We start from the raw sequence: 72,089 nt of genomic DNA on the forward strand, positions 1-72,089 counted from the left end.
AATGCAGATTTCTTTTAAAGAATCTTCTAAATGTCAAGAGATATGGAACGTCTATCTGGACTGTTTTTTGATGTATTTTAATCTAGCACAGACACCGTCTATCTTAGCGGAATCTGGCTTCCCAAAATGTTGACGACATCATAGTATTGTTCAGAAGTTCAGATACTTGCTGCCTCTGGGGCCTTAAAGTGCAGTTACTATTGATGTTTTTGCCCTTGTGGCAGTAACTATAGCCAAGTGGTAGTTTAGAATTGAAGTCGCTGCCCTTGTGCCCTTGGGACAGTAACTTTTATAGGCTTTGCAAGATCTACAAAACAGTTCAAAACGGTTTTCATTCGTTTCATCGCCTTTTTCTGCAGTTCTCATACTTTGGAGGGACATTAATTACACACGAGTTATAACATATTTATGTGTTTAGTAGAGAATTGCACTTCTTACTTCCCTCACCTTCAGATATAGCCATCAGATTCCGATCCTACAATTATGCACTGAGCTGCACTGGGGTCAGAACGCAATCATGGTTACATTAAGACTATGGGTCAAAAGACATACCTCAATGCAGGGATGGCCGCTGTGGCTACTGCTAGCTAGCATGAGGACAAAAAGGGCAGTGTATCTCGATGTATCCGTGTGAATAAAGGTACAATTTGGAGTACAGTGGCATATCCCATCCCTGCATTGAGGTACGTTTTCTGACCCACATCTCTCGCAATCTCCACGGTGTCATAGCTCTTTCCTCCAGTCAAATGACCTAGTGGCCTCATGGATGGAATGTTTTTAATAATTTCATAATTAATAAAAATTATTTAAAAACTGCTGAAAATACGGTGTTTCTAGGTCAAACGGTTTTGTTATAGTTCAGTCTTGTGTGATGTATATAAAACACTAATTTTGAACACTGCATTGTTGAGGAAGAGCTTCCGGTCACAACTTGCAGACTTGTTTACGTGTTGCTGTGCGTTTTGTTGCCAACCTTACTTTGCTACCTGCCAACTTTACGGTTTTTACTTTTTAATTACCGTTTATATTTTTAGTTTTTCCCTCACTCAACTTTTCACCTCACTCAACTTTTCACTCAACTTTCTCATGGCTTCTGGAGGGAAATGCTGTAGGAATGCTTAACCGGCGTCGCTCATTCAGCCGACAGAAACTTTCAACCGGTTTTCCCCATTAAGCAGCGAGTCGGAGTCTGAGGCCGAGCCTTCTCTGGTCTCTACTCCTCCCGTTACGGGGTCTGAGACGCCGAAGCTTCCCACCATTAGCTCTGACAAATTGAAAACCCTAGTCATTGGCGACTCCATTACCCGCAGTATCAGACTTAAAACGAATCATCCAGCGATCATACACTGTTTACCAGGGGGCAGGGCTACTGACGTTAAGGCTAATCTGAAGATGGTGCTGGCTAAAGCTAAAACTGGCGAGTGTAGAGAGTATAGAGATATTGTTATCCACGTCGGCATCAACGATGTTAGGATGAAACAGTCAGAGGTCACCAAGCGCAACATAGCTTCAGCCTGTAAATCAGTTGGAAAGATGTGTCGGCATCGAGTAATTGTCTCTGGCCCCCTCCCAGTTAGGGGGAGTGAGACAATTAGTCTCACAACTCAATCGCTGGTTGAAAACTGTTTTCTGCCCCTCCCAAAAGATAGAATTTGAAGATAATTGGCCCTCTTTCTGGGACTCACCCACAAACAGGACCAAGCCTGGCTTGTTGAGGAGTGACGGACTCCATCCTAGCTGGAGGGGTGCTCTCATCTTATCTACCAACATAGACAGGGCTCTAACTCCTCTAGCTCCACAATGAAATAGGGTTCAGGCCAGGCAGCAGGCTGTTAGCCAGCATGCCAGCTTTGTGGAGTCTGCCACTAGCACAGTCAGTGTAGTCAGCTCAGCTATCCCCATTGAGACCGTGTCTGTGCCTCGACCTAGGTTGGGCAAAACTAAACATGGCGGTGTTCGCCTTAGCAATCTCACTAGAATAAAGACTTCCTCCATTCCTGCCATTATTGAAAGAGATCGTGATACCTCACATCTCAAAATAGGGCTACTTAATGTTAGATCCCTCACTTCAAAGGCAGTTATAGTCAATGAACTAATCACTGATCATAATCTTGATGTGATTGGCCTGACTGAAACATGGCTTAAGCCTGATGAATTTACTGTGTTAAATGAGGCCTCACCTCCTGGTTACACTAGTGACCATATCCCCTGTGCATCCCGCAAAGGCCAACATTTACGATAGCAAATTTCAATTTACAAAAAAACCCCAGACGTTTTCGTCTTTTGAGCTTCGAGTCATGAAATCTATGGAGCCTACTCAATCACTTTTTATAGCTACTGTTTACAGGCCTCCTGGCTTTCGGAGCCATCATCGACTCAGTGGGTTTTGTCCAACATGTCTCTGGGCTTACTCACTGTCACAGTCATACTCTGGACCTAGTTTTGTCCCATGGAATAAATGTTGTGGATCTTAATGTTTTTCCTCATAATCCTGGACTATCGGACCACCATTTTATTACGTTTGTAATCGCAACAAATAATCTGCTCAGACCCCAACCAAGGAGCATCAAAAGTCGTGCTATAAATTCTTAGACAACCCAAAGATTCCTTGATGCCCTTCCAGACTCTGCCTACCCAAGGACATCAGAGGACAAAAATCAGTTAACCCCCTAACTGAGGAACTCAATTTAACCTTGCGCAATACCCTAGATGCAGTTGCACCCCTAAAAACTAAAAACATTTGTCATAAGAAACTAGCTCCCTGGTATACAGAAAATACCCGAGCTCTGAAGCAAGCTTCCAGAAAATTGGAACGGAAATGGCGCCACACCAAACTGGAAGTCTTCCGACTAGCTTGGAAAGACAGTACCGTGCAGTATCGAAGAGCCCTAACTGCTGCTCGATCATCCTATTTTTCCAACTTAATTGAGGAAAATAAGAACAATCCGAAATTTCTTTTTGATACTGTCGCAAAGCTAACTAAAAAGCAGCATTCCCCAAGAGAGGACGGCTTTCACTTCAGCAGTAATAAATTCATGAACTTCTTTGAGGAAAAGATCATGATCATTAGAAATCAAATTACGGACTCCTCTTTAAATCTGCGTATTCCTCCAAAGCTCAGTTGTCCTGAGTCTGCACAACTCTGCAAGGACCTAGGATCAAGAGAGACACTTAAGTGTTTTAGTACTATATCTCTTGACACAATGATGAAAATAATCATGGCCTCTAAAACTTCAAGCTGCATACTGGACCCTATTCCAACTAAACTACTGAAAGAGCTGCTTCCTGTGCTTGGCCCTCCTATGTTGAACATAATAAACGGCTCTCTATCCACCGGATGTGTACCAAACTCACTAAAAGTGGCAGTAATAAAGCCTCTCTTGAAAAAGCCAAACCTTGACCCAGAAAAAAAATAAAAATATTGGCCTATATCGAATCTTCCATTCATCTCAAACATTTTTGAAAAAGCTGTTGCGCAGCAACTCACTGCCTTCCTGAAGACAAACAATGTATACGAAATGCTTCAGTCTGGTTTTAGACCCCATCATAGTACTGAGACTGCACTTGTGAAGGTAGTAAATGACCTTTTAATGGCGTCAGACCGAGGCTCTGCATCTGTCCTCGTGCTCCTAGACCTTAGTGCTGCTTTTGATACCATCGATCACCACATTCTTTTGGAGAGATTGGAAACCCAAATTGGTCTACACGGACAAGTTCTGAACTGGTTTAGATCTTTTCTGTCGGAAAGATATCAGTTTGTCTCTGTGAATGGTTTGTCCTCTGACAAATCAACTGTACATTTCTGTGTTCCTCAAGGTTCCGTTTTAGGACCACTATTGTTTTCACTATATATTTTACCTCTTGGGGATGTTATTCGAAAACATAATGTTTACTTTCACTGCTATGTGGATGACACACAGCTGTACATTTCAATGAAACATGGTGAAGCCCCAAAATTGCCCTCGCTAGAAGCCTGTGTTTCAGACATAAGGAAGTGGACGGCTGCAAACTTTCTACTTTTAAACTCGGACAAAATGGAGATGCTTGTTCTAGGTCCCAAGAAACAAAGAGATCTTCTGTTGAATCTAAAAATTAATCTTGATGGTTGTACAGTCGTCTCAAATAAAACTGTGAAGGACCTCGGCGTTACTCTGGACCCTGATATCTCTTTTGACGAACATATCAAGACTGTTTCAAGGACTGCTTTTTTCCATCTACGTAACATTGCAAAAATCAGAAACTTTCTGTCCAAAAATGATGCAGAAAAATTAATCCATGCTTTTGTAAACTTTTGTTAATAAACTTCAGTTAGTGCTAAATACGGCTGCTAGAATCCTGACTAGAACCAAAAAATGTGACCGTATTACTCCAGTGCTAGCCTCCCTACACTGGCTTCCTGTTAAGGCAAGGGCTGATTTCAAGGTTTTACTGCTAACCTACAAAGCATTACATGGGCTTGCTCCTACCTATCTTTCCGATTTGGTCCTGCCGTACATACCTACACGTACGCTACGGTCACAAGACCCAGGCCTCCTAATTGTCCCTAGAATTTCTAAGCAAACACCTGGAGGCAGGGCTTTCTCCTATAGAGCTCAATTTTTATGGAATGGTCTGCCTACCCATGTGAGAGACGCAGACTCGGTCTCAACCTTTAAGTCTTTACTGAAGACTCATCTCTTCAGTAGGTCATATGATTGAGTGTAGTCTGGCCCAGGAGTGTGAAGGTGAACGGAAAGGCTCTGGAGCAACGAACCGCCCTTGCTGTCTCTGCCTGGCCGGTTCCCCTCTCTCCACTGGGATTCTCTGCCTCTAACCCTATTACAGGGGCTGAGTCACTGGCTTTCTGGTGCTCTTCCATGCCGTCCCTAGGAGGGATGCGTCACTTGAGTGGGTTGAGTCACTGACGTGATCTTCCTGTCTGGGTTGACGTCCCCCCCCTTGGGTTGTGCCGTGGCGGAGATCTTTGTGGGCTATACTTGGCCTTGTCTCAGGATGGTAAGTTGGTGGTTGAAGATATCCCTCTAGTGGTGTGGGGGCTGTGCTTTGGCAAAGTGGATGGGGTTATATCCTGCCTGTTTGGCCCTGTCCGGGGGTATCATCGGATGGGGCCACAGTGTCTCCTGACCCCTCCTGTCTCAGCCTCCAGTATTTATGCTGCAGTAGTTTATGTGTCGGGGGCTAGGGTCAGTCTATTATATCTGGAGTACTTCTCCTGTCTTATCCGGTGTCCTGTGTGATTTTAAGTATGCTCTCTCTAATTATCTCTTTCTCTCTTTCTTTCTCTCTCTCGGAGGACCTGAGCCCTAGGACCATGCCTCAGGACTACTTGGCATGATGACCTCTTGCTGTCCCCAGTCCACCTGGCCGTGCTGCTGCTCCAGTTTCAACTGTTCTGCTTTCGGCTATGGAACTCTGACCTGTTCGCCGGACGTGCTACCTGTCCCAGACCTGCTGTTTTCAACTCTCTAGAGACAGCAGGAGCGGTAGAGATACTCTTAATGATCGGCTATGAAAAGCCAACTGACATTTACTCCTGAGGTGCTGACTTGTTGCACCCTTGACAACTACTGTGATTATTATTATTTGACCATGCTGGTCATTTATGAACATTTGAACATCTTGGCCATGTTCTGTTATAATCTCCACCCGGCACAGCCAGAAGAGGACTGGCCACCCTTCATAGCCTGGTTCCTCTCTAGGTTTCTTCCTAGGTTTTGGCCTTTCCAGGGAGTTTTTCCTAGCCACCATGCTTCTACACCTGCATTGCTTGCTGTTTGGGGTTTTAGGCTGGGTTTCTGTACAGCACTTTGAGATATCAGCTGATGTAAGAAGGGCTATATAAATACATTTGATTTGGTTTGATTTAAAATTGGTATGCATTCTCAAAACTGAATCCATTTCAACTCTATATCTGACATGGTACAGGTGTATTTTGTGAAGCCCATAACCATGTGTGTGAGGTGTATACTTTTGTTTCAAAGCAGATTTGTTTAAGACTACCAAGAAACACTCTGTGTGACCTAAATTTAGCCCACTGCAATAAAAGGTTATTAATGTAACCAGGATTGCATTCCAACCCCAGTGCAGCTCAGTGTAAACAAGCGTAACGGTAGGGTCAGAATCTGCTGACTACTCCAGACTATTAAAATAAAAAATAAAAAAAATAATTCACCTTTATTTAACCAGGTAGGCCAGTTGAGAACAAGTTCTCATTTATAACTGCGACCTGGCCAAGATAAAGCAAAGGAGTGCGACAAAAAACAACAACACAGAGTTACACATGGGATAAACAAAAGTACAGTCAATAACACAATATAAAAATCTATATACAGTGTGTGCAAATAGAGAAAGGAGGTAAGGCAATAAATAGGCCATAATAGCGAAGTAATTACAATTTAGCAAAGTTACACTGGAGTGATAGATGTGCAGATGATGATGTGCAAGTAGAAATACTGGTGTGCAAAAGAGAAAAAAAGTAAATAAAAACAATATGGGGATGAGGTAGGTAGTTGGATGGGCTATTTGCAGATGGGTTGTGTACAGTTGCAGCAACCAGTAAGCTGCTCAGATAGCTGAGGCTTAAAGTTAGTGAGGGAGATATAAGTCTCCAACTTCAACTACTTTTGGAATTTGTTTCAGTCATTGGCAGCAGAAAACTGGAAGGATAGGCGGCCAAAGGAGGTTTTGACTTTGGGGATGACCAGTGAGATATACAGTGGGGAGAACACGTATTTGATACACTGCCAATTTTGCAGGTTTTCCTACTTACAAAGCATGTAGAGGTCTGTCATTTTTTATCATAGGTACACCTCAACTGTGAGAGACGGAATCTAAAACAAAAATCCAGAAAATCCCATTGTATGATTTTTAAGTAATTAATTTGCATTATTGCATGACATAAGTATTTGATCACCTACCAACCAGTAAGAATTCCGTCTCTCACAGACCTGTTCTTTTTTCTTTAAGAAGCCCTCCTGTTCTCCACTCATTACCTGTATTAACTGCACCTGTTTGAACTCGTTACCTGTATAAAAGACACCTGTCCACACACTCAATCAAACAGACTCCAACCTCTCCACAATGGCCAAGACCAGAGAGCTGTGTAAGGACATCAGGGATGAAATTGTAGACCTGCACAAGGGTGGGATGGGCTACAGGACAATAGACAAGCAGCTTGGTGAGAAGGCAACAACTGTTGGCGCAATTATTAGAAAATGGAAGAAGTTCAAGATGACGGTCAATCACCCTCGGTCTGGGGCTCCATGCAAGATCTCACCTCGTGGGGCATCAATGATCATGAGGAAGGTTCAGCCCAGAACTACACGGCAGGACCTGGTCAATGACCTGAAGAGAGCTGGGACCACAGTCTCAAAGAAAACCATTAGTAACACACTACGCCGTCATGGATTAAAATCCTGCAGTGCACGCAATGTCCCCCTGCTCAAGCCAGCGCATGTCCAGGCCCGTCTGAAGTTTGCCAATGACCATCTGGATGATCCAGAGGAGGAATGGGAGAAGGTCATGTGGTCTGATGAGACAAAAATAGAGCTTTTGGTCTAAACTCCACTCGCCGTGTTTGGAGGAAGAAGAAGGATGAGTACAACCCCAGCACACCATCCTTACCGTGAAGCATGGAGGTGGAAACATCATTATTTGGGGATGCTTTTCTGCAAAGGGGACAGGACGACTGCACCGTATTGAGGGGAGGATGGATGGGGCCATGTATCGCGAGATCTTGGCCAACAACCTCCTTCCCTCAGTAAGAGCATTGAAGATGGGTCGTGGCTGGGTCTTCCAGCATGACAACGACCCGAAACACACAGCCAGGGCAACTAAGGAGTGGCTCCGTAAGAAGCATCTCAAGGTCCTGGAGTGGCCTAGCCAGTCTCCAGACCTGAACCCAATAGAAAATCTTTGGAGGGAGCTGAAAGTCCGTATTGCCCAGCAACAGCCCCGAAACCTGAAGCATCTGGAGAAGGTCTGTATGGAGGAGTGGGCCAAAATCCCTGCTGCAGTGTGTGCAAACCTGGTCAAGAACTACAGGAAACGTATGATCTCTGTAATTGCAAACAAAGGTTTCTGTACCAAATATTAAGTTCTGCTTTTCTGATGTATCAAATACTTATGTCATGCAATAAAATGCAAATGAATTTCTTAAAAATCATACAATGTGATTTTCTGGATTTTTGTTTTAGATTCCGTCTCTTACAGTTGAAGTGTACCTATGATAAAAATGACAGACCTTTACATGCTTTGTAAGTAGGAAAACCTGCAAAATCGGCAGTGTATCAAATACTGTTCTCCCCACTGTACCTGCTGGAGCGCATGCTACGGGTGGGTGTTGTTATGGTGACCAGTGAGCTGAGATAAGGCGGAGCTTTACTTAGCAAAGACTTATAGATGACCTGGAGCCAGAGGGTCTAGCGACAAATATGTAGCGAGGGCCAGCCGACGAGAGCATACAGGTCGCAGTGGTGGGTGGTAAATGGGGCTTTGGTGACAAAACGGATGACACTGTGATAGACTGCATCCAGTTTGCTGAGTAGAGTGTTGGAGGCTATTTTGTAAATGACATCGCCGAAATCTAGGATAGGTAGGACAGTAAGTTTTACAAGGCTATGTTTGACAGCGTGAGGGAAGTAGGCTTTGTTGCGAAATAGGGAGCCGATTCTAGATTTAATTTTGGATTAGAGATGCATAATATGAGTCTGGAAGGAGAGTTTACAGTCTAGCCAGACAACTAGGTATTTGTAGTTGTCCACATATTCAGTCAGAGCCGTCCAGAGTAGTGATGCTAGTCGGGCGGGCGGGTGCGGTGCAGCGATCGGTTGAAGAGCATGCATTTAGTTTTACTAGCGTTTAAGAGCAGTTGGAGGCCATGGAAGGAGAGTTGTATGGCATTGAAGCTCGTTTGGAGGTTTATTAACAAAGTGTTCAAAGAAGGGCCAGATGTATACAGAATGGTGTCGTTGGCGTAGAGGTGGATCAAGGATTCACCCGCAGCAAGAACGACATCATTGATATATACAGAGAAAAGAGTCGCCCCGAGAATTGAACCCCATGGCACCCCCATAGAGACTGCGAGAGGTCTGGACAACAGGCTCTCCGATTTGACACACTGAACTCTATCTGAGAAGTAGTTGGTGAACCAGGCGAGGCAGTCATTTGAGAAACCAAGGCTGTTGAGTCTGCCGATAAGAATACGATGATTGACAGAGTTGAAAGCCTTGGCTAGGTTGATGAAGACGGCTGCACAGTACTGTCTTTTATCGATGGCGGTTATGATATCGTTTAATACCTTGAGCGTGGCTGAGGTGCACCCGTGACCAGCTCGGAAACCGGATTGCACAGCAGAGAAGGTACGGTGGGATTCGAAATGGTCAGTGATCTGTTTGTTAACTTGGCTTTCAAAGAGTTTAGAATAGCGGGGCAGGATGGATATAGGTCTGTAACAGTTTGGGTCTAGAGTGTCACCCCCTTTGAAGAGGGGTATGACCGCGGCAGCATTCCAATCTTTAGGAATCTCGGACGATACGAAAGAGAGATTGAACAGACTGGTAATAGGGGTTGCAACAATGGTGGCGGATAATTTTAGAAAGAGAGGGTCCAGATTGTCTAGCCCAGCTTATTTGTACGGGTCCAGGTTTTGCAGCTCTTTCAGAACATCTGCTATCTGGATTTGGGTGAAGGAGAAGCTGGGGAGGCTTGGGCAAGTAGTTGCGGGGGGTGTGGAGCTGTTGGCCCGGGGTTGGGGTAGCCAGGAGGAAAGCATGGCCAGCCCTAGAGAAATGCTTATTGAAATTCTTGATTATCATGTTTCCTAGCAGTGGGCAGTTGGGAGGAGGTGCTCTTATTCTCCATGGACTTTACAGTGTCCCAGAACTTTTTGGAGTTAGAGCTATAGGATGCAAATTTCTGTTTGAAAAAGCTAGCCTTTGCTTTCCTAACTGACTGGGTTTTTTGGTTCCTGACTTCCCTGAAAAGTTGCTTATCGCGGGGACTATTCGATGCTAGTGCAGTACGCCACAGGATGTTTTTGTGCTGGTCAAGGACAGTCAGGTCTGGAGTGAACCAAGGGCTATATCGGTTCTTAGTTCTACATTTTTTAAAAGGTGCATGCTATTTAAGATGGTAAGGAAATTACTTTAAAGAACAACCAGGCATCCTCTACTGACGGGATGAGGTCAATATCCTTCCAGGATACCCGGGCCAGGTCGATTAGAAAGGCCTGCTTGCAGAAGTGTTTTAGGGAGCGTTTGACAGTGATGAGGGGTGGTTGTTTGACCGCGGACCCATAACGGATACAGGCAATGAGGCAGTGATTGCTGAGATCCTGATTGAAAACAACAGAGGTGTATTTGAAGGGCAAGTTGGTCAGGGTGACCATGTTTACAGATTTAGGGTTGTACCTGGTGTGAGATTGAGGGCATCTAGCTTAGATTGTAGGACGGCCAGGGTGTTACGCATATCCCAGTTTAGGTCACCTAACAGAACGAACTCTGAAGATAGATGGGGGGCAATCAATTCACATATGGTGTCCAGGGCACAGCTGGGAGCTGAGGGGGGTCTAAAACAGGCGGCAACAGTGAGAGACTTATTTCTGTAGAGATTCATTTTTAAAATTAGAAGTTTGGGCATAGACCTGGAAAGTATGACAGAACTTTGCAGGCTATCTCTGCAGTAGATTGCAACTCCTCCCCCTTTGGCAGTTCTATCTTGACGGAAAATGTTGTAGTTGGGGATGGAAATCTCAGAATTATCTTGGTGGCCTTCCTAAGCCAGGATTCAGACACGGCAAGGACATCAGGGTTGGTGAATAAAACAAACTTAGGGAGGAGGCTTCTGATGTTAACATGCATGAAACCAAGGCTTTTACGGTTACAGAAGTCAACATATGAGAGCGCCTGGGGACACACAGGGCCTGGGTTAACCTCTACATCACCCGAGGAACAGAGGAGGAGTAGGATGAGGGTACGGCTAAAGGCTATCGAAACTGGTCGTCTAGTGCGTTGGGGACAGAGAATAAAAGGAACAGATTTCTGGGCGTGGTAGAATAGATTCAGGGCATAATGTACAGACAGGGTATGGTAGGGTGTACAGTGGAGGTAAACCTAGGCATTGAGTGACGATGAGAGAGGTTGCATCTCTGGAGGCACTAGTTATGCTAGGTGAGGTCACCGCATGTATGGGAGGTGGGACAAAGAGGTATCTGAGGCATGTTGAGTGGGGCTAGGGGCTCCACAGTAAAATAAAACAATGACAATTACCCTAAACAACAGTATACAAGGCATATTGACATTAGAGAGAGATATAAAGCGAGGCATAAAGCAATCACAGGTGTTGATTGGGAGAGCTAGCTAAGAAAACAACGGGTAAGACAACAACAGCTAATCAGCTAAGACAACAACAACAGGTAAAGTGGCAATGAATGGGCAGAGAGGGTCAGTTAACTACGCACAGGGCCTAAGTTCGAGGCTGGGGCCGACAGATAAACAAAATAAACAAAATGGAGTACCGTGATTAATGAACAGTCCAGCAGGCATCAGATATGTAGTCAAGTGATCATAGGGTCCAGTGAACAGCAACAGATGAAACAGGGAAGCCGTTAGGTAGTTGTTACTACGCTAGCAAGCGGGAGACACAGCGTTCATAAAGTTAGCAGAAGCGTCTTCACCGACGTCCGGCAATTACCGGTTGAGGGCACATCGGACGGATTTACATCGGCAGACCAGTCATGATGGATCGGCGGGGCTCTGTGTTGACAAAGGGTCCAGGCCAATTGGCAAAAGAGGTATTGTAGCTGGAGTAATTTAGTTTGCTAGTCGGGAGATGCGCCTGGCTCAAGGCTAACTGGTGCTAGCTTCGGGACAAGGGCGTTAGCCACTATTGCCACTCGGTAGCAGCTAGCTAGCCGCGATGTTCCGATGCAAAGGTCCAAAGCTTACGGCAGGAATCCGGTGATGCAGTGGCTTCTAGTCGTGTTAGTGAACAGTCCGGGAGGCATCAGCTGTGTAGCCAAGTGATAATAGGGTCCACTGAGCAGGCCGGGAGATGGGCCTGGCTCAAGGCTACCTGCGGGGCTGGGCCACTCGGTAGCAGCTAGCTAGCTGCGATGATCTGGAGTAATGGTCCAGAGCTTATGGCAGGAATGTAGTGGAGAATAGCAGTCCGGTATGCTCAAGGTTGATATCGGGCTGTGTAGACTGGCGGGTATTATCCAGGCTAAAAGCGGCTGGTGTCTGAGCTAGGTAAAGGCCGCTAGCAGTGGCTAACAATGACTAAATAGCTAGTAGCTAATTAGCTGGTTAGCATCTGATGAGTAGAGCCCTGCATAGCCATACTAATTAGCTGGTTAGCATCTGATGACTAGAGTTCTGCACAGCCATGAATTTGAACCCCGAGCTCCACCCATACCCTCCAGGTTCAGGCCCAGGCCCGACTGCTTCTGCCTCACCCTTTCCAAAGCCCGAAATCAGAAATAACATCCACAGTCAGTAAATCCATTAGCTGCTCCTCTCTGTCTGTCACTTGCTCCCTGTGTCCTGCTAGCTCTGCATGTACTCTGCTCATGGTGGCTCTGAGTCTGTTAGTTTCCATGGCAAAGGCTCTGCTTGGGCTGCTCTGCTCAATGAAGAGACATGAGACAGCAGTTAGCTGTTAGCAAATTTTCATCACTCTAAATTCCGACAAAACTCAATGAACATTATTATTTTCTGTGAAATAATCTCACCTGTTTAATACACTGAGTGTACAAAACATTAGGAACACCTGCTATTTCCATGATTCCAGGTGAAAGCTACAATCCCTTATTGATGTCACCTGTTAAATCCAGTTCAAATCATTGTAGATGAAGGGGAGGAGACAGGTTAAAGAATGATTTTTAAGTCTGAGATAACTGAGACATGGATTGTGTATGTGTGCCATTCAGAGAGTGAATGGGCAAGACAAAATATTTAAGTGCCTTTGAAACGGGGTATGGTAGTAGGTGCCAGGCGCACCAGTTTGTGTAAAGAACTGCAATGTTGCTGGGGTTTTCACGCTCAACAGTTTCCTGTGTGTATCAAGAATGGTCCACCACCCAAAGGACATCCAGCCAACTTGACACAGCTGTGGGAAGTATTGGAGTCAACATGGGACAGCATCCCTGTGGAACGCTTTCGACATCTTGTAGTCCATGCCCCGACGAATTGAGGCTGTTCTGAGGGCAAAAGGGGGTGCAACTCAATATTAGAAAAGTGTTCTTAATGTTTTGTACACTCAGTGTATTTGATGAGATTAAAGCACTTCTGACACCATGTTATGATCAGAGTCAGATATGACTGTAATGCGCAGCAGAGCACGCGAAAATGACTCAGCTTCAAAATGTTAGTGATCAATTTAGTGATACCTAAGCCCTGCCCGCACCCTAATTATTGCATCACGGCAGAGGCCCTAACCCAACGTACAATGTCGAGGCCCATCAGGCTCGGGTCGGGTAGCAGAGCTCTACTCCAGACTCATTGGTAGCACTGGTGCTCCCAACTTTAAAAGTTAAGAGCACCACATAAAATTTAGGAGCACCATGAAGTAAGATTTTTTTTAATTGACTGAGATTTATATTGGGCCTCAACTTTCTGTTAAGTGTTAGAATAGTAGAATAACATTTCGAAATTTGGTTGTGCCTCAGCAGTTTTCTCGTTATGTCATTCACTGACACCCACTCAATGTCAGCTAACAATTTTTAGATTGGTAAACTAGTCTAGCCAGCTATTTAAGTAATCATGGCCGAATACCGACCGGGCACGCAGGGCCCATACATTGTGTAAAAGCACTATTTTCCTATTACGATGCATTACAGTGAAAATTGTACACAGTCTCTTTAAAAACATCTGGTTTGTGATGAAGACATGCAAGAGATCTGTGATTCATTCATTGCTATGATCATTGATCTCCTGAAGAAACTATCCTGAAGAAGCTACCCCTCCTTTCTATCTTTGCCCCCCATATGTTTGATATGCTGGTAAAGTTTGTTTTAGAACGTTCCACGACATTGTTCATTAATGTAAAATGCGGTCTCCTCAATCTGCATTTGACATTCAAACATTGCACCTGTAGTATGGAAAATAAATGTTGAGCTGGTTGAGCTAGAAACAAGCCGTTCTTTAATGGTTCTTCCTCAGCGCTTAAGTTTCCCTGGAGAACTATTGCATGATAAAGAACCTTTTAGTTAAATGTGAGGTTCTACTGTACAGTTTTTCAGAATTCTAAAAGGTTCTTGAAATGTATGGAAGCCTGCAGGTGTGTTCCTTTCATAGCACACAACAAATTAGCCTGTGTTAACTAACGTTGATTTCTCAATGTATCATTTCTAGTATTGATTCAATAGTTAAATTAACACTGTAAAGAGTTAAATTAACACTCGGTAGTGTAAATGAACCCCAGTGTTGGTGTTGAACCAAAACCACACCCATCATTATCATATTTCCCAGCCCGCTCTACTGCAGGTAGATTTTTTTGAATAGTTTATTTCAATATTTATGTTTTTGCATGTACATTTATTGATTAATTAATCTTATGCTACTGAAATATAAATAACATAATTTTTTTTCTAAACTATTCAAATCTGTTACTTGGACTTATTGCACCTGTTACTGAAATAGTTGTTCCAGTTTAGATGTTTAAAGGGATACTTTGGGATTTTGGCTAACTAGCGCTAGCACAATTGCTTACTAGCATGCTAGTGGATATAGACTTCCAGTCATTGCGCTAACGCTAGTTAGCATTGGCTTGCAAAACTACTTATAACTTCCTTCATACTGGATACAGAGAAATAGAAATGGTATCCACAAGTTCAATCTGACTGGGGAAGTAGCTAAAGAGCCTCATTGCCAAAATCCCGTAGTATCCCTTTAAGGTAGTCTCATATCGTCATCTTCATAACCCTGGCACTCGTTCTGAATGCGGATGAATAAAAATTCAGAATTACACATCACTTTGCAAGCCAGCATAATATGACTTGATGTGGCATGTTAGCATGAGATTCAGGCAAGTGTAGTAGGGTAAAACAAGGCCCTCAAAATAAGGCCTTATGAAATATGTATTTTATTACTTTAAACAATGTAATTTTAATGATATCATATTCACCATAGATCTTACTTGGTGAAGGCAACAGGACTGGACAGTTATGAATGCAACAACCATGTCTCTGCCACTAGCAAACACACTCATGGGTTGTACTGGTAACTCTAAAATTAATTTGAAAAGCACCCTGGGAAATATGCAAATAAGGCTTAAAACCCTACACCAGGGCTATTCAATTCCGCAATGGTGCTCCAAAAATGTAATTCCAGGTCATACAAAACAATACTGTATTTAGGAGCACATGCGACCAAAATGATCACACTTTAGAGCACTGCCTACAGATGGTAGCAGCAGGCTCTGAGATTCTAGTCATAATCCCCCCCAAAGTTGGATCCCTATGATCTGCGATCTCTAAATAACGATAGATAAACATGCTGAGTCTAACTGTGTCTGTCATGGGATACTTTGCAGGCAAGATAAACTAATATGCTTGCAATTACATTTGTAGGATTTGCAGCAAGTATACAACTTTTATCTTTACTCTGGAGTTGAATTAAAGATTTATGATCCCCTCCTCCGTCCTTGTGATTTGCAGTCCTTGTGCTCTGCACAGTGAATAATGCTTCCCGGATCTGCAGTATGTGTGTACTTGCGTGTGTGAGTTTTCGAGCCCGAGCATGCATTGACTTTGCTGTAGATTTGCTCTCCCTCTTCCTCCCACCTCCAGTCTTACAATGTTGATTGGTTGATCTGGGCTACAATATTTATTCTATAAGTTGAATAGTAGGAGTATACAGAAGGACCCTGTTTCTTATGGTCCTAACACTCCTCTCTGAGGGGAAGATAATAGAAGCACAGAGAAGAGGGTAATGGACCGCTCAGCATTCACGCCTCATTCAACAGCCACATGTTCAACACCGAAATGCCTAAGGACCCGATTTCAAGAAATACGTTAGGCATGCCCAAGTCCAGCCCTTGATGTCTTGATGTTTCTTTTCCTTACCACTCAACTGGTCAATTAAAGTTACTTGGTTGAAAAACTCCTGGTTTCTCAAGAGTGGATTAGTTCTCATTAAAAAGCAAGCCCAAAACTTGATTTCTCAAATTTTCTGTCAGTTGAAGTGTCTCTCGAGATAAATGGTTTCCGGGAACGGCTTGAATTGACATTGTGCATCACTGCCTGCTCACCACAGTTCATCGTTAAAATGCCTATTGTTCACTGGTAACTGTCAGAGAGACTGTTAGCTTCACAGCCATCCTTCCCATTACTTTGTTCTCTATACTAACTCACCTGCAGCTCACAGAGGCTCTGGAGGTACATGGGCTAATTAGAGCTCTATGGGGGAATTAATAGGAAGATAAAGACAGGCCCTCATGAAATAATTGCCCATGACAATGATTGCAGATGTACTGCCTCAACTAGAAACCAAAAAGGAGCCGATCTCTCCACTCCCCTTCACTACCGCTCTCCACTCTTGCAGTACCTAGTGGACTTTATTGTACATTGGTTAGATTGTAAGGGGGTGCATTTAGATGACAATGCCATATCCACCTATTACGAAGAAAATCAAAGGATGTAAGTTAGAACTGTATAGTAAGCAACTAGGTCGAGGCCACATTGCTACGAAAACAGTGTCATTGATAAACAAGCTGGGTAAAGAAGCACTCATTGACTACAGTTCATGCATTCCTTTTCCCATTGCAAAACTCTGGGCATTTTTCCTTCCCCCAGATTGTCTCTAGCTTTTTCCTTCTTTTTTCTCTTCCCCTACAGCTCCAGCAGCAGAAATACTCTTCTCTCATTTCCTCTGCCGTGATGCAATGCTGCTGTTACTGCCAGGGGTGATGCCTCACCAGATCATCATGATAACCAACAGTAGCTTTATTTCTACTAAAATGTCTACTAATGGTGCCTTTTCTCTTTAGTTTCAAAGACTGTTGTTTTTATCATTGCATGTTACTGACATTGAACACTGGTTGGAGCATACTCTACGAATCCTTTTTTTACACTACAGGGATTCATAGGATTTTACCTAAATCATGTTTATCCCTCTGGTGCTCCATGCTATATTCCACCTCCCTGAGTTCTCAAAGGAACGTATCCTGAAAACAAGGCCACTTATATCTCAGAACCCATACAAAGAGAAAATGATGTCCCAATTTAAGCACTCTAACGTATATTACATTATCCATCTAATAAAAGAGTATTTTGGGGATGTTCAATATTGACTTTCAGGATGCTACAAGAAATATCTCCAGAGTGTTTGTATGTCACCAATAACAACTTTTCTGGACAGTAGACTCATACAAACATTTGCTATGGGTTAACAATTCCCATTTTCCCATTGGCCATTTCAGCCAGCACAGTTGTTTTATTGCATTCAGGGATGCACATCACATTGTGTTGGTGTTCCTCGTTTGGCTGATGCCTATCATGTTTGCTTTTTTATTCTATTACAACGGGACATTAGAAAAGATTGGGTGTCCTTCTGGCTTTTCATTTGCAGCATTAAGATGCTATTTGGAGCTACTGTCAAATTAGAGCGCTTTATTTGCGGTGGATTTCAAAACCTTGTAGCTGCTCTCTCTCTCTCGTTTCCCATCCTCTATTATGAATCATGATGATTCATATTCAGTCCCAAGGTCTTCTCTTGAGAGATTATATTTGTTTCTTGGGGCTGATATTTATTTATTTGGGCAGATGATAACTTTTTAGCTTCAGACTTCCTACTTGTGCAAATGTATCACAAATCCTTCTGCTCTTCCCATAGTTTTCCCATGTACAGGTATACTACCATGTGCACCTCACCAAACCCACTGCTTCCAATTCTCTCATTTCAACCCCGCTCCTCTCGACTGCAGCTCTTCTCCTGGCTGTTATTGGACAGTAATTGAGAGTGTGTTGTCAATCAACGCGATGAAATAAAGCTAGACATATTGTGTGCAGCTGTAAAGGCAGTCATTGTTGTTCTCCTCCTCAGACGAGGAGGAGCATGGATCGGACCAAGATGCGGATTGGTGATTAATCATACTTTTAATGAAAACAGCAAACAAGACACTACAAAACAACAAACGTGACTAACCTTCAACCGTCCTGTGTGGCCCAAACACTGACACAGGAACAAACACCCACAAAACCCCAGTGAAACCCTGGCTGCCTTAGTATGACTCTCAATCAGAGACAAACGATACACACCTGTCTCTAATTGAGAATCATACCAGGCCGAACACAAAACTCAACATAGAAATACAAAACATAGACTACCCACCCAACACTCACGCCCTGACCAATAAAGACATACAAAACAAGAGAAAACAGGTCAGGAACGTGACAGAACCCCCCCCTTAAGGTGCGAACTCCGGGCGCACCAGCACAAAGTCTAGGGGAGGGTCTGGGTGGGCGTCTGTCCACGGTGGCGGCTCTGGCGGTGGACGAGGTCCCCACCCCACCATAGTCACTCCCCGCTTCCGTATCCCCCTCCCAATGACCACCCTCCAACTCAACCCACCTAAATAAAGGGGCAGCATCGGGATAAGGGGCAGCAGCTCCGGGATAAGGGGCAGCAGCTCCGGGATAAGGGGCAGCAGCTCCTGGCTGAGGGACTCTGGCAGGTCCTGGCTGAGGGACTCTGGCAGGTCCTGGCTGAGGGACTCTGGCAGGTCCTGGCTGAGGGACTCTGGCAGGTCCGGGCTGAGGGACTCTGGCAGGTCCGGGCTGAGGGACTCTGGCAGGTCCGGGCTGAGGGACTCTGGCAGGTCCGGGCTGAGGGACTCTGGCAGGTCCGGTCTGGCGGAAGGCTCTGGCTGATCCGGTCTGGCGGAAGGCTCTGGCTGATCCGGTCTGGCGGAAGGCTCTGGCTGATCCGGTCTGGCGGAAGGCTCTGGCTGATCCGGTCTGGCGGAAGGCTCTGGCTGATCCGGTCTGGCGGAAGGCTCTGGCTGATCCGGTCTGGCGGAAGGCTCTGGCTGATCCGGTCTGGCGGAAGGCTCTGGCTGATCCGGTCTGGCGGAAGGCTCTGGCTGATCCGGTCTGGCGGAAGGCTCTGGCTGATCCGGTCTGGCGGAAGACTCTGGCTGATCCGGTCTGGCGGAAGGCTCTGGCTGATCCGGTCTGGCGGAAGGCTCTAGCGGCTCCTGTCTGGCGGACGGCTCTAGCGGCTCCTGTCTGGCGGACGGCTCTGTAGGCTCATGGCAGACGGGCGGCTTTGCAGGCTCATGGCAGACGGGCGGCTTTGCAGGCTCATGGCAGACGGACAGTTCAGACGGCGTAGGGCAGACGGGCAGTTCAGGCGCCGCTGGGCAGACGGGCAGTTCAGGCGCCGCTGGGCAGACGGGCAGTTCAGGCGCCGCTGGGCAGACGGCAGACTCTGGCCGGCTGAGACGCACTGTAGGCCTGGTGCGTGGTACCGGAACTGGAGGTACCGGGCTAAGGACACGCACCTTCAGGCTAGTGCGGGGAACAACAACAGGGCACACTGGACTCTCGTGGCGCACTCTAGGCCTGGTGCGTGGTACCGGAACTGGAGGTACCGGGCTGAGGGCACGCACCTCAGGGCGAGTGCGGGGAGAAGGAACAGTGCGTACAGGGCTCTGGAGACGCACAGGAGGCTTGGTGCGTGGTGCCGGAACTGGAGGCACTGGGCTGGAGACACGCACCATAGGGAGAGTGCGTGGAGGAGGAACAGGGCTCTGGAGATGCACTGGAAGCCTGGTGCGTGGTGTAGGCACTGGTGGTACTGAGCTGGGGTGGGAAGGTGGCGCCGGATATACCGGACCGTGAAGGAGGACACGTGCTCTTGAGCACCGAGCCTCCCCAACCTTACCAGGTTGAATGGTCCCCGTAGCCCTGCCAGTGCGGCGAGGTGGAATAGCCCGCACTGGGCTATGCAGGCGAACCGGGGACACCACCTGTAAGGCTGGTGCCATGTACGCCGGCCCGAGGAGACGTACTGGAGACCAGATACGTTGGGCCGGCTTCATGGCACTCGGCTCGATGCCCAACCTAGCCCTCCCAGTGCGGCAAGGTGGAATAGCCCGCACTGGGCTAAGCACGCGTACTGGGGACACCGTGCGCTTTACCGCATAACACGGTGTCTGACCAGTACGACGCCCTCTTACTCCACGGCAAGCCCGGGGAGTTGGCTCAGGTATCCAACCCGGCTTCGCCACACTCCCCTTTAGCCCCCTCCCAATAAATTTTTGGGTGAGCCTCTCGGGCTTCCAGCCTCTCATACGTGCTGCCTCCTCAATCCACCGCTCCTGGGCTGTGGCTGCCTTCTTCTCCTCCCGCGAGTGGCGATTCACACCAACCTTAGCCCAGGGTCCTTCTCCGTTGAATATTTGTTCCCAACTCCATTCCTCTTCTCTCCATTGCTTTAGTTCCTTCCCTCCGGCTCCAATCCGCTTGGTCCTGTTGTGGTGGGTGTTTCTGTAAAGGCAGTCATTGTTGTTCTCCTCCTCAGACGAGGAGGAGCATGGATCGGACCAAGATGCGGATTGGTGATTAATCATACTTTTAATGAAAACAGCAAACAAGACACTACAAAACAACAAACGTGACTAACCTTCAACCGTCCTGTGTGGCCCAAACACTGACACAGGAACAAACACCCACAAAACCCCAGTGAAACCCTGGCTGCCTTAGTATGACTCTCAATCAGAGACAAACGATACACACCTGTCTCTAATTGAGAATCATACCAGGCCGAACACAAAACTCAACATAGAAATACAAAACATAGACTACCCACCCAACACTCACGCCCTGACCAATAAAGACATACAAAACAAGAGAAAACAGGTCAGGAACGTGACAGCAGCCAGCTACTGTGGGTTTTGCTGCTGTAATGGGTGGGTGTCGGTGGCAGGGAAGTCAGGCGCAGGAAAACGAACTTGGTATAAACGGAGTCATTTAACAAGTGCTCATAAAACTCCGAAAACCAAAATATGCAAAAAAGAATATAAGTGGGTACAAAACCCGTCACACACCGACACATGACTTGCACATAACATACAATAAAACAATCTCCGACAAGGACATGAGGGGAAACAGAGGGTTAAATACACCACATGTAATTGATGGGATTGGAACCAGGTGTGAAGGAAGACAACACAAAACCAATGGAAAATGAAAAATGGATCAGTGATGGCTAGAAGGTCGGTGACGTCGACCGCCGAACACCGCCCGAACAAGGAGAGGGACCGACTTCGGCGGAAGTCGTGACAGCTGCAAGATATTATGAACAACATCAGGTTACTAGGGAAGATTTGATGCCATGAAAAGTTCACATCTGGGTGGGGGTATACCTGCATTTTATTTGTAAATAAGGATATTTTTTAACAGGGGCCATATAGAAATGTACTTATTTTTTTTAAAGGTAAAATACAGTGCTTCTGTGTGAAAATGGCTTTAGATTCTGTTACCTTGTGTCTGCTTCTTAGATACTCTCATACTTCATGCTGAGCTCATTTGTCATCCAGACCAGACTCCCACAGCTGTCTGAGTTAATGAAAAATTGCTAACACTTTATTTTAAGGGTGTCCTGTAGCAAGTATTGTAGTTAATTGTAATAACTCAAAGTTTACACTGTAATAAAAACCATGTAACCGGTGGTAATTGCAGTCTGTAATTACAGAAGTGTAACAACGAATACTTGTTCACATGCTTGTTACAAATGTGCAAGTTTACACTAAATTCTCCAATTTAGCATTTTGTTTCTACTCAGCTGCGTCCGATTCAGTAACAACTGTCACAAGGTTGTCTTGGACAGATGCGCTGGGTGTCCGAGATTACAAATGTTGGAGGCTCTAATTACCTACCGGTGAACGCACTCCTCAAAATCTTCAAAATCTTGTTTTTGCTAGCACTTGACCCCAAAAAGTGTATAATCTGGGTTCACTTGGTTGAGTTTACAGAAACAGATCAGATATAGGTCAACCTCACTGACTGGGGTCTGGCATAAGGGTGTCATCCCAGATGATCATTTAAAGATGTATTTAGAATTAATGTGTACGTTACCCATTATGACAACCTGAACCTCCTTGCAATCCAACTGGGAGGATAAACATACTAAACTCAGCAAAAAAAGAAACGTCCTCTCACTGTCAACTGCTTTTATTTTCAGCAAACTTAACATGTGTAAATATTTGCATGACCATAACAAGATTCAACAACTGACACAAGTTCCACAGACATGTGACTAACAGAAATGGAATAATGTGGGGGGTCAAAAGGGGGGGTCAAAATCAAAAGTAACAGTCAGTATCTGGTGTGGCCATCAGCTGCATTAAGTACTGCAGTGCATCTCCTCTTCATGAACTGCACCAGATTTGCCAGTTCTTGCTGTGAGATGTCACCCCACTCTTCCACCAAGGCACCTGCAAGTTCCCGGACATTTCTGGGAGGGAATGGCCCTAGCCCTAGCCCTCACCTCCGATCCAACAGGTCCCAGACGTGCTCAATGTGATTGAGATCCGGGCTCTTCGCTGGCCATCACAAAACACTGACAGGAAATCACGCACAGAACGAGCAGTATGGCTGGTGGCATTGTCGTGCTGGAGGGTCATGTCAGGATGAGCCTGCAGGAACGGTGAGGGAGGAGGATGTCTTCCCTGTAACGCACAGCGTTGAGATTGCCTGAAATGACAACAAGCTCAGTTCAATGATGCTGTGACACACCGCCCCAGACCATGACGGACCCTCCACCTCCAAATCGATCCCGCTCCAGAGTACAGGCCTCGGTGTAATGCTCATTCCTTCGACGATAAACGCAAATCCGACCATCACCCCTGGTGAGACAAAATCGCGACTAGTCAGTGAAGAGTACTATTTGCCAGTCCTGTCTGGTCCTGCGACGGTGGGTTTGTGCCCATAGGCGACGTTGTTGCTTGTGATGTCTGGTGAGGACCTGCCTTACAACAGGCCTACAAGCCCTCAGTCCAGCCTCTCTCAGCCTTTTGCGGACAGTCTGAGCACTGATGGAGGGATTGTGCTTTCCTGGTGTAACTGGGGCAGTTGTTGTTGCCATCCTGTACCTGTCCCGCAGGTGTGATGTTCGGATGAACTGATCCTGTGCAGGTGTTGTTACACATGATCTGCCTCTGCGAGGATGATCAGCTGTCCGTCCTATCTCCCTGTAGCGCTGTCTTAGGCGTCTCACAGTACGGACATTGCAATTTATTGCCCTGGCCACATCTGCAGTCCTCATGTCTCCTTGCTGCATGCCTAAGGCACATTCACGCAGATGAGCAGGGACCCTGGGCATCTTTCTTTTGGTGTTTTTGAGAGTCAGTAGAAAGGCCTCTTTAGTGTCTTAAGTTTTCATAACTGTGACCTTAATTGCTTATCATCTGTAAGCTGTTAGTGTCTTAACGACCGCTCCACAGGTGCATGTTCATTAATTGTTTATGGTTAATTGAACAAGCATGGGAAACAGTGTTTATACCCTTTACAATGAATATCAATGAAGTTATTTGGATTTTTACTAATTATCTTTGAAAGACAGGGTCCTGAAAAAGGGAGTTTAGTACACCACAGAGTACATGTAATATCCGTGCAATGTAATTACTTGGTGTTACACAGGATTTAACTAGTTCAAATGAAGTGTGTCTTGAGGGGTACTTACTTGTAATTAATGTGTACCTACATAATGCGTTATATAGTTACCTATGAGCAATTACCATATACAGTGCATTCAGAAAGTATTCAGACCCCTTGTTGTTACATTACAGGCTTATTCTAAAATGTATAAAATAATTCCCCCCCCCCTCATCAATCTACACACAATACCCCATCATGACAAAGCAAAAACAGGTTTTTAGAAACGTATGCAAATGTGTAAAACAAAAAAATGAAATATCACATTTACACAAATATGCAGACCCTTTACTCAGTACTTTGTTGAAGCACCTTTGGCAGCGATTACAGCCTTGAGTCTTCTTGGGTATGACGCTACAAGCTTGACACATCTGTATTTGGGGAGTTTCTCTCATTCTTCTCTGCAATTTCTCTCATGTTCTGTCAGGTTGGATGGGGAGCGTCGCTTAAAAGCTTTTTTTAGGTCTCTTCAAAGATGTTTGTTCTGGTTGATGTCCGGTCTTTGGCTGGGCCACTCAAGGACATTCAGAGACTTGTCCCGAAGCCATTCCTGCATTGTCTTGGCTGTGTGCTTAGGGTCATTGTCCTGTTGGAAGGTGAACCTTCACCCAGTCTGAGGTCCTGAGTGCTCTGGAGCAGGTTTTCATCAAGCATCTCTGTACTTTGCTCCGTTCATCTTTCCCTCGATCCTGACTTGTCTCCCAGTCCCTGCCGCTGAAAAACATCCCCACAGCATGATACTGCCACCACCATGCTTCACTGTAGGGATGGTGCCAGGTTTCCTCCAGACATGACGCTTGGCATTCAGGCCAAAGAGTTAAATATTGGTTTCATCGGACCAGATAATCTTGTTTCTCATGGTCTGAGAGACCTTTAGGTGCCTTTTGGCAAACTCCAAGCGGGCTGTCATGTGCCTTTTACTGAGGGGTGTCTTCCGTCTGGCCGCTCTACCATAAAAGCCTGATTGGTGGAGTGCTGCAGCGATGGCTGTCCTTCTGGAAGGTTCTCCCATCTCCACAGAGGAACTCTGGAGCTCTGCCAAAGTGACCATTGGGTTCTTGGTCAACTCCCTGACCAAGGCCCTTCTCCCCTGGTTGCTCAGTTTGGCTCTAGGAAGAGTCTTGGTGGTTCCAAACTTCTTCCATTTAAGAATGATGGAGGCCAATGTGTTCTTGGGGACGTTCAATGCTGCAGAAATTGTTTGGTACCCTTCCCCAGATCTGTGCCTCGACATAATCCTGTCTCGGAGCTGTACGGACAATTATTTTGACCTCATGGCTTGGTTTTTGCTCTGACATGCACTGTCAACTGTGGGACCTTATATAGACAGTTGTGTGCCTTTCCAAATCATGTCCAATCAATTGAATTTACCACAGGTAGACTCCAATCAAGTTGTAGAAACATCTCAAGGATGACCAATGGAAACAGGATGCACCTGAGCTCAATTTAGTCTCATAGCAAAGGGTCTGAAACATGTAAGTAAGATATTTCTGTTTTAGATTTTTCATAAATGGACAAAAAAAATGTTTCGTTTCGTTTACTCTCTTTGGTGTTTTTGTTATTTCAGTGTTCAGTTTATTTATTAAATTAACATGAACATTTCCCACGCTGAGTTTTGGTCCACTCCTTCTTCCCAGGACGAGCGTTACAGATCTACCCACCACCAAAGGACCAAGCAGCGTGGTGGAATGGACTCCTGGACGACAAGGGATCCTACACATGGGAGGAGATCCTGGCTGGAAGGGATTGCCTCCCATGGGAACAGGTGGAGGCAGCCAGGATAGCGGAGGCAGTAGGAGAAAGGAACCAGCGGTATGAGGGAACACGGCTGGCAAGGAAGCCCGAGAGGCAGCCCCCCAATTTTGGGGGGGGGGACACACGGGGAGTGTGGCGGAGTCAGGTTGGAGACCTGAGCCCACTCCCCGTTCTTACCGGGGCGAGCATGTGACTGGTCAGGCCCCGTGCTATGGGGTGATGCGCACTGTGTCTCGGCCGAGCATCCACAGGCCGGTATGCTCGGTGCCAGCGTCCCGCATTTGCCGGGTGGAAGCTGGCATCCAGCCAGAACGGGTGGGGCCAGATCTGCGCTCGAGACCGCCAGTGCGCCTCCACGGCCCAGTGTATCCGCTGCCTCGGCCAAGGACAAGGCCTCCTGCATGTCTCCCCAGCCTGGTGAGTCCTGTGCCTGCGCCGAGAATTAACCCTCCTATATGTCTCCCCAGCCTGGTGAGTCCTGTGCCTTCTCCCAGAGCCAGGCCTCCTGTGTGTCTCTCCACTCAAGTGGTGATCCAGGGCAAGAAGCCTCCAGTGGTGATCCATGGCACGAAGCCTCCAGTGATGATCCATGGCACGAAGCCTCCAGTGATGATCCATGGCAAGAAGCCTCCAGTGATGATCCATGGCACGAAGCCTCCAGTGATGATCCATGGCAAGAAGCCTCCAGTGATGATCCATGGCACGAAGCCTCCAGTGATGATCCATGGCACGAAGCTCCACTCCAGAGTCTCCATCCTGTCCGGAGCTGCCGGAGTCGCCCTCCTGTCCGGAGCTGCCGGAGTCACCCTCCTGTCTGGGGCCCGCTGCGAGGGTCCTCAGTCTGTGGGCGGCGGCGTTTATTCATTAAATTAACAAGAACATTTCCCACGCTGCGTTTTGGTCCACTCCTTCTTCCCAGGACGAGCGTTACACAAGCGCTTAACCAACAATGCAGTTCAAGAAAGAGTTAAGAAAATATTTACTTAATAAACTAAAGTAAAACAATATAATTAAATAAAAAAGTTACAATAACGAGGCTATATACAGGGGGTATCGGTACCGAGCCAATGTGCGGGAGTATAGGTTAGCTGAGGTAGCTTGTACACGTAGGTAGGGGTACAGTGTGTATGTGTGTGTGTGTGTGTGGGGGGGGGGGGGGGGGGGTTGTGTGTAAACAGTCCGGGTCTTATGGCTTGGGGATAGAAGCTGTTAAGGAGCCTTTTGGGCCTAGACAATTTTTTGGGCCTTCCTCTGTCACCGCCTAATGTATAGGTCCTGGATGGCAGGAAGCTTGGCCCCAGTGATGTACTGGGCCGTACGCACTACCCTCTGTAGCGCCTTATGGTCAGATGCCGAGCAGTGCCATACCAGGCGGCGATACAACCAGTCAGTATGCTCTCGATGGTGCAGCTGTATAACTTTTTGAGGATCTGGGGACCCATGCCTCCTGAGGGGGAAAAGGTGTTGTCGTGCCCTCTTCACAACTGTCTTGGTGTGTTTGGACCATGATAGTTCGTTGGTGATGTAGGCACCAAAGAACTTGAAACTCTCGACCCGCTCCACTACAGCCTCGTCAATGTTAATGGGGTCTTGTTCGGCCCGCCTATTTCTGTAGTCCACAATCAGTTCCTTTGTCTTGCTCACGTTGAGGGACAGGTTGTTGTCCTAGCAACACAATGCCAGGTCTCTGACCTCCTCCCTATAGGCTGTCTCGTCGCTGTCGGTGTTCAGGCCTACCACTATTTTGTCGTCAGCAAACTTAATGATGGTGTTGGTGTTGTGTTTGGCTATGCAGTCGTGGGTGAACAGGGAGTACAGGAGGGGACTCAGCACGCACCCCTGATGGGCCCCAGTGTTGAGGATCAGCGTGGCAGACGTGTTGTTGCCTACCCTTACCACCTGGGGGCAGCCCGTCAGGAAGTCCAGGATCCAGTTGCAGAGGGATATGTTTAGTCCAAGGGTCCTTAGCTTGTTGATGAGCTTTGTGGGCAGTATGGTGTTGAATGCTGAGCTGTAGTCAATGAAGAGCATTCTCACATAGGTGTTCTTTTTGTCCAGGTGGCAAAGGGCAGTGTGTAGTCAAATCAAATCAAATTGTATTTGTCACATACACGTGGTCATCAGATGTTAATGCGAGTGTACTGAAATGCTTGTGCTTCTAGTTCCGACCATGTAGTAATATCTAACAAGTAATCTAACAATTTCACAACAACTACCTTATACACACAAGTGTAAAGGATTGAATAAGAATATGTACATAAAAATATATGGATGAGCGATGGCCGAACGGCATAGGCAAGATGCAGTAGATGGTATAGAGTACAGTATATACCTATGAGATGAGTAATGTAGGGTATGTAAACATTATAGCCAGAATCTTGGCTCTCTCTAATTCTCTCCTTCTCTCTATCTTTCTCTCTCTCGGAGGACCGGAGCCCTAGGACCATACGTCAGGACTACCGGGCATGATGACTCCTTGCTGTCCCCAGTCCGCCTGGCCCTGCTGCTATTCCAGTTTCAACTGTTCTGCCTGCGGTTATGGAACCCCTACCTGTCACAGACCTGCTGTTTTCAATTCTTAATGATCGGATATGAAAAGCCAACTGACATTTATTCCTGATTATTATTTGACCATGCTTGTCATTTATGAACATTTTGAAAATCTTGGCTCTCTCTAATTCTCTCCTTCTCTCTCTCTTTCTCTCTCTCGGAGGACCTGAGCCCTGGGACCGTGCGTCGGGGCTGCCGGGCGTGATGGCTCCTTGCTGTCCCCAGTCCACCTGGCCTTGCTGCTATTCCAGTTTCAGCTGTTCTGCCTGCGGTTATGGAACCGCCACCTGTCCCGGACCTGCTATTTTCAACTCTTGATGATCGGCTATGAAAAGCCAACTGAAAATTATTCATGATTATTATTTGACCATGCTTGTCACTTATGAACATTTTGAACATCTTGGCATAGTTCTGTTATAATCTCCACCCAGCACAGCCAGAAGAGGACTGGCCACCCCTCATAGCCTGGTTCCTCTCTAGGTTTCTTCCTAGGTTTTGGCCTTTCTAGGGAGTTTTTCCTAGCCACCGTGCTTCTACACCTGCATTGCTTGCTGTTTGGGGTTTTAGGCTGGGTGTCTGTACAGCACTTCGAGATATTAGCTGATGTACGAAGGGCTATATAAAATAAACTTGATTTGATTTGATATTAAGTGGCATTGTTTAAAGTGGCTAGTGATACATTTATTACATCCAATTTTTATTATTAAAGTGGCTAGAGATGAGTCAGTATGTTGGCAGCAGCCACTCAATGTTAGTGATGGCTGTTTAACAGTCTGATGGCCTTGAGATAGAAGCTGTTTTTCAGTCTCTCGGTCCCCGGTTTGATGCACCTGCACTGACCTCGCCTTCTGGATGATAGCAGGGTGAACAGGCAGTGGCTCGGGTGGTTGTTGTCCTTGATGATCTTCAGTACGATAGAGATTGCGTCATCTGTAGATCTGTTGGGGCGGTATGCGATTTGGAGTGGGTCTAGGGTTTCTGGGACGATGGTGTTGATGGTGTTGATGTGAGCCATGACCAGCCTTTCAAAGCACTTCATGGCTACCAACGTGAGTGCTACGGGGCGTTAATCATTTAGGCAGGTTACCTTCGCTTTCTTGGACACAGGGACTATTGTGGTCTGCTTGAAACATGTAGGCATTACAGACTCGGGAAGGAAGAGGTTGAAAATGCCATTGAAGACACTTGCCAGTTGGTCCGCACATGCTTTGAGTACATGTCCTAGTAATTTCAACTCATGAAACATGTGACCTATAGCAACAATCACAAACAGCAGGGAGTATGTGCTAAGGATTCCTCTCAGAATCTTACCTCCATATTGTAATTTAATTTGAGCTGGTGCTAGAGAATGTTTCGGAACAGACAGAGGTTTTTCTGTTCCAGAGCGTCTCGATCTCTCTGCCTCTCACTGTTACAAAGAGGCCATCAGATTGCTTATTGTTATTCGTCAGGACGAAGGAATATTCGGATGTAATCCCTCTGACGGGGGTGTGCGGGAGATGAAAACATGGTGGAGAAATGGGGGGTCATTGGCCGGGTCAAAGAGAACAGGAATCTGCAGGAAATAAAACATTGTGTTACTTAAGCCGGGGGAATAAGAGGATTTAAGGCAACCGCTTTGACACCATTATTTGTAGGCTACAGAGGTTATTTTGTCCCAAGCTGATCTAAGAATATTAGTGCTGTGTCTGAATCAGGTATGATGATTTTTCACAAACACAACCTCAGGTAACACAACCTGAGGCTTCCCCTGACTGCGGGACTTTCAGAGCAATTATTTTCATGATTGTCTACATGTCCTCTGACATGGTATATTTGTTCTGCCAAAGATGTGTTGTTATTGCTAAGATGTAGGGATTTGTAGCGGTTGTGTTTGAGTGCATGTGTGCGTGGGTGTGTGTGTGTATGGTGTGGTGTGTGTCTCAAGTTTTATTATTCGTATTTATGGGATATGCATGGTATACATCGTTCAACGAAAGTCTAACTTTCAGGTTCCTTCTCGACAATGCAACAACAATAAGAAATAAGAAAAGATAAGAATACGAACATAAAGTAAATTGCTCAGTAGAATAGAATAAACATTTGAGCCTAACCATAATACAGGGAGGCACAATTTATAGTTAAATATTTAACTGTGAATTGGGGATGGGGGATGGGGGGCAGTGTGTGTGTGTGTGTTCTCCACACAATGCATTTACTATATACACTCGGGAAGTCATTAATTCAGCTTAACATCCCCTGAGTAAGTGCATCTTATTTCCCCATCATAACAATAACTATGAGAGGCACTGAGGTGAGATCATTCCTGAGATATTCTCAGCCATATTAGATTTAGAGGCATAAACACCATTAAAAGCACCAGTGTGTGAGCTACGTGTGAAAGCTTGGGCAGACTTCTATACTCCAAAGTAATTTAGAGTCAATAAGATGGAGTCCACTGAGATCAGCACAGCTCTGACTGGAAATGAGCCAACCGATTGCTCCCGACAACTCTTTACACAACGTACCTTCTCTGACAGAAAGTTTAGGAAGACTTTTTGTGCAGTTAAAGAGATAGTCCAGATTTTTGACAATGAAGCCCTTTATCTACATGCCAGGGGTCAGATAAACTCATGGATGAAATGTATATGCCTCTGCATCCAGTATGAAGGAAGTTAGAGGTCGTTTTTCTACAAGCCAATGCTAACTAGTGTTAGCACAATGACTGGAAGTCTACAGAAATAGCTAGCATGCTTTCAGTCATTGCTCTAATGCTAGTGAGCAATTGCGATAACGCTAGTTGGGAATTTCCTTCAAACTGCACATAGAGACATAAAAATGGTATCCATGAGTTCATCTGACTCTGAGGAAGTAGTCCACAAATCATCCCTTTAAGCCACAAATCATCCCTTTAAGCTTGTTTTCTCTCCAGGGGAAGATGTTACCTGCTCTCTCTGACGTGTACGCGGTCCTCGACTTTCCTGACTCAAGAACACACTTAACACTATTGGCAGCTGTCATAACACCAAGTTGTGAGTTAAGGTACGTTTTCAAGGCTGCTATTGTAGCCAGAACTCTCTGGTTGCCTTCATCATCTTAGGTCCGAGGCTGCACCTCTGCTTGGGCCTCCATGTTCTTTTTTCTGCCACCATGTTCTGGTGACAGGTTTGCAGTGTTATCCTTGTTGTTTCCACTGTTGTCTTTGTTCTTTCTGAGTCAAAGATCCGTTTTTTTTGTTGCCATTCTCGAATCTATACAACATTAAACAAGCGTTTTTGTATGGCTTTTAGGGCAGTATGGAAATAAATGAAAACGAATTGATTGGAGGGTCGGATTGGAAACCCAGCTTTTGAGCAGTCCGCCATAAATGGAAGCCCTATCTCTGGTCTTTACTTTCCATTCTGAATGGCATTCAAACTAACCAGAGGCAGCATCATGACATGCAGTTGAAACACAAAGAGCATGCACAGGTACCATGCAGACCAGGATTTATAGGATGAGTACAGTAACCACGGCAAAAACAGACAAAAAAGGATTCTGGTAATAAATACAAAAGCAGATGCTGTCTGCATCCCAATGGCACTCTATCAGCGGTGGAAAAACTCCCCAATTGTCATACTTGAGTAAAAGTATAGATACCTTAATAGAAAGTTATTCAAGTAAAAGTAAAAGTCACCCACTAAAATACTACTTGAGTACAAGTCAAAAATTATTTTTGGTTCTAAATATCCTTAAGTATCAGAAGTAAATGTAATTTCAAATTCCTTCTATTAAGCAAAGCAGGCTGCACCATTTAACTTGTTTAAAACATTTATGGATAGCCAGGGGCACACTCCAAGACCCAGACATCATTTACAAAAGAAGTGTGTTTAGTGAGTCCTCCAGATCAGAGGCAGAAGGATGACCATGTGTTCTCTTGATAAGTGAGTGAATTGGACCATTTCCTGTCCTGCAAAGCATTCAAAATGTACTGTAACGAGTCCTTTGGGGGTCAGGTAAAATGTATGGAATAAAATGTACATTATTTTCTTTAGCAATGTAGTAATGTAAAAGTAGTCAATATTATAAATAGCAAAGATAGACCAAAAAACTACTCAAGTAGTATTTTAAAGTATTTATTAAGTACTTTACGCACTCTATTGCCTACATAGTGCTCTAGTCAAAAGTAATACATTATATAAGAAATAGGGTGCCATTTGGGAGGCAGTCACTGTTCTGGGCCCATATCCACGAAGCATCTCCGAGTAGGACTGTTGATCTAAGATCAGTTTTGTCTTTTAGTTCATAATGAATAAGATTGTATGGATAGATCCTAGATCAGCACTCCGACTCTGAGACGCTTTGTGGATACAGGCCCCGTTCTTTATCATCGGACTCCAGCTAGCAGAGTTTATTTCCAGATTGGCCTAATTGATGTGACATTTTGTGTGCTTGTGTGTGAGTTTAGTAATGGCCTCTTTTAATAAGGAATTAGTTGCTTTTCATCTGGCTTGCCTAATGTCCTGCTTTGTTGTAGACCTATAGCCGTTATTAAAAGTAGTGAACAGATTTTTGTGAAGGTGTCATTTGTAGTGATGCACCGATATGATATTTTTGGCCGATACCCGATATTTTCCTTGCCAAAAAAACCCGATGCCGTAACGATAACCGATATTTAAAAAAAAAAAGTGACCTTTTAAGCATTCTACTACAGTTAAATAGTTACACACACACACACGGTCTAAGGCACTGCATCTCAGTGCAAGTCCCTGGTTCGAATCCAGGCTGTATCACATCCGGCCGTGATTGGGAGTCCCATAGGGCGGCGCACAATTGGCCCAGCGTCGTCCGATTTTGGCCGGGGTAGGCCATCATTGTAAATAAGAATTTGTTCTGACTAGTTAAATAAAGTTACACACACACTGACCAAAACATTATTTTGTTTGCATTTACGTATGTCCCCATTACCAGTAAAACGTAATCAAAACCTATTTCTTTCACTTACATGCTGTGCTGTTTCGTTGTTGATTTGTTCAGTCGTTTCATTCTCAACCAGGATTTGTATGGAACGCCATTTGAGTCTTTGCATGTCAAATAAAATAACACTATTTGATGTGTCAAATAATCTTGTTGACCAATCAGGACATGACTATGACTGCACGTCACATAATAATTTAACGCGTTCATAATTTTTTAAATGTAGTTATTACACATTGATTACACTATCACTCGTATTTCATGTCACAACGATTCATCGATACGTATGCTATGATGCTGGTAAAGTTGTCTCGCGCACCTACAGTGCTGTTCATAAAAGAAAGATAGCTAGCTAGCTCATGGATGCAAACAATGTTCTTCCCCAAAAACATACTAGCAAAACGACATAATCTGTTTCAGTAGCTATAGTTAGTTAGCTAACTACATCATTCTTATTTGATTAACGGTGGTCGGACCCATCTATGTGAAGCTAGCCACAATAAGGATTAGCCACAATAGTGGACTTTGCAGTTAGCCTTCAAAATAAAAGTATGTCATTGACAGTGATGCAAATCAATACAAATAGTAAAATTCTGCCATCATTTAATAGATCATGCTAAATGAGGTTGGAATGTTGTTATATAAAAACAAAACACAATAATTTGTTCATTTGACAAAAATGTTGAAATCACACTGGATGTATTATACTTAGAATTGCGTTGGGGGCATACTTATTTCACTGTACAGTACAGCCTTACCTATGGATTGTGGATCAATTACATGGGGTATCAATCTACTCAGTGACAGCCAGAGAACATTGGCATCGTAGCTCTTATTGCGGGACTCTGAAACAACTGTGAATTGAGCCACATTTATTGTCAACATATGTGTATTGAACACTATTCCTGAGGAAAAACAAACCTGCATGGATGTTTTGGAGTCTGATAACTCTGAGGACATTGGGAAAAAATATATTGGGTATTGAGTAGTCTGTTATCCCATTTCATTGATCCCCAATCTTTAGGTTAAGCTTTACAGTGCAATATAGATGTCATTACACACAATAGGCTGACTGGGGAGGTAATTTCACACAGTCACATGATAAGAGCTACAACGCTAATATTTGCATAAACTCTTCACAGCTGTGTTCTGTGGGTGTCACTGAGTAGACTGATACCCCATTTCATTGCTTCACATTCCAACGTTGTTTAACATTATCTAGTCTAAATATGGCATGATTCCAACAATTAACCTTCTGCGTCACTTTCAAATAGGTACTTTTATTTTGAAGGAAAACAAGCAAATTCCACTATTGTGCCTAATCCTTATTGTAGCTAACTTCACAACACATAACCCTGTCAGGTCGAGCCTCACTAGCCAGATGAAGCTAGCTGGCTGCTTATAACGGTAGCTTTGGGCAACAGGGTTAAGTAGCTGGCTGGCTATTTATTTTCATGAACTGAAGTTAAATTTCAATAGGCGAACAACAAGTGGCTACCTAGCTAATAGTTACTCACAAGGATTCCTAAATCATTGCTAAGAATAGTGAAAATGACTGCAGTTTCTATTGGTCATTGTTTTCAGGCTGGTTGTATTGGTGCTATCTAGGTTCCAAACTAAAGCTAGCTAGCTACCCCTGAAGTTGCGTTCGAACAAATAATGCTTCATTACAAACACAACGTTTGTGGCCGGTGTTTGCAGACTTCTTTGTACAGCTTTGACAGTGCCACTGATAGTAGTGGTGGTGCTTGGCTTGCAAATTCAGAACACACAACATTCTATAATAGAACTGTGTTATTTGACGTGTCAAATTAAAAGCTTTTTTAATGCGTCAAATAGTGTTATCGTCAAATAATCTTATTTGACGTGTATCTTTTTTGACACACAAAGACCCAAAAGGTGTTCCATAGTATGTCGTGAAGCTAATAGCAGTGACGCTACTACTGTGTAACTCCGGTAGGGCAACATCTGAACAATAGCGCACTTGGTAACGTTAGTGTGTACTGATGCTCGACCAGTCGCGAAAGCCAACATCACCCACGACAGAGAATGGTTGATTGTCAAGGGCAATGAATTCCATTATCTTGGCATTAATGGATTTTGCCTTTAAGAGAATTTCAGCAAGACAACTCACTCTTTCAAATGACTGCTCGACTTGTTGACTGCTCGATCCACACACCAGACATTGTGGGCTAGGTTAGCAATGCTGTGTTGCACAACATTTTAACGTGGCGTCATTACGTCATGTACCTACGTTATATAGATATGCACGTCAGCTTTGACATCAGTTTTTCACATCGGCGTTAAACTAGACATCGAGCCGAGACCGATGTTGGCATTTTTAGCTAATGTTCACCGATATATCGTGCATCCCTAGTCATTTGGATGCCTCATGTTCATCATTAAGGTAGTACTACACGTTACTTAGTCATATAAGACTTTTGCTTTCCACGACACACTATCTAGTTTATATAAAGTAATGGGATTCATCCTACATTTTGAATTCCATCCAGGTTTCCAGCATGGGTCTTCTTAGAATATATTTCCCTGATCCTAATAATTCTAGTTGTCATAATTATCCCAATGCACTCTGTCTATAGCCTACTTCTTTAGGAGCACAGTTGCCTATAGAAATTGCAATACCTGTGCCGATTTCCGGTATGGTGACCGTGAGGTAGTCAGGTGATGGTGATCCTTTGGCATTACCTTTCTTTACAAAAAAATATGCCTCTTAAATAGAAAAGATCTCGACTCTAAAGTCAAGAAATAACTGAAACGTTATGTTGGCATCTGCATGTTATCGCAGATACTAGATCTAGAAATAGTGACAAACAAACACAATGAAACAACGTGACCATGGACCAAGTAGCTGATGACTCGACTAAAGTGAGTTTAGAGACACTACTAACAGCAATTCACACTGGCAATGATAAACTGTCTAAGCAGATGAAGAAAATATTAGATGTAAAAATAAAAAATAAATTCTAAACTGATATGACTGAACTAGACAAACGCATGGAGAAGGCCAAAATCAGGTTAACTCTGGAGGAAATTGCATGAGAAAAGCTCAAGAAAACCATGGATGATCACAAAGACATCATTACGGGGCTTACTGAAAGATTAAACGGAATGGAGGACTTCAGTCGCAGTTCAAATCTCTTTCATAAATGGACCCGAAAGCTGTGGAATAACCGGAAAGGAAGAATTCCTACTGGGCAAGGAAAACTGCACACAGGCTCCCACATTTGAACGAGCACATCGAACAGGAGCCTGAGAGTGGACACGAGCAGCAAACCAAGGAGCATCATCGCAAAGTTCCTTAACTATAGGGACAAAGAAACCTCTACGACTGGCCATCCAAGCCAAAAAGTCGGGCCCTTTGATGTATGAGGACTATCGGATCTACACAAACGCAGACATGAGCAGAGACCTCTACATGAAACGCAGAGAATTCGACCCCATAAAGCAAAAACTGTGGGGGAAACTAATCCCGTCCTCTTTGGTGTACCATGCACAACTACGGGTCAAATGGAAGGAAAATAAGCTACCCGATTCCTGAATAACCTGGACAAGGAGAACGGTGGAAATGGCAATGAACTAAATGTATAGACTACAGGACAGCCTCTCAACAGACGAAGTACGACAGATGGGCCACTGGACTATTGAACTGTTTGGGCTACTGAAATGAGGTGAACGATAGACCATTACACCCCACCACATCAAAGACACAAAAGAGAAAGGTATTTGTTGTTAATGCCTTCAGTCACATGTCTACTGAAAAGACAATCACATCACCACTCAGGCGAACTGCTTAAATTAATACTTTAATTTCTATTGGCTGTGTAGCCTAAATGACAACGCATTAACTGGTAGGCTATAGCCATGATCTTGTTTAAGTAACAAACTCACAAGTGAACAAGACAACATGATGATTTCTATGATTGGACGATTTTTCTTAATACTCCCTAGCTGATAAAGGCCTAAGTGGGTGGGAAGAATTTAAATGGGCCATAGAGTCGTGACCAAAAATATTGGCACCCTTGCACTTTTTTCAAATAATGCATAATTTCTTCCAGAAAACGGTTGAAATTAAACAATATTTTGGTATCCACATACAGTATCAGTCAAAAGTTTGGACACACCTACTCGTTCAAGATTGTGCAAAGCTGTCAAGGAAAAGGGTGGCTACTTTGAAGAATCTAAAATATATTTTGATTTGTTTAACACCGTTTTGGTTACTACATGATTCCATATGTGTTATTTCATAGTTTGTCTTCACTATTATTCTACAATTTAGAAAATAGTAAAAATAAAGAAAAATGAGTAGGTGTGCCCAAACTTTTTACTAAACCTCAACTTATTCCATAAAGAAATCCTAAAAAGGCCTGGACAATATTATTGGCACCTTCTAAAAGTAGTTAGAAATAATTAGATTTCAAGCAGGTGATTCCTCTTTACCTTGGAATTGAACTCACCTATGGTGAGTTGCAGGTGCTTGCAATATAAAAGTCACTAATTTGACAAGTTTGAATAGAAAAAAAGACTAATTCGCCTGTTTTGTGTTACTGTGTGTACCGCAATGAGCATTGAGAAAAGAAAGAAAACCAGAGAGTTATCTGACGAGGTCAGACACAAGATTGTAGCCAAGCATGGACAATCTCAAAGGCCATCTCCAGAGACCTTTATGTTCCCGTTTCCTTTGTACGAATTGTTATCAAGAAGTTAAAGGCCCATGCCACTGTAGCCAACCTCCATGGATGTGAATGCAAGAAAAAAACTTGATGGAAGATTGTAGCGAAGGATTGTTCGAATGGTGGAAAAAAGCACTTTGATCAACTGCCACACAGATTCAAGCTGACCTTCAGACACAAGGTACAACAGTTTCAACTCGCACCATCCATCCCCAACTCAATAAAAAGTGATTATATGTTAGGAGACCCAGGAGGACCCCACTGCTGAGAGACATAAGAAAGCTCGACTGCAATTTGCCAAAACACACCTGCACATGCCAAAATCCATCTGGGAGAATGTCAGAATGTCCTGTGGACACGAGACCAAATTATAGCTTTTTGTTAAAGCACACCATCTCTATGTTTGCAGAACACAAAATGAAGCCTTCAAAGAAAAACACCTTCCCTACAGTTAAACATGGAGGAGGTTCAGTGATGTTTTGGGGTTGCTTTGCTGGCTCTGGCACTGGTTGCCTTGGACCTGTGCATGGCATCATGAAATCAGGAGAATACCAAGGCATTTTAGGTAACGGGTCTTCGAGTAAGACAATGACCCCAAACACACTTAAAAAAGAACCCAGGAATGGTTCAAGACAAAAACGCTGGACTGTTCTGAAGTGGCCAGCAATGAGTCCAGATCGAAATCCCATTGAAAACTTGTGGAAAGATCTGAAAACAGCCGTTAGGAGAAGGCACCCTTCAAATCTGAGAGAACTGGAGCAGTTTTCACAAGAGGAGTGGGCCAAACTGCAAGTAGAGAGGTTCAGGAAGCTCATCAACGACTATAGGAAGCGCTTGATTGCAATTATTTTTACCAAAGGTTGTGCTCCCAAATATTAAGTCTAGGGTGTCAATAATGCCATGTGTGTTATTGACACAGAGTTGGAGAACATTGTCAGAGCAGAAGGAAGCAAGTTTTCTTCCAGGACAACCTTGTACGTGGCTTGATTCATGCGTCCTTCACAAAGACACATCTGCCCGATTCCAGCTTTGCTGAAACACACCCAGATCACCACCGATCCTCCACCAAACTTACCAGCGGGTGCGAGACACTATGGCTTGTAGGCCTCTCCAGGTCTCGCACCTACTGTGAAATTTGGTGGAGGATCGGTGATGATCTGGGGGTACTTCAGCAAGGCTGGAATTTGTCCATTAGAACATCAAATTGATCAGAAATGAGTGGTTAAGAAATAGATATGCCTGTTTGCTTAATTTAGAGTTAATGTAACTTTAGTTCTTCTACAAACATTGGGCTATATGTTTTGTATTGGAAATCATTGTAAGGCTGCATGATGCGACTCATGATTTGAGAAAAAGTTGCTTGAAAAGGCACGAGCTCTGCTTTGCTGTACACAATACATCAGTCACTCATTCACCATTTGACAAGCACTTGATAATGCCTAGAAATGTGGCTGCATCCCCTTTATTTGGCCATAATGCACCCTAAAAAAAAAATCCATTCCTTTTGCGGCCAGTGGCCTTCGTGCCCTTCTCCCCGAGTGCTAAGCGCTCAGAATCACCTCACATGGCTCTCCATCATGTGATCGTATCTTTCGCACAGGTTACATGTGAAAACAGACATTGGGGATGCAACTGCACACGTCTTCATCCAATTCCGAGGTGCATAATTGAAGATCCTGGAAGAACTCATCTTGTTGGCTGACGACAAAGAAAATTTAAAGGCCTAACAAACAGCAAAATCACCAGCGTATGTCCGTCTACTATCCCACATAGTACAAAAGTCGACCTATTCTGTCATGTGCGAGAAATAAATATTCCAAACGGTCTGGGACAGTTGTATGCGATAGATCCCAAATGAATACAACCACTAGCATCAAAAACAATTTTATGCAATGTGGCTGACGCAACAGATCAGAACATTTAGCTTACATTTATAAACTATTAGGCTATTTCTTCACATTATAAGCACAGCAATGCACACTATGAGAGCGAATGTTCCATTAGCGGGAAAAAACATCAAAAGTGACCGCAAATGCAATTATGCATGTAGTGCTTTTATTATAAAGATGCATTTTATGGTGAAAATGATCTTCCCCAAAGTTGAAACTCACGCACTGCTTGTACGCCAATTAGACTCTCAACCCCTTGTAAAGGCAAATTAATGTGCCTAATTAAGAAGTTATTTGGCCACTTGTGATACAAACCTTATAGGCCTATGGGCTAGGCTACATGAGGTGTGCAACTGCTTTGAAAAAGTCACAAAAAAAGGCATTGTTTCTTATGCTGGGCATCAAGTGATATTGCTAATAAGCTAATACTGTCACCCATCAGACTACTCTTGATTTAATCTCGTCTTTACAAGATTAAAACTGGTTTTGATTTACAACGGCAGCAGAAAAATACATATCTATGCACTTAAATAGCGAATGGAGGACACTTCACATGGTTCTTTTTCATCCGTCAGGTAGGCTATACTTCTGTTGTAAACATAAGCAATGTGCTTATATTAGGAAAGTTAAGAAATATAGTAGGCATAGCCTATAGAAAGCTGATTGGATCCTCCTGTTAGTAGAGGCTATCACTGTTCTCACGCAATGGGCTCTCATGTGTTTGATTAGATTTACAAATGCATTTGCATTGATGTCATTGTGATTAGAGGGACAATAGAGTACCAGGCAGTTAGCAAGTTTAATAGTCTACCAACGACCAGCTGCAGCATCAGAGCTTGGAGAAGCCTAATTACTGTGACTAAACGGTCACGTGGAATTTGACTGCCTTCATGACCGCCAGTGTGGTGGTAATACGGTCACCGCAACAGCCCTAGATGCAGGTCTGTAGTTTGACTTAAGATGAGTCGAGTGTTGGTCTCTTGAGGGGAGCAACTCAGGCCATTCTGAAGTCAGAGAGGATGCAGCCCGTGATCAGGTATGAGTTGAGGAAAGTGAAGAATGGAATAAGGTGATGGTCAAGCAGGCAGGTTGTTGGACAGCCAGACCTCACTAGTCACAGCATCTGTCGAGAGAGGAGAGAAAGAGGTCAAGGCATAGGGTAGTTCTGTGTGAGTGAGACTCAATAGGCTGAGTGAATGAGGAGCAGATGTCATCTGCAGAGAGGGAAGAGGACAGCTGGAATACTATGGAGGGAGAATAAGTTGGAAAATAGTTACCTAGGGTTAGAGGCAGAAGCTTGACATTTATTGTGACAGAAAGTGGCTTTAGCAGCAGATACAGAGGAAGGTAGAGAAAGATGATTGAAGTTCAGTTTCCCCATTTTTGCACAGCTGCCCGCAGCCCTGTTCTGGAAGCTTGCAATGAGTCACTCAGCCACAGAGCAGGAGGGGAGGGACGTTCCAGCCGGGAGGAAAGGGGACAGTGCGAGTCATAGAATGCAGAAAGGGAGGAGCGTAGGGTCAAAGAGGCAGAATCAGGAAGGAGAAGGTTTTGGCAGAAGGGAGAGATGATAGGCTAGAAGAGGGAGAGCACAAAGATTGCGACTGACCATCTGTGTATGGATTGAGTGGCTAGGGTTGGAGTTAAAGGAGGCAGAAAAGGGAACAAAGTGATCAGAGACCAGAGGGTGGGGGGGTTGCAGTGAGATTAGGTGAACAGCCTCTGGTAAAGATGAGGTCAAGCGTATTGCCTGCCTTGTGAGTTGGAAGGGACTGGGAAAGTGTGAGGCCAAAAGAGGACAGAGTTGGAAAGAACTGAATCAAAGGCAGACGTCGGAAGGTTGAAGTCGCCAAGTACGAAAAGCGGTGAGCCATCGTCAGGAAATGAGCTTATCAAGGTGTCAAGCGCATTGAGGAACTCCAAGGGGACATGGTGGGTGACAGATGACAAAAATGTTAAGTTTGAGTGGACAAGGGACAGAGACAGCATGAATTCAAATGAACAGAGACAGGTGAGGGAGAAAAGAGAACTCCAGTTAGGAGAAATGAGTAGCCCTGTGCCACCACTGCGACAGCCAGATGCGCTTGGAATATGAGAGAAAACGTGGTTAGATGGAGAGAGCAGCTGGAGTAGCGGTGTTCTCTGGGGTGATCCATGTCTCCATCAGGGCCAAAAAGTCAAGGGACTGAAGGGCAGCGTCGGCTGAAATAAACTTGTTCTTAAGTGCAGATTGGCCGTTCCAAATGCTGCCAGAGACCCGGAGTTCAACATGGGTCGTGCACAGGGTCCACTAAATTAGAAGGGTTGCAGCCAAGGGGTGAGGAGCAAACTTGAAGGAGAACACACACGTAGTTGCCAAAGCCACAAAACCACAAAATAAGTAGGTAAAATACTTAATAAGTGAGAGAGTATCCTCAAACAACTCTGCAGAACCAGCTTAGTTTTGCCAACGAGACTGCCACTTACAGCTGCTGCTGAGAAACTAGGGGAGACTGAAGTACTAACACTAATTGCTAATTGCCTAGCAGAGGTGAAGAGCACACCTCCCTGTACTAATTGCTGATTGCCTAGGAGAGGAGAAACCACGCCCCCTCCAATACAGTCACTGATTACCAAAACAAATCACAAATTGCCCTGCCCCTTGATCCTGGTTAATGTGTCAACAATCATCTGCAAGTTATGAGCAGTTAGCAGTTCACACACCACGTATGTTACTGGGAAGACAGATATCACTTAAAGTAGATGGCCCTACCTAGCAAAAGAGAGTGCTAGACAATAGATAAAGACACAAATTGTATTTATTACTCCTGGAGATATCAGGAGTCCTCTAGCTATAGAATGAAGCAAATATCATTGTATGCAGATGTATTTATCTGAAGCAGAACATTCTCTGTCATTTATTTTGCAACTGTTAGACACATGGTGCTGTATCATGATAAAGTGAATTGGAAGAAATAATGCCCATTGCTAAATATGACTTTTCAAGCTTGAAAAGTAGATTTCAGTGGAAATGGACAAAGACACATATGAAATACCTGAATGTATTGATAGCATGCAATTTGGAGGAGGCCTATAAAATTCACTACTCTACCCACTACCCTTTACTGGATAAGATTGAATCCGATTTTCAGAGATGGAGAACTCAAATCAAATCAAATTTTAATTGTCACATACACATGCTTAGCAGGTGTTATTGTGGGTGTAGCGAAATACTTGTGTTTCTAGCTCCAACAGTGCAGTAATACCTAACAATACACACACATCTAAAAGTAAAGTAATGGTATTTAAGAATATATATATATTTGGATGAGCAATGTCAGAGCAGCATAGACTAAGATACACTCTCCCTATTTCTATGTTAGGTAGGGTCAACATAATCAAAATGAATATAGCCTTACCAGTTTCAATTCCATCCATCCCAAAAATAAATGGTAAACTTTACAACTTTAATTGGAATGGAAAAACCTCGAGTCAAATGTACTGTTTTACACATACCTTTCAAAGCTGGAAGTCTTGGACTCCCTCATATGAAAATGTATTTCCTGGGCCGCACAACTGCGTTCACTTAAACAATGGACAGCACACTATCCTTGTGAATGAAGGAGTATTGAAGTCATAAATGTAATACCCTATGATTTCAAACATATTCACTACTTTGGGTCCAAGGATTTAAAGAAAATCCAATGATTTTCAATTCAATTTGTATTTGAGAAAACTGACATTACCTTCCAGCATTTAATGGCAATACCTTTAAGTCCTGGATCCAAAGTGGCATCATGAATGTTGAGCATATTTATTATAAAGGCTCTCTATTGTCATACAATCAATTACAAGATACATTTATGTTATCCAAAAATCTTTAAATTCTTACAACTGAGAAATCATATGCAATCACTTTAGTATCGGAAAAATACTGAAAGAAGCTGCAATGCCAAAGAAGTTGTTTGCCAAATTAAATCAAGGGTTCATTGAATCTGTACCTGATAGTTCAGAACCTATAAAGAAGAAATGGGAAATAGATCTCAAGGACGAAATTGATGAGAAAATTGGTCACAGATATGTGAAAATGTTCATTATAAGCTCCTACAACATAAAAACAAATTATTGCAATTCAAGATAATCCATAGGATTTATTACACTCCTGCCAGAATGCATGTAATGTACCCAGAAATGTCATATCTCTGTTAGAGATGCAAAAAAATAAAAGGAACCCTATTACATATGCTGCTGTCCTGTGACAAACTGACACCATTTTGGGATAAGGTCTGTGCTTTCATATCATTGTGTTTAGGAATTTATATCGATTATGTCTGTTGGGAAATGTGAATATTGGTGACCAATATCAAAGAAAGTTTTCGGTTTTCGTTCTGGTTCTGTTCCTCTAAAAATGTCATTATTTGATGGTTTTTGGTTCTGTTCCATGAAACCGGTTCCAACCCATGGAGGCTACTGTGTTTTTGTGCGTTTATGGACAGGTTGTGTTGTGGTTTGTATCGGATGTGGTGCTTGTGTTTTGTGTTTCTGTTTGTGTTTAGAAATGAAATATGTGGGTGTGAAATCTCTGCAGTGACAACATACCCTTGAGAGTGTGAGCTGCTGTCACTGCACATCTGGTCTGTGACAGACACCACAGATGAATGGGGTTTAATGGCTGATGTGTTCCACAACAAATCTGTAAAAATGTCTACACACTCTACACACTCATCGAAACCACATCTGAGGCATGTCAAACTACAGTAAATCAAGATGGCTATGTCGGTCTCTTACCATTAATTGTATACACTTCAAACTTTATTTTCATTGGTTTACAGTCAGTTGAGGGAGTGGATTGAAGGATGCATCTCCCTTTTTGGGCCCGCGACCCCATTTTGATATCAAAATGTTTTCGCGATCCCACCATGTAAAAAAAAGTGACGTAATCAACGGACCATGTTTACTTTTTTAATTGGGGCTACGACGGTCTATTATAAATCAGTCTGACAGTACTTTTGGCAGTATTTCAAGCTGAAGGAAGTCTGGTTTGAATTGACTGAAAGGCATCAGAAAGGTATTGGGATGTTCAGAAGATCATCAGGCAATCCTTTTGTATGATAGTCTGTGTAGGATGAACATCACCCCTAGTTTGGGAAATGCTGCGCATTGTTTTAGTGGTTCAAGGGAAAATACATTACTTCAGTGGGAATGTTAATATTGTCCATTATAAATGGACAGAGAGTACTATAATATGGAGACAGACTATGTACCATGTTTGATTTATAGTTGTTTTGCCTTTCTTCTACCCAGGTAATATTGTTTTTATGTTTTATCTGCTGGAAAACAGCCTTTTGGGCTGTGTGTATGTGTATGTATGTATGTATGTGTGTGTGTGTGTGTGTGTGTGTGTGTTTGCGTGCTTGTGTGTTTACTGAAACTTGAACGTTTGAAGATGTTGCTGGATTGGGGGGCCTCCTGTGATTTGGCCGAGAACACAGAATGTCCGGCCCATCTGGAGCCATGGCGTCTCCAGAAGTAAGCTTGTCTTCTGAATTATGGATGCAGCTCAATGGGCCTGTTTGCTGGAAATTGGATGAGCAGAACAACACAAAAGTAACGAATTCATTCCCCATACAGCTCCATGCTAATGGAGCATTCCTATTGATTCCCTCACATTGATAAACATGAATTCAAATACTCTTTTCTATGTGTCTTCATTGTGATTACATTTACTCACTTTCTTTTTGAACTGAAGCGCGGAGTTGATCATTTATTTGGGAAATAATGAAATTGTATTACCTCTCTCTGCTCATCCGTCTCCTAAAATGTAGTCTTTGATGTAAAAAATGCGATCTGAGAGTGGCTGACACAGTAAGATAGCCTCATCTGATTTGTGATGATATTGCTCCAACACTCCTTTGATTCTGTGCTTTGAATCGTGTCAGACAACACTCTTTCTTAATAGGCTTATGTCCTTGATATCCTGGTGTCTGTCTGGGTCATATCACAACGCATAGTCTTCTCACCCTATCACACGTTCTCTCTGTCTCTCTCACATACTTTATTTATGTCAATCAGACTCTCTCTAACCACCCCCACTTTCATTCTCTCTCCTCGTCTGTCTCCGATTTCTTCATGCTTTAAAGTGACAGTCTGTGATTCAAACGTAACTTTGTAAAACTTTTAAACGAATGACATATAGCTATTGATTCTCGAAGAATATAACTTGCATATGCCTCGTGAGCTTAGTTCAACTGAATCCCAGATTGCCCCTTTAATGCTATGTTATCGTTATCTTTCCATCAGGTGTACAGTATGATGAAGAACATACAGGGATAAATAAGGCTCTCCAACTATTAAAATACAAACATCTCTTGCAGGAAAAGTTTGAATTCTGTACATGTTGTTCTCTGAATCCTAATGACAACCTGTAGTTGTTAGGATTCTTAGAACAGGAGAAGTTTTGGATTCGTGAAAGATAATGAGGCATTGGAATAGCTCACTGGAGATATTGATATCACACTGTTCTCATTTTATTGTTGCAGTTTTCATACAATATCTACAAAATTCAGTACTAGGACTATCAGACTTTGAGACTTTATTGAATTTGTTGTAGTTTTAGTTTTTACAGCAACGTTGAGATTCCTTGTGTAATGAAGAGCCATATATAAAAGAAATATATATTATTAGAAGTATTATTATTATTATTATTTATGCAATATCACAGACATTGTTTATGCCAGCAGTAATGATTAGTGATCTCTATAGAGTTGTAACGGCTGTCGTAGTCGTTCTCCTCCTCAGACGAGGAGGAGCATGGATCGGACCAAGATGCGGATTGGTAAGTATTCATATTTTAATGGGAAAACAACAAACACTACAAAATACAACAACCAACAAACGTGACTAACCTGAAACAGTCCTGTGTGGCCCAAACACTGACACAGGAACAAACACCCACAAAACACAGGTGAAACCCAGGCTGCCTAAGTATGATTCTCAATCAGGGACAACGATTGACAGCTGTCTCTGATTGAGAATCATACCAGGCCGAACACAAAATCCCAACATAGAAAATCAAACCTAGACCAACCCACCCAACTCACGCCCTGACCAACTAAAACAAATACAAAACAAAGGAAAACAGGTCAGGAACGTGACAAGAGTAGATTTTTCTCTAGTCATGATTACTGTTAAGTATTTTTGTGGTGGCTCATTTTAAATGCCATTTGCAGCCAAGACTCTTGGCTGAAAATGGTTGGCTGCAAACGGTTGACCGATCAGAAAAGTAGTGCAATTTATCCCAGGTAGCACTGCATTCTTCTGTCTCGTTCTTCAGCTTACTGGAGCTGCTAGGGGAGGTCATGGGTATGGCCTGGGAGCAAAGCAACCTGTGTGTGTGTCAAATCAAATCGTTATTTGTCACGTACACAGTTTACACCAGGTATAATAGGTGCAGTGAAATACTTATGTACTAGCCCTCTCAACATCGCAGTATGTGTGTGTGTGTGTGTGTGTGTGTGTGTGTTCTGCCATTCCTCTGTTGTGTAAGAGTTCCAGGTAGGGCTCCCATATATCCGAGCACCACTGGTGCGTGGGAAGGCAGGGCAGCCAGGTTCAGTGATGGGGATTTTTTAGAGTGTTATAAATCAGCAAACCACAGACTCCTGCTCAACTCTTCCCCCTGCAGACACAGGAGTGTTTGAGGTTGCTACAGGAAGACGGCTACAAGGACAACCAGCCTAAAATATTCACCATCACCTGAGTTTCAGTCCCTTAGGTTTGTTACTACTTCTGATTTCTCTGATCTGATTAAAGTCTGCTCTCATGTTTAATTAACGCAGCGTACAGAACATAACATTATATAAGGAAGTGTAGTAGCAACATACTATAAATAAGATGGTTTTGTTATCACAGTATTATTATTATAAAATGCAGCCAATTTTACTGCTTTCAGTTTTGTTACGTGGTATTGTGGTATTGTTTGGTGTATATGGTAAATACAAAACCGATTCATTATGTATGATAAGATTTATCTCCGTTTTTTTAGCTGGCGTTTGTCAGAGGACGGACATGTTTTTTATCTTGACATTGCAGTGGATATGCCAGTGGTTCCCTCCAGCCTCCCTTCCTCCCCTCTGCCCCCCTCCCCTCTGCCCCTCTCCTGCCCTGCCTCTTCTCTGCCTTAATGGGGTATTGACAGGGAGTCTAGCCCGCGGACTCAAAACACGTTGTCAGATTGTACTCCGAGATTTCATTAGAATACTCAGAGGTGATTCAGTAATTGAGTGATAATCTTGAAAGGTCTGTAAAAGTCAATTAGAAAAGAAGGGCACCTATTAACCTTTGTTGAAGCATGTGACATGGTTTTTAATGAATGTCTATGACATGCCTGATAAGATCTTCATAAGGTCTTTTGAAAAGACTAGCCAGTCGATCTGTCTGTGGGGAGGATACAGGACACTTTGTTCCCACACGTTCCTTCCATCAATAGTCTTTCTGTTGTCCCTCGGTAGCCTGCGAGTCAAAGGCTTAGGTTTTACTTCCATGGGAATTTACTACAAAACATCTGAGCTGTCCATTTCAATCGCTTTCAAATGAGGCAACATGACTGACCAGGCAGTTTAAATGTCCCTTTAGTCTCTTTGTTACTCTGTGCAACATGAGACCAGGGAGTCACTGTTAATAACCAATATGAGAATAAAGTGGATCCGCACAACAGTAAGAGCTATTAGATGTCTAAGGATCTGATCTAAACCGTGTCCAGTGTTAGGGTCCTGAAATAACACACAACTATTGTTGTAACAAGAGTGGCTGTTAGACAAACATCATCTCCTGAATGGAAAGATCCTGCCCTGGCAAAATGGAAACGGGTGAAGAAATTGCCTGGAGAAGTGCTGCTCCCTGATCCAAAGCACACCTCTCAGGCCTTAAAGGGATGCCAAGGCCCAGCAGCAGAAGCGGTGAATTGGATTAAAGACATGCTCCGGAACTTTGACGACTAGTAAGTCTTTTTTAAACCTCCCACTGGATGTGTCAATGTGTAGTTCATACATGTATAATCTAGGAGCAGAATTACTATTTTACCTCAATCAGCCACACGAATCCATAGTTTGAAAGCAACTTGTTTTTCTAGAAGTTGTGCTACACCATTTCCCCATACATTTCCCCTACGTGGGACAGCCCTGTAGCAATTCGAGTTCTAGCCAATGAGCTTCAGCCCCTCGCCATTTGAATGACAGCTAGAAAGACAGACACACAGAGAGAAATGACGTGGTGTTCATATCTGTACATATGTGATGTGGTACATCATTTTCAGGGACCACTTTTGTCTCGTGAGTCCTAATTTCAGAACTACTGGCTAAAAAGTATACAAAAGTACCAGAGAATCATAAAACACTCCTCTGAAAGCTAAATACACTACATAGCCAAAAGTATGTGGACACCGGCTGGGTGAACATCTCATTCCAAAATCATGGGCATTAATATGGAGTTGGTCCCCCCTGTTGGAACATTGCTGCGGAGACTTGGTTCCATTCATCCACAAGAACATTAGTAAGGTCAGGCATTGTAGGTTTCCAGATTTGATTTTCTTTGCTTAATTTTACAAAACAACAGAATCTAATTGAATGTAACTACATATTTCAGCCCTCCAGTTCGTATTTGACAGTGAGTATGATGCTTTCCAATTGATGTATATGTAAAAAATGTTTTGCAGCAATTAGACCTACAACTTTCTTTGATATTGGTCACCAATATTTTCATTTCTCAAAAGACATAATCGTGGGGATGGATATAAATTCCTAAACACAATGATATGAAAGCACAGACATGATCCCAAAATGGTGTCAGTTTGTCACAGGACAGCAGCATATGTAATAGGGTTCCTTTTAGTTTTTTGCATCTCTAACAGAAAACCTTTCTGGGTACATTACATACATTATGTAGTAAATCAGCAGTAACTCCTATGGATTATCTTGAATTAAAATAATGTATGTCCAAGGTTGTAGGAGCAAACACACTACATGACCAAAAGTATGTGGAAACCTGCTCGTCGAACACCTCATTCCAAAATCATGGGCATTAATATGGAGTTGGTCTCCCCTTTGCTGCTGTAACAGCCTCCACTTTTCTGGGAAGGCTTTCCACTAGATGTTGGAGCATTGCTGCGGGGACTTGCTTCCATTCAGCCCCAAGAGCATTAGTGACGTCGGGTACTGATGTTGGACGATTAGGCCTGGCTCGCGGTTGGCGTTCCAATTCATCCCAAAGGTGCTCGATGGGGTTGAGGTCAGGGCTCTGTGCAGGGCAGGTCAATCAAGTTCTTCCACACCGATCTCAACAATCCATTTCTGTATGGACCTCGCTTTCAGCATTGTCATGCTGAAACAGGAAAGGGCCTTGCCCAAACTGTTGCCACAAAGTTGGAAGCACAAAATCGTCTAGAATGTCATTGTATGCGCGTTAAGATTTCCCTACACTGGAACTAAGGGGCCTAGCCCGAACCATAAAAAACAGCCCCAGACCATTATTCCTCCTCCACTAAACTTTACAGTTCAAATCAAATCACATGTTATTTGTCACATGCGCCGAATACAACAGGTGTAGGTAGACCTTACAGTGAAATGCTTACAAGCCGTTAACCAACGATGCAGTTCAAGAAATAGAGTTAAGAAAATATTTACTAAATAAACAAAATGTCTCGCCCTGACCTTAGAGATCCGTTTAATTCTCTATTTGGTCACCTGTACCGGCCCCACGCATCAGGCCTCTAGTGCGCCTCCCCAGTCCAGTACGTCCTGTGCCTGCTCCTCGCACTCGCCCTGAAGAGCGTGTCACCAGTCCGGTACAATCTGTACCAGCCCCACGCATCAGGCCTCCAGTGCGCCTCCCCAGTCCAGTACGTCCTGTTCCTACTCCTCGCACTCGCCCTGAAGTGTGTGTCACCAGTCCGGTACCACCAGTGCCGGCCCCACGCACCAGGCTTCCTGCGACGAACCCCAGTACAGAGCCTCCAGCGAGGGTTCCCAGTCCAGAGCCTCCGGCGAGGGTTCGCAGTCCAGAGCCTACGGCGAGGGTTCGCAGTCCAGAGCCTCCGGCGAGGGTTCGCAGTCCAGAGCCTCCGGCGACGGTTCCCAGTCCAGAGCCTCCGGCGACGGTTCCCAGTCCAGAGCCTCCGGCGACGGTTCCCAGTCCGGAGCCTCCGGCGACGGTTCCCAGCCCGGAACCTCCAGCGACGGTTCGCAGTCCGAAGCCTCCAGTGAGGATCCATGGCCCGGAGCCTCCAGTGATGATCCATGGCCCGGAGCCTCCAGTGATGATCCATGCCCCGGAGCCTCTAGAGACGATCCAAGGTCCGGAGCCTCTAGTGACGATCCAAGGTCCAGAGCCTCCAACGACGGTTCCCAGTCCGGTTCCTCCGGTGACGATCCACAGTCTAGAGCCTTCTGCGACGATCTAAGGTTCGGAGTCCCCGGCTACGACCTACGGTCCGGAGTCCCCGGCGATGATCCACGGTCCGGAGTCCCCGGCAACGATCTACGGTCCGGAGTACCTGGCGACGATCTACGGTCCGGAGTCCCCGGCGATGATCCACGGTTCGATTCCTCCGGTGATGATTCACGGTCCGGAGCTTCCGGCAAGGATCCCCGCACCAGAGGCGCCACCGAAGTTGGCGGAGCGGGGTCTGCGTCCCGCACCGGAGCTGCCCCCGAGGGTAGACACCCACCCGGACCCTCCCCTATAGGTTCAGGTTTGCGGCCGGGAGTCCGCACCTTTGGGGAGGAGTACTGTCACGCCCTGACCTTAGAGATCCTTTTAATTCTCTATTTGGTTAGGTCAGGGTGTGACTAGGGTGGGCAATCTATGTTTTCTATTTCTTTGTTGGTTTGGTATGGTTCCCAATCAGAGGCAGCTGTCTATCGTTGTCTCTGATTGGGGATCATATTTAGGCAGCTTTTTCCCACCTGTTGTTTGTGGGATCTTGTTTTTGTGTAGCTGCCTGTGAGCAGCCCAGAACGTCACGTTTCGTTTTCTCCTGTATTGTTTTTGGTGAGTTTCATATTTATTAAACATGTGGAACTCTAAGTACGCTGCGCCTTGGTCCATTCATTCCAAAGATCGTGACACTAAAGCAAAAAATATATATAAAAAAGTAACAGAAGAAAATGACAAAACAATAACGAGGCTAATGTGCGGTGGTAGTTTAGTTGAGGAAAATGACTATGCATGGAGCATTGGGGCAGGTAGCGTTCTCCTGGCATTTTCCAAACCCAGATTTGTTCGTCGGACTGCCAGATGGTGAAGCGTGATTCATCACTCCAGAGTCCAATGGCGGCGAGCTTTACACCACTCCAGCTGATGCTTGGCATTGTGCATGGTGATCTTAGTCTTGTGTGCAGCTGCTTGGCCATAGAAACCCATTTCATGAAGCTCTAGACGAACGTTGCTTCCAGAGGCAGTTTGGAACTCGGTAGTGAGTGTTGCAACTGAGGACAGCGGAGTTTTACGCGTTACTCGCTTCAGCACTCATCGGTCCTGTTCTGTGAGCTTGTGTGGCCTACCACTTTGCGGCTGAGCCGTTGTCGCTCCTAAACGTTTCCACTTCACAATAACAGCTCTTACAGTTGACCGGGGAAGCTCTAGCAGGGCTGACTTGTTGGAAAGGTGGTATCCTATGACGGTGCCACGTTGAAAGTTATTGAAAGTCACTGAGCTCTTCAGTAAGGCCATTCTACTGCCAATTTTTGTCTATTGCTCGATTTTATACACCAGTCAGCAACGGGTGTGGCTGAAATAGCCGAATCCACTCATTTGAAGGGGTGTCCACATACCTATTATAATTTAGATTGGATTTCTCTCTATGTTGACTCAATATCAGAACACTAATATAAAAACAAATCACAATATTACATTGGGTTGGTTTGTGAATGTGACTATTCAATATTAATAGACGAGCTAACCCCCTCCGCCACTGGCTTCATAAGGAAATGCAACGCCGATGTTATCCCCACAGTGAAGAGTCGCTGCTTCCCCAATTAAAAAGCCCTGGATAAACACTGAGGTTGGCGCTAAACTAAATGACAGGGCTACTGCACACAGGGCTATCGTAGCCAACCCCGAGGCTACGGCTGAGGACACGAACACTACAAGAAGTCCCGCTACGACCTCCGCTGTAATAACAGAGCTGTGAGTCGGGAAGCAGGTGCAGGTGAAACGTTTAATAAAACAACAAAACCAGTAACGAGACAATTCCATAAAGCTACACGCCGGGAAACAAGAACAATACCAACTGGTGAGAAAACATAAGAGAGTGACATATAAAGGGGAGGAAATGATTAAGGTAATGAAGTCCAGGTGTGAATCATAATGATCAATGATAATGATCATAATGATAAGTGCCAGGTGTGCGTAATCCCATGACCGGTGGTTAGTATTCTGGCAACGTCGTACCCCGGAGGGGAGGAGCAGGAGAAGATGTGACATATGCAGAGCCATCAAAGAAGCAAAAGGACAGTATAGGAACAAGGTGAAATCCTATTACACAGGCTCTGATGCCCGTCGCATGTGGCAGGTGCTAGCCGTGATCTGCCCAACGATGCCTCTACTAGACAAACTCAATGCATTTTATGCACGCTTCGACAAAAACAACACAGAGCCGTGCGTAAGGGTCACCGCTGACCCAGAGGACTGGGTGATCTCGCTCTCATAGGCCGACGTGAGTAAGGTTTTTAGGGCGCGTTTTCAGGATATGCGCAGAACAGCTGGCAGGTACTGTATATTCATTGTAATTTTCAACCTCTCTTGTCTGTAACCCCAAATGTCTCAAGCTGACCACCATCATTCCTGTTCCCAAGAACTCTAAAGCTACATACCACAATGAGTACTGCCCTGTAGCACTCACATCTATAATGATGAGGTGCTTTGAAAGACATCTCCAACCTCCCAGACACCCTAGACCAGGGGTAGTCAACTCTTACCCTACGAGGTCCGGAACCTGATGGTTTTCTCTTCTACCTGATAAGTAATTGCACAAGTTCGGTGTCTCATTTATAAATCAGTCTCTGATTAGAGGGGAACAATGAAAAAATGCAGTGGAACTGGCTTCGAGGTCCAGAGTTGAGTTTGAGGGCCCTAGACCCACTCCAATTTACATACCACCCCAACAGATCCATAGATGAAGCAATCTCAATTGCACTACACACTGCCCTCATCCACTTAGATAAGAGGAATACCTATTTGAGAATGCTGTTCATTGACTACAGCTCAGCGTTCAACACCATAGTCCCCTCCAAGCTTGTCATCAAGTTTGGGACCCTGGGACTGAACACCGTGACAATGAGACAGCCTATAGGGAGGAGGTCAGTGACCTGTCATTGTGGTGCCAGGACAACCTCTCCCTCAATCTTGGTAGGACCAAGGAACTGATCGTGGACTACAGGAAAGGGGGGGGGGGGGGGCGAGCACACCCCCATCCACATCGACGGGGCTGTAGCTTCAAGTTCCTCTCTGTCCAAAATCACGAAGGACTTTAAATGGTCCAGACACATACACGCAGTCGTGAAGAAGGCGCGACAGAGCCTCTTCCCCCTCAGAAGGTTAGAAAGATTTGGCATGGCACCTCAAATCTTCAAAAAGTTCTACAGCCGCAACAATGACCGGCTGCATCACTGCTTGGTATGGCAACTGCACCACCCTCGATCACATAGCACTACAGAGGGTGGTGCGGACAGCCCAGTACATCACTGGTCCCAAACTCCCTGCCATCCAGGACCTCTATATCAGGCGTGTGAAAGGAAAGCCTGGTAAATTGTTAAAGACCCCAGCCACTCAAGCCGTAGACTGTTCACTCTGCTTCTGCACGACAAGCGGTACCGGAGCAACAAGTCTAACACTAACAGGCTCCTGAAATCCCCAAACCATAAGAATGCTAAATAGCTAACAAAATGGCTACACGGTAGAGCTCTGCTAACCGACCCAAGTCCGACGGCCCGACATTATAAAGTACCAGTCAAAAGATTAGACACACTTACTCATTCAAGGGTTTTTCTTTATTTGTACTATTTTCTACATTGTAGGGTAATAGGGAAGACATCAAAACTATGAAATAACACATGTAGTAACCAAAAAATTGTTAAACAAATCCAAATATATTTTACATTTGAGATTCTTCAAAGTAGCCACCCTTTGCCTTGATGACAGCTGTGCACACTCTTGGCATTCTCTCAAACAGCTTCATGAGGTAGTCACCTGGAATGCATTTCAATTAACAGCTGTGCCTTGTTCAAAGTTATCTTGTGGATTTTATTTCCTTCTTAATGCATTTGAGCCAATCAGTTGTGTTGTGACAAGGTATACAAAAGACGGCTCAAATAAGCAAAGAGAAACAACAGTCCATCATTACTTTAAGACATGAAGGTCAGTCAATGTGGAAGATTTCAAGAACTTAGACATTTTCTTCATGTGCAGTCGCAAAAACCATCAAGCGCTATGATGAAACTGGCTCTCATAAGGACCTCCACATGAAAGGAAGACCCAGAGTTACCTCTGCTGCAGAGGATAAGTTCATTAGAGTTACCAAACTCGTCGCCAGAAAAAATGCTTTACAGAGCTCAAGTAACAGACACATCTAAACATCAACTGTTCAGAGGAGACTGCCTGAATCAGGTTTTCATGGTCGAATTGCTGCAAAGAAACCACTACTAAAGGACACCAATAAAAAGAAGAGACTTGCTTGGGCCAAGAAACACAAGCAATGGACATTAGACCAGTGGAAATCTGTCCTTTCGCCTGATGAGTCCAAATTTGAGATATTTGATATTTGTGAGACGCAGAGTAGGTGAATGGATGATCTCCACATGTGTGGTTCCCACTGTGAAGCATGGAGGAGGTGTGATGGTGTTGGGGTGCTTTTGCTGGTGACACTGTCAGTGATATATTTAGAATTCAAGGCACACTTAACCAGCATGGCTACCACAGCATTCTGCAGCGATACGCCATCCCATCTGGTTTGCGCTTAGTAGGACTACCATTTGTTTTTCAACAGGACAATGATGCAAAACACACCTCCAGGCTGTGTAAGGGCTATTTGACCAAGAAGGAGAGTGATGGAGTGCTGCGTCAGATGACCTGGCCTCCACAAACACCCGACCTCAACCCAATAGAGATGGTTTGGGATGAGTTGGACCGCAGAGTGAAGGAAAAGCAGCCAACAAGTGCTCAGCATATGTAGGAACTCCCTCAAGACTGTTGGAAAAGCATTCCTCATGAATGTAGAAAATAGTACAAAAATAAAGAAAAACCATTGAATGGGTAGGTGTGTCCAAACTTTTGGCTGGTACTGTATATATCGGTTTAGGGCCAGGTAGGGCCTGTTTTGTCACTAAATTGATCACTAACATTTTGAAGCTGAGCCATTTGCTCATGCTCTGCTCCATAGTACAATCATATCTGACTAAGATCATAAAATGGTGTCAGAAGTGCTCAACCTTGTCAAATATAAGATAGGAGAGATTATTTCACAGAAAATAATAATGTTTATTGAGATTTGTTGGAATATAGAGTGACGAAAAGTAGCTAACAGCTAGCTTCTCTCTCATGTCTCGTCATTGAGCCGAGGAGCCCAAGCGGAGTCATTGCTATGGATACTCACAGACTCCGAGCCGCAATGAGCAGATTAGCATGCAGAGCGAGCTGCACACAGGGAGCGAGTGACAGACAGAGAGGAAAAGCTAATGCATTTACTAATGGTGGATGTTATTTCTGCTTTCGGGTTTCAGGCAGGTTTCAGGCAAGAAAAATTCCACCCAAAAACTATACAGAAATCATCATGCATCATATTTGGATGATTTTTTTATGATGAAAGTTACATATCTTGAAACTTGATTGCTGATAAGCAAAAAAATTTGGACTATGTCAACAATGGACTAATGAAACAAATGCCAAAAGATCATTTTTGGGTGGGGTTTTACTTTAAATTTGGCAGAAGCATTCAGGCATGTGTAGTCTAGGGTCTGAATGTTGCAGGCATGGGTAGGGCTCGGGCTTAAAATTCATGCATGTGCAGGGCTCATACTACAGGGACTATCTGCATTGACCCTTTCATTTTATTTTTGCATTGACTATGCACATTCACAGGACTCTACACAACTACTCACACCCACACTGACACTCCAACATACACACACACACACACACACACACACACACACACACACACACACACACACACACACACACACACACACACACACACACACACACACACACACACACACACACACACACACACACACACACACACACACACACACACACACACACACACACACACACACACTTCATTGGCTCACACACACATTTATACTGACTCTACACACGCACACCCACTCACATACAATCATCATATACTGTAGGCTGCTGCTACTCCGTTTATCATATACACTACCGTTAAAAAATGTGGGGTCACTTATAAATGTCCTTGTTTCTGAAAGAGAAGCACATTTTTTGTCCTTTAAAATTTACATCAAATCAGAAAGACAGTGTAGACATTGTTAATGTTGTTAATGTTGTAAATGACTATTGTAGCTGGAAAAGGCTGATTTTTAATGGAAAATCTTCATAGGCGTACAGAGGCCCATTATCAGCAACCATCACTCCTGTGTTCCAATGGCACATTGTGTTAGCTAATCCAAGTTTATCATTTTAAAAGGCTAATTGATCATTAGAAAAGCCTTTTGCAATTGTGCTAGCACAGCTGAAAACTGTTGTGCTGATAAAATAAGCAATAAAACGGGCCTTCTTTAGACTAGTTGAGTATCTGGAGCATCAGCATCTGTGGGTTTGATTACAGGCTCAAAATGTCCAGAAACAAAGAAGTTTCTTCTGAAACTCATCAGTCTATTCTTGTTCTGTGAAATGAGGTCTATTCCATGCGAGAAATTGCCAAGAAATTGAAGATCTCGTACAACGCTGTGTCCTACTCCCGTCACAGAACAGCGCAAACCTCCTCTAACCAGAATAGAAAGAGGAGTGGGGGGCCCCAGTGCACAACTGAGCAAGAGGACAAGTACATTAGAGTGTCTAGTTTGAGAAACAGACGCCTCTCAAGTTCTCAACTGGCAGATTCATTAAATAGTAGCCGCAAAACACCAGTCCCAACGTCAACAGTGAAGAGGCGAATCTGGGATGCTGGCATTCTAGGCAGAGTTCCTCTGTCCAGTGTCTGTGTTCTTTTGCCCATCTTAATCATTTATTTTTATTGGCCGGTCTGAGATATGTTTTTTTCTTTGCAACTCTGCATAGAAGGCCAGCATCCCAGAGTCGCCTCCACAAAGTATTTTTGTTGTTGTATATACACTGTAGCTTACTTACTTTCTCATGTTCTTCTTATTTCTATATCTCGTATGTTTTTGTTCTACTTTACTTTATAGTACTACGGATATTGATTACTGCATTTTTGGGAAATAGCTTGCAAGAATTGCATTTCAGTGTACTTGTGCACTGGATCTGTAAGGGGTGCGTAACCGGTGGCAGGGAAGTCAGACGCAGGAGAGCAGAACTTGGTAATAGCCGGAGCAGTTTAATAGCAAAACCAACGGCACAAAAATAACAAGACATGGGTACCAAAACCTGTCGAGCACCAATCAACACGTGCACAAGCACTTACAATAACCATTCCCACACAAAGACATGGGGGGAACAGAGGGTTAAATACACAACAGGTGATTGAGGGAATTGAAACCAGGTGTGAGGTGAAACAATACAAAACACATGGAAAATTAAAAGTGGATTGACGATGGCTAGAAGACCGGCGATGCCGACCGCCGAGCGCCACCCGAACAAGGAGAGGACCCGACTTCAGCGGAAGTCGTGACAGTTAGTGGAGGAGTGGCGGAGCGAGTTCTGAGCCATCTCGGCCCAGGGCACGAACGCTGCCCACTCCCCCGGACGATCCTGGCAATATGACAGCAGAAACCTTCCCAGATCCTGGTCCACTCTCTCCATCTGCCCATTACTCTCGGGATGAAACCCTGAGGTAAGGCTGATCGAGACCCCCAGACGTTCCATGAACGCCTTTCAGACCCTCGAAGTGAACTGGGGACCTCGATCAGACACTACAGTGGGTAGTATTTGATACACTGCCGATTTTGCAGGTTTTCCTACTTACAAAGCATGTAGAGGTCTGTAATTTTTATCATAGGTACACTTCAACTGTGAGAGACGGAATCTAAAACAAAAATCCAGAAAATCACATTGTATGATTTTTAAGTAATTAATTAGCATTTTATTGCATGACATAAGTATTTGATCACCTACCAACCAGTAAGAATTCCGGCTCTCACAGACCTGTTCGTTTTTCTTTAAGAAGCCCTCCTGTTCTCCACTCATTACCTGTATTAACTGCACCTGTTTGAACTCGTTACCTGTATAAAAGACACCTGTCCACACACTCAATCAAACAGACTCCAACCTCTCCACAATGGCCAAGACCAGAGAGCTGTGTAAGGACATCAGGGATAAAATTGTAGACCTGCACAAGGGTGGGATGGGCTACAGGACAATAGCCAAGCAGCTTGGTGAGAAGGCAACAACTGTTGGCGCAATTATTAGAAAATGGAAGAAGTTCAAGATGGCGGTCAATCACCCTCGGTCTGGGGCTCCATGCAAGATCTCACCTCGTGGGGCATCAATGATCATGAGGAAGGTGAGGGATCAGCCCAGAACTACACGGCAGGACCTGGTCAATGACATGAAGAGAGCTGGGACCACAGTCTCAAAGAAAACCATTAGTAACACACTACGCCATCATGGATTAAAATCCTGCAGTGCACGCAAGGTCCCCCTGCTCAAGCCAGCGCATGTCCAGGCCCGTCTGAAGTTTGCCAATGACCATCTGGATGATCCAGAGGAGGAATGGGAGAAGGTCATGTGGTCTGATGAGACAAAAATAGAGCTTTTTGGTCTAAACTCCACTCGCCGTGTTTGGAGGAAGAAGAAGGATGAGTACAACCCCAAGAACACCATCCCAACCGTGAAGCATGGAGGTGGAAACATCATTCTTTGGGGATGCTTTTCTGCAAAGGGGACAGGACGACTGCACCGCATTGAGGGGAGGATGGGGCCATGTATCGCGAGAACTTGGCCAACAACCTCCTTCCCTCAGTAAGAGCATTGAAGATGGGTCGTGGCTGGGTCTTTCAGCATGACAACGACCCGAAACACACAGCCAGTGCAACTAAGGAGTGGCTCCGTAAGAAGCATCTCAAGGTCCTGGAGTGGCCTAGCCAGTCTCCAGACCTGAACCCAATAGAAAATCTTTGGAGGGAGCTGAAAGTCCGTATTGCCCAGCGACAGCCCCGAAACCTGAAGGATCTGGAGAAGGTCTGTATGGAGGAGTGGGCCAAAATCCCTGCTGCAGTGTGTGCAAACCTGGTCAAGAATTACAGGAATCGTATGATCTCTGTAATTGCAAACAAAGGTTTCTGTACCAAATATTAAGTTCTGCTTTTCTGATGTATCAAATACTTATGTCATGCAATAAAATGCAATTAATTACTTAAAAATCATACAATGTGATTTTCTGGATTTTTGATTCCGTCTCTCACAGTTGAAGTGTACCTATGATAACAATTACAGACCTCTACATGCTTTGTAAGTAGGTAAACCTGCAAAATCGTCAGTGTATCAAATACTTGTTCTCCCCACTGTATATCCTCAGGCACCCCATAGTGCCGGAAGACGTGCGTAAACATGGGAGACGGCAGGACTTAGAGAACCGATCCACAACAACCAGGATCGTGGTGTTTCCCTGTGAGGGGGGGAGGTCGGTAAGAAAATCCACCAACAGGTACGACCAAGGCCGCTGTGTAACGGGTAAGGGGTGTAGCTTCCCTCTGGACAAGTGCCTAGGAGCCTTACACTGGGCGCACACCGAGCAGGAGGAAACATAAACCCTCACGTTCTTGGCAAAGGTAGGCCACCAGTACTTCCCAACCAAACAGCGCACCGTCCGACCAATCCCAGGATGACCAGAGGAGGGTGACGTGTGGGCCCAATAGATCAACCGGTCACGGACAGCAGACGGAACGTATAGACTCCCAGCGGGACACTGGAGGGGAGCGGGCTCTGCACGTTATGCCCGCTCAATGTCCGCGTCCAGCTCCCCCACTACTGGCGCCACCAGGCAGGATGCCGGGAGTATGGGAGTGGGATCTATGGGCCGCTCCTCTGTGTCATACATTCGGGACAGTGCGTCTGCTTTCACGTTTTGGGAACCTGGCCTGTAAGAAAGGGAAAAAACAAAACAGGTGAAAAACATGGCCCACCTTGCTTGGTGAGGGTTCATTCTCCTCGCTGCCCAGATGTACTCCAGATTGCGGTGGTCAGTCCAGATGAGAAAAGGGTGTTTAGCCCCCTCAAGCCAATGTCTCCACGCCTTCAGAGCCTTGACGACGGCCAACAGCTCCCGGTCCCCCACGTCATAGTTTCGCTCCGCTGAGCTTCTTCGAGAAGAAGGCACAAGGGCGGAGCTTCGGTGGCGTACCCAAGTGCTGAGAGAGCACGGCTCCAATCCCAGCCTTGGATGTGTCCACCTCCACTATAAACGCCAAAGTGGGATCCTGATGGGCCAGCACGGGAGCCGAGGTAAACAGAGCCCTCAGGTGACCAAAAGCCCTGTCCGCCTCAGCCGACCACTGCAAACAGCAGTGAGGTAATGGGAGCCGCTACCTGACCAAAACCTTGGATAAACCTCCGGTAGTAATTGGCAAACCCTAGGAACCGCTGCACTGCCTTTACCGTGGTGGGAGTCGGCCAATTACGCACGGCTGAAATGCGGTCACTCTCCATCTCCACCCCCGAGGTGGAAATGTGGTACCCTAGGAAGGAGACGGACTGCTGGAAGAACAGGCATTTATCAGCCTTGACGTACAGGTCATGCTCCAACAGATGACCAAGCACCCTGCGCACCAGGGACACATGCTCGGCGCGTGTAGCGGAGTATATCAGAATGTCATCAATATACACCACTACACCCTGCCCGTGCAGGTCCCTGAAAATCTTGTCTACAAAGGCTAGAAAGACTGATGGAGCATTCATCAACCCGTACGGCGTGACGAGGTACTCATAGTGCCCTGAGGTTGTAGTGAACGCCGTCGTCCACTCGTCTCCCTCCCGGATACGCACCAGGTTGTAAGCACTCCTGAGATCTAGTTTGGTGAAGAAGCGCGCCCCGTGCATTGACTCAATCGCCGTGGCGATAAGTGGTAGCGGGTAACTGTACCTCACTGTGATCTGATTTAGGCCTCGGTAGTCAATACACGGGTGCAGACCTCCCTCCTTCTTTTTCACAAAAAAGGAACTTGAGGAGGCGGGTGAAGTGGAGGACCGAATGTACCCCTGACACAGGGATTCGGAGACATATGTTTCCATAGCCACCGTCTCCGCCTGTGAGAGGGGATACACGTGACTCCTGGGAAGTGCAGCGTCTACCAGGAGATTTATCGCACAATCGCCCCGTCGATGGGGTGGTAATTGAGTCGCCTTCTTTTTGGAGAAGGCGAGAGCCAAATCGGCATATTCAGGGGGAATGCGCACGGTGGAGACCTGGTCTGGACTTTCCACCGTAGTAGCACCAACGGAAACCCCTAAACACCTCCCCGAGCACTCTCGCGACCACCTCGTGAGAGCCCTCCGTTGCCAAGAAACAGTGGGGTCATGACAAGCTAACCAGGGTAGGCCTAGCACCACGGGAAACGCAGGAGAGTCAATGAGGAAGAGACTAATTCTCTCCTTGTGACCCCCCTGCATCACCATACCCAGAGGAGTGGTGGCCTCCCTAATCAACCCTGACCCTAATGGCCGACTGTCTAAGGCATGAACAGGGAAGGGCACAGCCACGGGAACAACGGGGATCCCTAAACTAAGGGCGAACGATCTGTCTATAAAATTCCCAGCCGCGCCTGAATCGACGAGCGCCTTATGCTGGGAATGCGGGGAAAACTTAGGGAAAGAAACATACAAAAACATGTGTGCAACAGAGGGCTCTTGGTGAGAAGGTTGCCGGCTCACCGGGGATGACGCCAGAGTGCCCTGCCTGCTGCCTCGATCCCCAGAGGAACCAACCCGGTACCGACCGGCAGTGTGACCACTGCGGCCGCAGATGGTGCACGAACCGGAACCTCCTCCAGTCTCCCTACGCACAGCACCTCCCAGCTCCATGGGTAACAGAGCGGCGGTGCTGGGGGATGAAACCGATAGAACCCAATCTGGTTGTCTGCAGGTGGCCAGCAGGTTATCCAGCCGAATGGACAGGTCCACTAGCTGGTCGAAAGTGAGGGTGGTGTCCCTGCAGGCCAACTCCAGACAGACGTCCTCGCGCAAACTGCAGCGACGGTGGTCGATCAAGGCCCTATCGTTCCATCCCGCACCGGCGGCCAGGGTCCGAAAATCCATGGCAAACTCCTGGGCGCTCCTCGTCCCCTGCCTCAGATGGAAGAGACGTTCACCCGCCGCTCTACCCTCGGGTGGATGGTCAAAGACTGCTCGGAAGTGGCAAGGGGAAATCCTCGAAATGGTCCAGCGCCGCATCTCCTTCTCCCCACATGGCGTTGGCTCACTCCAAGGCTTTCCCAGAGAGGCACGAGACGAGGGCAGACACCTTCTCACGACCTGAAGGAGCCGGGTGGACGGTTGCCAGGTAGAGGTCGAGCTGTAACAGGAAACCCTGGTAGCGTGCAGCCGTCCCGTCATACTCCCGGGGAAGGGCGAGACGAATCCCACTGGGACCGGGTAAAGGGGGGACGAGTAGTGGAGACCCTGGTTGTGCTGGTGGAGGCGCTGCAGGAACTCCCTGTCTCTCCCAGCGATCCATAGTTTGGACAATGCGGTCCATGGCGGCGTCGAGATGGTGGAGCATCGCCGCATGCTCCCAGACGCGCTCCTCCACCCCTATTCCAGGGGCACCTGCTCCTGCTGACTCCATATAGTTGCTGTGGGATTCTGTAAGGGGTGCGTAACCGGTGGCAGGGAAGTCAGACGCAGGAGAGCATACCTTGGTAATAGCCGGAGCAGTTTAATAGCAAAACCAACGGCATAAAAATAACAAGATATGGATACAAAAACCCTTCACGCACCAATCAACACGTGCACAAGCACTTACAATAAACATTCCCACACAAAGACATGGGGGGAACAGAGAGTTAAATACACAACAGGTGATTGAGGGAATTGAAACCAGGTGTGAGGAAAAACAAGACAAAACACATGGAAATTGAAAAGTGGATCGATGATGGCTAGAAGACCGGCGACGCCGAGCGCCCGAGCGCCGCCTGAACAAGGAGAGGACCCGACTTCGGCGGAAGTCATGACAGGATCCAGTGCAACCCCCACTCACACACACACAGAGAGACACAAATTGTGTCCATGAAACAAAGTTACTGTAAACAGTCAATATTTTAGGGGCCTTAAGATAGATTTGATTAGGGAGTCACAGTCTTAGTATAAGGACAATTGGAGCTGGATCCAGCAGTTATACTGTTGTTTGATGTGTTCACATATTGAAGTGTACAGCTTCAATATGTGTTTAATATTTGGTGAACACCTCCATTTCCTTTCTGTCAGTCAGGATGAGAGGAACACAGAGCGAATGGCAGTACAATAACAGGTTTTGACAGCCCTTATTTTGATATGATGGGGAACATCTTGACACAAGACCTTCTATCATGGTTAATTATATTTAACTAGGCAAGTCAGTTAAGAACTAATTCTTATTTACAATGACGGCCTACACCGGCAAAAACACGGATGACACTGGGCCAATTGTGCACTGCCATATGGGACTCCCAATCACAGCTGGTTGTGATACAGCCTGGATTCGAACCAGGGCGTCTGTGGTGACGCCTCTAGCACTGAGATGCAGTGCCTTAGACTGCTGCGTCACTCGGGAACCCCAGAGAAGATAAGACCCAGATGCAGACAGTAACAAAAGTGTATTACAAAAACAGGGGGCAGGCATATGACAGGTCAAGGGCAGGCAGAGGTCAGTAATCCAGAGCAGAGTCCAAAAGGAACAGAACGGCAGGCAGGCTCAAGGTCAGGGAAGGCAGAGGTCAGTAATCCAGGGCAGTGTCACAAGGTACATAACTGCAGGCAGAATGGGAAAAAACAGGGAAAACTAGAAAACAGGGACGAGAGAGAAAACAGGAGTACGGGAAAAGCCTGGTACGCTTCACGAGACAAGACGAACTGGCAACAGACATTATGGGCTACACCTGGAGGGGGTGGAGACAAGCACAATGACAGGTGAAACAGATTGGGGTGTGACAGTATCCCCCTCTAGGGACGGCACCTGGCGTCCTACCTGGGCGCATACCTGGTTGACCGGGGTGGAACTCAGTAATGAGGGCTGGATTCAGGATGTTCCTAGCAGAAACACTGTGTACGCCGGTTGGCCGTTGATGAGACAGGGGAGAGGGGTGGGCCTGGAAACAGGAGACAAAGGGCTGTGAGACATAGGTTTAATCCTAGACACATGAAAAGTGGGAAGTATACGGAGGGTACGGGGCAACAGAAGACGAACAGCAGAGGGGTTAAGAATCTTGGAGATGGGGAGAGGGCCAATAAAATGGGGGGCAAGTTTGTGGGACTCCACACGGAGGGGCAGATCCCGAGTGGACAGCCATACCCTCTGACCAAGACAATAGCAGGGAGCTGGGGTCCATTGGCGGTGCGAGCGCTCTTACGGGTACACCGACAGAGGCGGACGAACATCTGGGTAGAGGGTAGGTTGACCTCTTCCTCTTGCTCTGGGAAGAGCGGGAGCTGATAACCCACGGAGCACTCGAAGGGCGAGAGCCCAGTGTCCGATCAGGGAAGGGTGTTCCAGGTGTACTCCACCCACTTTTCTGGCTCCAGGTGGTTGGGTTGGCCGAGACGAGGCACTGAAGCGTCATCTCCAGGTCCTGATTGGCACGCTTCGACTGGCCGTTGGATTGGGGATGAAACCCGGTGGACAGGCTGGCCGACGACCCAATGAGTGTGCAGAACGCCTTCCAGAACCGGGACGAGAACTGAGGACCACGATCGGAAACCATGTCCACCGAAGGTCCATGGATCTGGAAGACGTGCTGCACCATGAGCTGGGCCGTCTCCTTGGCAGAAAATAGCTTGGGGAGGGGAATGAAATGGGTGGCTTTGGAAAACCTGTACACCACTGTGAGGATAGTCGTGTTGTCATCAGACGGAGGGAGACCAGTGATGAAGTCCATTGCATATGTGACCACGGACGGCGAGGGACAGGAAGAGGTTGAAGGTGGCCAGCCGGAGCTTCTGAGCACATTCTGAGCACAGACGGCGACGAACTCGGAGACTTCCGGAACCATGGCAGGCCACCAAAAGCATTATCGCACAAAGGCCAGGGTTCGACGGGAGCCAGGGTGGCAGGCAAGCCTGGAGCAATGAGCCCATTCCAAGACCGGGGAGCGGGCAGCATCTGGGACAAACATCCGGTTATCCAGCTCCCCCCAGGGTCCAGCTGGGAACACTGCACCTCACGGATCCGGCTCTTTATTCCCCAGACTAGGGTAGCCGCCAGGCACGAGGTAGGAAGAATGGTCTCGGGGTCCGAAGGTGTAGAAGCGTGACAATAGCGGTGTGAAGCCTGTCCGGCTTAACATTCTCAGACCCTTGGCGGTAGGAGATGGGGAAGTTGAACCGGGTGACCAACAGGGCCCATCGAGCTTGCCTGGAGTTGAGACGCTTGGCGGTGTGGAGATATTCCAGGTCCTTGTGATCCGTCCACACTACGAATGGAAGTTCCGTCCCCTCTAACCAGTGTCTCCACTCCTCCAAGGCCATCTTCACCGCGAGTAGTTCTCGGTTCCCCACATCATCATTCCTCTCCATGGCGTTAAGGCGATGCGAGAAGAAGGCGCAGGGATACAGCTTAAGGTCCAAGGCAGAATGCTGGGACAGGGTGGCCCGCACTCCGACATCCGAAGCGTCTATCCCCACCACGAACTGATGGGACGGGTCCGGATGGATCAATATGGGAGCTGTGGTGAAGTGGTGCTTAAGGTCCAGGAACGCACGGTCAGCAGCTGGGGACCACGTGAATGGAACCTTGGGAGAGGTGAGTGCTGACAGGGGGGAAGCCAGGGTGCTGTAACTCCGGATAAAACGGCGATAGAAATGGGCAAATTCTAAGAAAAGTTACAGCTGCACTCTGGACGTGGGTTGGGGCCAATCCACCACTACTCTCACCTTTCCCAGATCCATCTGCACATTCCCAGCAGCGATGATGTATCCAAGAAATCTTCGGCTTTGACAAACAGCTGGTTCTCCAGGAGACGCTGGAGGACTTGTCGGACGTGGAGAACGTGTTCTTGAGCTGTGCGGGAAAAGACGAGGATGTCGTCGAGGTAGAAGAACACAAACCGGTTCAACATATCCCAGGGGGAACGTCATTAACCAGGGCCTGGAACACAGCAGGATCATTGGTCAAACCGAATGGCATAACCAGGTATTCATAGTGTCCACTAGCAGTGTTGAAGGCTGTTTTCCACTCGTCACCTTCCCGTATCCGTACGGGAAGGCTGCAACTTTTAAAGGACGAATCACCGTAGGCTTCATGAGATTCAAGACGAACTGGCAACAGACAAACAGAGAACACAGGTATAAATACACAGAGGATAATAAGGCAAATGGGCGACACCTGGAAGGGGGGTGGAGACAAGCACAAAGACAGGTGAAACAGATCAGGGTGTGACACCATTGCGATTAAGGGCTCTTGTTGTGAAGCTTGCACAAATTTAAATGAATTGCAGGATATCAATCTGTGGTAAACATTTTTTAATTAAATGACTAGATGAAATGTGAGCTCTCAAGGAAGTTCTGTGAGCTAAATAAAAGTGTCCGTGGTGTACTTTTCAATCATAACATACTTGCATAACATCGGGAGGACTACTTAACAAAGGTCTGCTTTACTTTTAGCCTTTGAACCTTTTTTTCTATAAATGGGGTATACAGTAAATGGTGGAAAAATACCCAATTGTTATACTCGAGTAAAAGTTATTAAGATACATTAAAATAAAATGACTCAAGTAAAAGTTAGTCACCGAGTAAAATACTACTTGAGTAAAAGTCTACAAGTATTTGGTTTAAATATACTTTACTATCAAAAGTAAATGTAATTGCTAAAATATACTTAAAATGCCTTATCTTTAGCAAACCAGACGGCATCAATTTTAAAACATTTTATTATTACAGATAGATCGGGGCACACAACATTCAGACATCATTTACAAACAACGCATTTGGGTTTAGTGAGTCCGCTAGATCAGAGGTAGTAGGGATGACCAGAGATTTTCTCTTGATAAGTGTGTGAATTGGACCATTTTCCATGCTAAGCATTCAAAATGTAAATGAGTACTTTTGGGTGTCATAGAAAGTGTATGCAGTAAAAATTATTAGGAATGTAGTGAAAAGTTAAAGTAGTCAAAAATATAAATATAAATAGTAGAGTAAATATATCCCTCAAAACGACTTAAGTAGTACTTTAAAGTATTTTTACTGAAGTACTTCACACCACTGCCAAATGTTCCCACAAATAAAAGAAATAGACATATTATGTGATAGTGTCTCAATGTGATCAAGGTATGAAATTATAGTTATTTTCAAATACAATCTCTTTTTGGGCTTAGTTGTAGTCAATTTGCAGTGTACAAATTATTATAATTATGTTCTGGACTCCCAACCATCCACTCCAACAAAAATCACCCCGCGGCTGAATCTAAGTTTTTAACTCTCCATTGCATCCCCACCAGGAAGCAGGATGCAGCGGAAATTGTCTCAGAGGGAAATTTTGAGAGAGCAGCTTGGCAATTTGATGTGAGAGGAGCTCCAGTTAACTGAGCTGTTGGATGTGGATGGATGATGTATTTGGGTCCTAATGTCAGGGACCATTGGTACTTATTGCTAGCTTATCCCCTTCTAGGCTAATTTAGCTCATAAAGATTTGCCCAGTAAAGCTGCGTGTGACCAAAGACAGAGAACATCACCGCTGCATGTGGCTGATAAGAAGGGTTTATTGTGTTCCACTTGTGAGGGACCCTGTTAGAGATGTGTAATATGATTTCAACAGAGGCATAGACTTGAAAGGGAACAATATGAAACCGGCCAACTGTCCACCAAGGACATGATCTGGACCTTGGGTCTTTAATGGGTCTGCATGTCTCTGTAGTTTGTTACATAATTGTCTCAGTGTTTAATTATAATTTTGCACTGGATAGTAGATATCATCTATGAAGTGGATAATTACACTAGCCAAACATATCAGCAGAGTGCCTCACACTGGAGTGCCAATTAGAACCAGAATGAGTGTCTTGCAGTGGTGGTTGGTGCCGTTTAGGATGAGGGAAGAAGATTTTTAGGGCTTATGTCTATTACAGCATATTGAATGATTGTCATTCATATTTCATTCACCCAGCTCAACGTAACATTAGTCTACTACATGATACTCCAATTTACTCTATACCCATCATGAGGTTGCTACAACCTATCCTATGAATGAAAGTTTACAACGTAGGTGCACAGGTCGAGAGAAATTTGTGTAATCAAGGTGACAGACATTGTCACGACTCCCGCCAAAGTTGGTGCCTCTCCTTGTTCGGGCGGCGTTCGGCGGTCGACTTCACCGGCTTTCTAGCTACCACCGATCTACGTTTCTTTTTCCATTTGTTTTGTCTTGATTGTACACACCTGGTTCCCATTACGTTATAATTTATTCCCTATTTAACCCTCTGGTTCCCACATGGTTTTGTGCGTGTTTGTTCTTTGATTAGTGTTCAAGACTTCTGTGAGCTGGTGTGTTTTTCCCTGCGTCAAAATGATTGTTGTTTCTTTTCGAGTAAAGTACGTCTTTTACTCAGTTCTGTGTCCTGCGCCTGACTCCGTCCTACCGCTGCACACTGACACCTGACAGACATTGACACATTTAAGACCGCTTTATACACTCTTGCCTGCGTCTAGCTGATCTAGGGTAATCATTAGTCCAACAGTTGCAAACAATTGTTTTTGTTCCGTTTGCTTCCATTTAAGAAATGTTTTTCAACAGAATTGGCGGAATGAATACACCCCTGATCACACACAAACTCAGTTCACTTTCAAAGCCACATTTAAACAGCATGATCCCTTTGATCGCTGTATAATTCCTTCTCGCATCTATGCGCTCTCCTCCTCTCACCTTTTCCCTTCAGTTGTGGACTTCAGGGCACAACACAACAGTTGTCTGTGACCAGGTGAAAAAAACTTTCCAAGACAAATATTCATATGATAACTACTAACCGCTAAACACAGCCTACATCGTTGTCACCCTATTAGCTAACGTCAAGTAAACATAGCTACTAGAACTAACATATTAGTAAACCCGCTACTATCATGTAGTACAGTGTACAGTTAGCAAGCAGTTTAGAGGCACTCTGCTGATATGATTGGCTACTGTATTTATCCACGTCATAGATGATATTGTCACGATCGTGTGGAGGAGAGACGGACCAAAACGCAGCATGAGGAAAATAAGCCATCTTCTTTTAATTAAACGAACGAAGATGAACATGAAACGAAAACACTATTACAAACAAACAAAACAACAAATGATCGTGAAGCTAAATAACGCAAGTGCCCAGACAAGCAACAAACGTTAAACAAGACAACTACCCACAAAAGCCTACTGCCTATGGCTACCTTAAATATGGCTCCCAATCAGAGACAAATGAATGACAGCTGTCTCTGATTGAGACCCAATCTAGGCAGCCATAGACATAACTAGACAACCTAACAATACTCTATCCCATACACATACAACACCCATAGACTTACCAAAACACACACAACATACAATGCCCACCCCAACTCACGCCCTGACCAACTAAACATAATCAAAATAACATAAAAATAGGTCAGGAACGTGACAGATATGAAGCGGTGATGTTCTCTGTCTTTGGTCACACGCAGCTTTACTGGGCAAATCTTTATGAGATAAATTAAGCTAGAAGGGGATAAACTAGCAATAAGTCCCAATCTTCCCTGACATTAGGACCCAAATCCATCCACATCCAACAGTCAAGGTAAGCTTTTGGTTACATTTATTTTTATGTATTTGTTCAAAAATTTGTTCAATTTGTCTTTCTCTCTCTTTGTGTCTTCTACTCACCACATTTTATGCACTGCACTGCTAGCTTATGCTTTCAGTACTTGATTCATTCTCTGATCCTTTGTTTGGGTGGACAACATCCCAGTTCATGCTTGAAGAACTCTGATTGGATGGAGGACGTCCTCCGGGAGTTGTCATAATTACTGTGTAAGTCTATGGAAGGGTGTGAGAGCCACGAGCCTCCTAGGTTTTGTTTTGAAGTCAATGTTCTCAGAGGAAGACTGAAACTAGCTGGCCTCCAGCTACAGCATTGCTACCCTACAGAGTGCTGTTGATGCTACTGTAGACCTTCATTGCAAAACAGTGTGTTTTAATCAATTATTTGGTGACGTGAATATATTTAGTATAGTTTTATCTAAAAAGGATAACTTTAATGTTTCACAATTTTATTTTATGAAATTCACTGAAGAGGATGGTCCTCCCCTTCCTCCTCTGAGTAGCTTCCACTGGTATTGGCATGTTCTCTGTACTACTGTATAACTGTGGCACCTGCTGTTCTCATGAATGGGACTCTGATTACAGCACCAATCATTTAACATTTTGTTTTTTACATAAATGTCCAGATGCCATGGCTGGAAGGCATCAGTACGGAAAGTAATTGACTCCTGGAGTGATAGGGTTGCAGCGTTGATAACTCATGTTGAGGCTGTCTGAAAGTCTGATATTCTTTCAGCTCTGGGCAAGTATTTTCTTAAAGCATTGAACTGAGCCCAAATGTGTCCGTTGCCCTCACAATGAACATCAAACCATTGACCAGACCGTATCCCTGTTTCCCTCCTCCTTTCGTGTATTAAGTGTTAAATGTTGTTTTAAGTGAGTTGGATTGATTGATAATGCTCTGTTAATTACCAGAGGCGTTTTAGAGAAGGGCTTATTAAATGTCACCCAGAGCTTTGCTGTCAGACCGAGCAACGTGGTCTCATGGCAATTCATAGTATTCTGTACTTGAATCTGTTATGCCATTTAGTATGGAATGTTGCGTTACGTTAGGTTAACTAAAACAACAAAGGTTAGGTGAATTTATGTAGTAAGTTAGGTGAAATGGGTTAAGTTAGAATAAGATGGTCGTGAATTACACCTACCCATCCTCCCCGACCAACCTCCCTACCTTCGTTTCTGTCTAAAGTAACTAGACCATTAGTAGGTATCATATTGTATATCTTGGAGGTGGTCAGAAATACGTAAAGTATGTTTCGTATGGCTCTGAGGCCAGGCTGGACCGAGGGGAGGGATACAGCACTCGTTAGTGGCCTGCGCGCCTGGCTGCCAGCCACACTGGCCATTAATATAAAGCCTGTGTCTGCTAGCTGCTAGCGCCGCCACCATTAGCCTCTGAACCTGTCTGACTCTACGACTCTCTATGCCTCTACCGCCACAGACGTGCTACACAGCCCTCTTAATCGTGAATAAAAGAGCTGATGAAGAGCTGG

This window comes from Salvelinus alpinus, chromosome 10 (assembly GCF_045679555.1).
Source record: "Salvelinus alpinus chromosome 10, SLU_Salpinus.1, whole genome shotgun sequence".
Classification (NCBI taxonomy): Eukaryota; Metazoa; Chordata; class Actinopteri; order Salmoniformes; family Salmonidae; genus Salvelinus; species Salvelinus alpinus.